The sequence below is a fragment of the Rattus norvegicus genome, chromosome 4 (genome assembly GCF_036323735.1).
Source record: "Rattus norvegicus strain BN/NHsdMcwi chromosome 4, GRCr8, whole genome shotgun sequence".
Taxonomy (NCBI): domain Eukaryota; kingdom Metazoa; phylum Chordata; class Mammalia; order Rodentia; family Muridae; genus Rattus; species Rattus norvegicus.
The window spans coordinates 164,121,182-164,177,188 of record NC_086022.1 but is presented as its reverse complement, the minus strand read 5'-3'; the positions used below and the strand labels follow the sequence as shown (position 1 = coordinate 164,177,188).

The window sequence follows — 56,007 nt, the reverse complement described above, 5'->3', positions numbered from 1 at the left end:
TAATTAATATACAATTTAGTAAAATATAAATGTTTTGTAATAAAAACATTGTCATTACCAAAGTTAATTTAACATCAAAATATAAACAATAAAAATAAGACGAAAGATATAAAATACAAAGGTAAATGTTTACTTTTCTTTGTAACATATGACATTCTAAGAAAGACATTCATTTGGTTGAATGTTCTAGGTAACAGCTTTCAGATGCAGAGCTTTGCAAATCTTAAAATTATGGTATTCCCAACCAGACATCCTGGGAAGGGAGAGATGACTTCAAGGCAGAGTTAAGAGTGCTGCTAGTGAGGGAAACTGACCATCCACTCTGGCAGCCTTTGATCACATGAGAGGGTCTCTACATAATTATTATCCATTCTATATCCATCTGTAGCTTGAGAGAATGTTTTGCCCAAACACTGACACTTATCCAAGAAAAAGAAGTTTGACTTAAAAGTATACATACATTATGTAAAATATACAATATATTACATATATGGTTATACCTACATTTATGAATGTATATATGTTTGTATATATGTAGGTAAAAGAAACAGAAGCTAGGCATGATGTAATATACCTAAATTAATACAACTTGGGAAGCTGAGGCAGGAGGATTGCCATAAGTTCAAGGCAAGTCTGAGCTACAGAATAGACCCTATCTCAAATCAAACAGGTGTGTACACACACACACACACACACACACACACACACACACACACACACACACACAGAGGAAGAGAGAGAGAGAGAGAGAGAGAGAGAGAGAGAGAGAGAGAGAGAGAGAGAGAGAGAGAGAGACTAGTCAGGAACACTAAGTGGCAGTGTGCTAATGACCTCGCCAGACTCAGGGACAATGGCATCACAGACACAGCGCTGGTTGCACTGGTACTATGAACCACACTGGTTGGAATTGCATTTGACACACAGGTAGAAACATGCCAGGCAGTCCTCCAGGCACTCACCCAGGTCCACATTGTTACAGATCAGTCTGCCTTTTTTGTTGTACTTTCTCATCACCTTGTACTTCACAGGAAAATATTCCTTTCATCTTGGATATCAGTGCTTTCTATTTCTGCTGCCTTATCTCAGGGTTAAAATCTGTGGATATTTTCTAGTTCTATCCATCTGCCTAAGAATTTCATGAAATTGTTTTTAATAGCTGAGTACTACTACATTGTCTAAATGTACCATATTTTCTGTATCCATTTCTCTGTTGAAGGGCATCTGGGTTCTTTCCAGCTTCTGTCTATTATAAATAAGTCTGCTGAGAACATAATGGATCATGTGTCTTTGCTAAAAGTTGGAGCATCTTTTGCATATATGCCCAGGAGGGGTATAGCTAGGTTCTCAGGAAGCATTATGTCCAATTTTTTGAGGAACCACCAGACTGATTTCCAGAGTTTTTGTACCAGCTTGCAATGTGGAGAAGAGGAGTGTTTCTCTTTCTCTACATCCTCACCTGCATCTTCTGTCACCTGAGGTTTTGCTCTTTGCCATTCTGACTGGTGTGAGGTGGAATTTCAGGGTTGTTTTGATTTGCACTTCCCTCATGACTAAGGGTATTGAACATTTCTTTAGGTGTTTTTTGGCCATTTGATATTCCTCAGCTGAGAATTCTTTGTTTAGCTCAGTACCCCATCTTTTTAAAGGGTTATTGGATTCTCTGGAGTCTAGCTTCTTGAGTTCTTGGTATATATTAGCCCTCTATCAGATGTTGGATTGGGAATGATATTTTCCCAATTCCTTGGTTGCCCTTTTGTTCTGTTGATAGTGTCCTTTGCCCTGTAGAATCTTTGCAATTTTATGAAGTCCTATTCCTGAAATTAGGACATAAGCCATTGAAATTCTGTTCAGGAAATTTTCCCCTGTGCCCATGTGTTCAAGGCTCTTCCCCACTTTCTCTTCTATTAGTTTGAGTGTATCTGGTTTTATGTGGAGGTCCTTGATCCACTTGGACTTGAGCTTTGTACAGAGAGATAAGAATCAAAAATCGATTTTCTACATGGTGACCTCCAGTTGTACCAGCAACATTTGTTAAAAATGCTGTCTTTTTTCCACTGGATGGTTTTAGCTCCTTTGTCAAAGATCAAGTGACCATAGGTGTGTGGGTTCATTTCTAGGTCTCTAATTCTATTCCATTGATCTATATGCCTGTCTCTGGACCAATGCTATGCAGTTTTTTATCATTATTGCTCTGTAATACAGCATAAGGTCAGGGATGGTGATTCTCCCTATGAGGTTGGAGCCCAGGGTCAGTCCATGGGTAGTGGCTTAGTCCCTGGAAGTTCTGGTTGGTTGGCATTGTTGTTCATATGGGGTCTCAAGCCCCTACAAATTCTTTCAGTCCTTTTTCTGATTCCTTCAATGGGGGTCCTGTTCTCAGTTCAGTGGTTTAAGGATGGCATTCGCCTATTGTAATTGCTGTATTCTGGCTGTTTCTCTGAAGAGAGATCTACATCCGATTCCTGTCGGCCTGCAATTCTCTGCTCCATCAATCTTATCTAGTTTGGTGGTGGTATTATGTATGGGCCACATGTGGGGCAGGCTCTGAATAGGTGTTCCTTCTGCCTCTGTTCTAAACCTTGCCTCCCTATTGCCTCCCAAGGGTATTCTTGTTCCCCTTTTAAAGAAGGAGTTAAGCATTCACATTTTGGTCATCCTTCTTGAGTTTCATGTGTTCTATGCATCTAGGGTAATTCGAGCATTTGGGCTAATATCCACTTATCAATGAGTGTATACCATGTGTGTTTTTCTGTGATTGGATTACCTCACTCGGGATGATATTTTCCAGTTCCATCCATTTGCATATGAATTTCATAAAGTCATTGTTTTTGATAGCTGAGTAGTATTCCATAGTGTAGATGTACCACATTTTCTGTATCCATTCCTCTGTTGAAGCGCATCTGGGTTCTTTCCAGCTTCTGGCTATTATAAATAAGGCTGCTATGAACATAGTGGTGTATGTGTCTTTGTTATATGTTGGGGCATGTTTTGGGTATATGCCCAAGAGAGGTATAGGTGGGTCCTCGGGTAGTTCAATATCCAATTTTCTGAGGAACCTCCAGACTGATTTCCAGAATGGTTGTACCAGTCTGCAATCCCACCAACAATGGAGGAGTGTTCCTCTTTCTCCACATCCTCGCCAGCATCTGTTGTCACCTGAGTTTTTGATCTTAGCCTTTCTCACTGGTGTGAGGTGAAATCTCAGGGTTGTTTTGATTTGCATTTCCCTTATGACTAAAGATGTTGAACATTTCTTTAGGTGTTTCTCAGCCATTCAGCATTCTTCAGCTGTGAATTCCTTGTTTAGCTCTGAACCCCATTTTTAATAGGGTTATTTGTCTCCCTGCAATCTAACTTCGTAAGTTCTTTATATATTTTAGATATAAGCCCTCTATCAGTTGTAGGATTTGGTAAAGATCTTTTCCCAATCTGTTGGTTGCCGTTTTGTCTTAAGAACAGTGTCCTTTGCCTTACAGAAGATTTGCAGTTTTATGAGATCCCATTTGTTGATTCTTGATCTTAGAGCATAAGCCTAAGTTCTGAAACTTTTCCCAGTGCCCATGTGTTTGAGATTCTTCCCCGCTTTTTCTTCTATTAGTTTGACTGTATCTGATTTGATGTGGTGGTCCTTGATCTACTTGGACTTAAGATTTGTACAGGGTGATAAGCATGGATGGATATGCATTCTTCTACATGCTGACCTCCAGTTGAAACAGCACCATTTGCTGAAAATGCTATCTTTTTTCCATTGGATGATTTTGGCTCCTTTGTCAAAACTCAAATGACCATAGGTGTGTGGGTTCATTTCTGGGTCTTCAATTCTATTCCACTGGTCTTTCTGTCTGTCTCTGTACAAATACCGTGCAGTTATTGTCATGATTGCTCTGTAATACTGCTTGAGTTCAGGGATAGTGATTCCCCCAGAAGTCCTTTTATTGTTGAGGATAGTTTTAGCTATCCTGGGTTTTTTGTTATTACAGATGAATTTGCCAGTTGTTCTGTCTAACTCTCTGAAGAATTGGATTAATATTTTGATGGGGATTGCATTGAATCTGTAGATCACTTTTGGTAAAATAGCCATTTTTACTATATTAATCCTGCCAATCCAAGAGCATTGGAGATCTTTCCATTATCTGAGATCTTCCTCAATTTCTTTCTTCAGAGGCTTGAAGTTCTTATCATACAGATCTTTCACTTGCTTGGTTAAAGTAATACCGAGGTATTTTATATTATTTGGTACTATTATGAAGGGTGTCATCTCCCTAATTTCTTTCTTGACTTATATCTCTTATGTGTAGAGGAAGGTTACTGATTTATTTGACTTAATTTTATACCCAGGCACTTTGCTGAAGGTGATTATCAGGTTTAGTAGTTCTCTAGTGGAACTTTGGGAATAACTTAAATATACTATCATATCATCTGCAAATAGGGATATTTTGACTTCTTCTTTTCCAATTTGTATCACTTTGATCTCCTTTTGTTGTCTGATTGTTGTGTCTAGAACTTCAAGAACTATATTGAATAAGTAGGGAGAGAGTGGGCAGCCTTGTCTAGTCCCTGATTTTAGTGGGATTGCTTCAGGTTTCTCTCCATTTAGTTTAATGTTAACAACTGGTTTGCTGTATATGGCTTTTACTATGTTTAGGTATGGGCCTTGAATTCCTATTCTTTCCAGGACTTTTATCATGAAGGGGTGTTGAATTTTGTCAAATGCTTTCTCAGCATCTAATGAAATGATCATGTGGTTTTGTTCTTTCAGTTTGTTTATATAATGGGTCACGTTGATGGTTTTCCTTATAATAAACCATCCCTGCATGCCTGGGATGAAGCCTACTTGATCATGGTGGATGATTGTTTCTACATGCTTTTGGATATGGTTTGCAAGAATTTTATTGAGTACTTTTGTGTCAATATTCATAAGGGAAGTTGATCTGAAGTTGTCTTTTTTCTTGGGTCTTTTTGTGGTTTAGGAATAACAATAATTGTGGCTTCATAGAAAGAATTCGGTAGCGCTCCATCTGTTTCAATTTTGTGGAATAGTTTGGATAGTATTGGTATGAGGTCTTCTATGAATGTCTGATAAAATTCGGCACTGAGCCCATCTGGACCTGGGCCCCTTTTGGTTGGGAGAACTTTAATGAATGCTTCTATTTATTTAGGAGTTATGGAGTTGTTTAAATGGTTTATCTCTTCCTGATTTAACTTTGGTACCTGGTATCTGCCTAGGAAATTGTCCATTTCCTGCAGATTTTCAAGTTTTGTTGAATATAGGTTTTTGTAGTTGGTTCTGATGATTTTTTGAATTTCCTCTGATTCTGTAGTTATGTCTCCCTTTTCATTTCTGATTTTATTAATTTAGACACACTCTTTGTGTCCTCTCGTTAGTCTGGCTAAGGGTTTATCTATCTTGTTGATTTTCTCAAAGAGCCAACTTTTGGTTCTGTTGATTCTTTCTATGGTCCTTTTTGTTTCTACTTGGTTGGTTTCAGCTCTGAGTTTGATTATTTCCTGCCTTCTACTCCTCTTGGGTGTATTTGCTTCTTTTTGTTCTAGAGCTTTTAGGTGTGCTGTCAAGCTGCTGATATATGCTCTCTCCTGTTGCTTTCTGCAGGCACTCAGAGCTATGAGCACAGCTTTCATTGTGTCCCATAAGTGTGGGTATGTTGTACCTTCATTTTCACTAAATTCTAAGAAGTCTTTAATTTCTTTTTTTATTTCTTCCTTGACCAGGTTATCATTGAGAATAGCATTGTTCAGCTTCCATGTATATGTGGACATTCTTCCCGTATTGTTATTGAAGACCAGCTTTCGGCCATGGTCGTCTGATAGGACCCATGGAATTATTTCTATCTTTCTGTATCTGTTGAGGACTGTTTTATGACCAATTATATGGTCAGTTTTGGAGAAAGTACCATGAGGTGGTGAGAAGAAGGCATATCCTTTTGTTTTAGGATATAATGTTCTGTAAATATCTGTTAAATCCATTTGGTTCATGACTTCTCTTAGTCTGTCTATGTCTCTGTTTAATTTCTGTTTCCATGATTTCCATGACAATGGGGTGTTGAAATCTCCTACTATTATTGTGTAAGGTGTAATGTGTGCTTTGAGCTTTAGTAAGGTTTCTTTTACGTATGTAGGTGCCCTTGTATTTGGACCATAGATATTTAGGATTGAGAGTTCATCTTGGTGGACTTTTCCTTTGATGAATATGAAGTGTCCTTCCTTATCTTTTTTGATGACTTTTGGTTGAAAATCGATTTTATTTGATATTTGTATGGCTACTCCAGCTTGCTTCTTCAGACCATTTGCTTGGAAAGTTGTTTTCCAGTCTTTCACTCTGAGGTAGTGTCTGTCTTTGTCTCTGAGGTGTATTTCCTGTAGGCAGCAGAATGCAGGGTCCTCTTTGCATATCCAGTTTGTTAATCTATGTTTTTTATTGGGGAATTGAGTCCATTGATGTTGAGAGATATTAAGGAATAGTGATTATTGCTTCCTCTTATATTAATATTTGGATGTGAGATTATGTTTGTGGGCTTGTCTTTTCTTTGTTTTGTTGCCAAGATGATTAGTTTCTTGCTTTTTCTAGGGTGTAGCTTGCCTCCTTATGTTGGGCTTTACCATTTATTATCCTTTGTAGGGCTGAATTTGTAGAAAGATATTGTGTATATTTCATTTTGTCATGGAATATCTTGGTTTCTCCATCTATGTTAATTGAGAGTTTTGCTGGGTAGAGTAAACTGGGCTGGCATTTGTGTTCTCTTAGGGTCTGTGTGACATATGTCCAGGATCTTCTGGCTTTCATAGTCTCTGGTGAGAAGTCTGGTATAATTCTGATAGGTCTGCCTTTATATGTTACTTGCTCTTTTTTCCTTACTGCTTTTAATATTCTTTCTTTGTTTTGTGCATTTGGTGTTTTGACTATTATGTGACGAGAGGAGTTTCTTTTCTGGTCCAATCTATTTGGAGTTCTGTAGGCTTCTTGTATGTTTATGGGCATCTCTTTCTTTAGGATAGGGAAGTTTTCTTCTATGATTTTGTTGAAGATATTTACTGGTCCTTTGAGCTGGGAGTCTTCACTCTCTTCTATACCTATTATTCTTAGGTTTGATCTTCTCATTGAGTCCTGGATTTCCTGTATGTTTTGGACTAGTAGCTTTTTCCATTTTCCATTATCTTTGACAGTTTTGTTGATGATTTCTATGGAATCTTCTGCTCCTGAGATTCTCTCTTCTATCTCTTGTATTCTGTTGGTGATGCTTGTATCTACACCTCCCTGTCTCTTCCTTTGGTTTTCTATATCCAGGGTTGTCTTCCTTTGTGCTTTCTTTATTGCTTATATTTCCATTTTCAATTCCTTTACCTGTTTGATTGTGTTTTTCTGGAATTCTTTCAGGGATTTTTGTGATTCCTCTCTGTAGGCTTCTACTTGTTCATTTATGTTTTCCTGAGTTTCTCTAAGGAAGTTCTTTATGTCTTTCTTGAAGTCATCCATCATCATGATCAAATGTGATTTAAAATCAAGATCTTGCTTTTCTGGTGTGTTTGGATATTCAGTGTTCGCTTTAGTGGCAGAATTTGGCTCTGACGATGCCATGTAGTCTTGATTTCTGTTGCTTGAGTTTTTGCTCTTGCCTCTTTCCAATAGGTTTTCTCTGGTGTTACCTTGTTCTGCTATTTCTGACAGTGGCTAGACTGTCCTATAGGCCTGTGTGTCAGGAGTGCTGTAGACCTGTTTTTTCTGTTTTTTTTTTTTCAGCCAGTTATTGGAACAGAGTGTTCTGCTTTCTCACATGTAGTCTTTCCTGTCTACTCGTCTTCAGCTGTTCCTTTGGGCTTGTGTCCTGAGTCCACCAGGCAGGTCACTTGGAGCAAAAAAGTTGGTTTTACCTCTGGTCCAGGGGCTGAAGTTACTCCTGGGGGGCTGCTTTTGAGCTCTCAGTGAGGATGGCAGCCAGAAGGGCCTGCCCCGCCTTTCTTGGGGCCCGGTTCACCAGGGTCCCAGATGGTGTTTTGTATTTTCCTCTGGAGTCAGAAATGTGGGCAGAGAGTAGTCTCTTTTGCTTCCCAGGTATGTCTGCCCCACTTGAAGGTTTAACTCTCCCTCCCACAGGATTCTTGGTAGACATTTAAATACCACTTCTATTTCACTAGGGATTATAAGTCTGTTTAAATGCCTGTTTGATATTGGTTTAACTTTGATGAGTGATAAATGTCAACAAGTTTATTTATGTCTTTTAAGATTTCCAATTAGATGGATGCAGATTTTTAAAGTATGTCCTTATTAGTCCTGGATTTCTTCATTGTTTGATGTTATATATTCATTTTCCTCTAATATTGTTAATTTGCCTCTTCCCTTGCTGTCTTTTAGTTAAGTTGCCTATGGGCTTGTGAACACTGTTGGTTTGTTCAAAGAACCAACTGTTTGTTTCATTGATTCTTTAAATGCTCTTTGTTAATTTGTGTCTATTTTATTGATTTCAGCCCTGATTTTGATTATTTCTTGCTATCTACTTGCCCAAGTATTATGAGCTACTAACCAGAGAATATCCAGACACAGGTTCAAACCAATATAAAGCCTTTATTAACTACTTGGCAACTAAGCTGCTTGTTTAGGACCCCAGTGTAGTCCCAAGTCTATTCCAGTGTGAACTTTTGAGCACAAAATCATATACTAGGTTGATACACCTCATTTAGAAGAACAATTAGTCCAAAGCAGACTACAGGAGCCAAATATCAAGATTAGTACAGTAGAGACTCTCCCTGAACTATGAACTTTGATGGATTAGGTTTTGGTTCTCATTTTGGCAGGTAGTGATGCAACAGGCTGGGTTCCAATGCCTATATGGAACTTCCACCATGATGTCAGTTGTGTTAAGGTCTAGTGTCCTCCTAAGCTCTGGTGGGCCTGTTACATTCCTCACTGATTCTATGAGCACAGTCAATGCATGGATTCACCTTAGTGCAAGAAGTTATACCATCTCCTTAGCATTAGTGCTTTAACAGAAGTTATTCTCTGTCTTACATGGCAGTTGAGCAAGTGGGGTCCCATAGTAATAGATAGGAACAATAGGATTAATTACCTAGCCAGGGCTGTAAGTAAACCAGGACAGACAACAAAGATTGGTACCAGTTGTTAGATTCTTAATATCTCCTTTCTTTTTCATGAAGCTCGTTTTAGATATGGCTAATTTTTATCTAATTATTCCTGACTGAGTGGCATTGAAGCAACAAGTTTTCCCTAGTGTCGTGCAGAGGCCTCCTTGTCTCATAAAGAGGAAGAACAATCTTCTGCAATTCTGAAGAATAATCTCAGCTAAGGAGTCTAACTGGGCTTCCAGATGGGAAGTAGAATTTTTCTAAATGGCTCCAGTCTATGTCTACTTGAATACTGCATTTCTGCATGTTTTCAAACTCCATAAATAGGGTCAAAGTTTCAACTGCTGTGGAACCTGTCATACCTGCTCCAACCAACAGGGGAAATAAGAATGGAGACAGCTCCCACCTCATGGGAGATCCAGGTCCTAGATTTAGTTAGATCTTTCACAATTGTAGATAAGAACCTGTGGTATAACATGCATGAGATAGTAAAAGATGTGGGTTCTCTTCCAATGCAAAAAATTCAAAAGTTAAACTATTAGTAAAAGCAAGCCAGATAGACTCTAACTCTTAAAATACAGTTGCCTTCTATTCATGGGTTACCCTGATGTGCTGCTAGCTACAGTGGCAAGGTCCTGCTAGGTATTCAGGTAGGGGGAAGGGTGGAAAAGGCACTGAGAGTGGCATTGGCCATCAGCACCAAAAGCTGATTGATGAGTTCTCACAATTTAATTCTCTCATCTTTTTTAGCAGACAAAAAGCTGTTAGCTTCAGGCTATTAACACCTGGTGATAGCAGCAGGGGGAAAATCTTAGTTACTTGGGTTCTTTTCTCACTGACTCAGGCTCAGTGGTCAGGTGAGTGGTTGAGTTCTTTAACTCTTCATTATCCAGAGGAAAAAAGGGGGTGGCACACATATATACAATGCATACTAGGTGAAGCATATAGGGCTACACCACTACTTTATTTTTGTTCTTGGTTTTTACAACTTCTCAGAGTAAATGATCTCAGAGATTTTTTAAAGGATTTTCACATTCCATAATTTCATTGTAAGTTTAAGGCAATAGTCCATGTTGTAGATCAATAAGGTTTAAGGAGTTACAGCAGAATTATTTACATATCTTTATTATGACTAGTACCTGACTAAACATTCATTATCTCTTTATAGTTCCATGAGTTCATTATACATTTAAAGCAATAATTTTTATGTCATAAGTTGGAATACTTTTGTCAAGAGACATATCATGTGCTTCTGTTTTTGCTATTTTTAAGTCTTGTATAGATAAACTAGTTCATCACTTATTTTCTGTCCTTGAATCTGCAATAAATTGTCCATTCCCACTCTATGACCTTTAATTACCAGATAGTGGCCTCACTCTTAACCTAGAAAGAATGTTTCCTTGATTGTAAATTTGTTCCAAGCCTGCTTTTTTTCCTAGTGCAATTAGCCTATGACACATGAAGGTTTACAGAGCTGTATTTGTAGCTTTTATTTTATAGGGGGTCTGAGATTGCTTGCATCAATTTAGGAGTTCTACAAATTGCGATCAAGAATTATCAAATTATCAATTAATCTATACAGCATTACTACATGAAAGAACATCTTCATACTGATTCTTCGGGAGATCGTCCCAATAGGGTGAGTAAATACTCAGGAATTGTTTGGCTGTGGAATAGTGGCAAGAAAAGCATGTAATCAGCAAGAAGAAATCCTGGGATGAAGTCTTAGAACAGTAACGGATCTTGGACTATGCTGCATATGACAAGAGGAAGGAGATGATGGTTTCTTTTCTAAGACTATAAAGTAATCAATTGGTAGCCAAGAGAATTCAGTTTCACTACACCATCAAGCACAATGGTGTCCACCTGGCTTCTTTCAGCTCAGGGTTAGGGGTAGAAAGACTGAGCCCAAGAAAGTATAGTACTTAATAAACAGGAGACCTTTCTTTACACCAGTGGACCCACATACCCATGAGTATGCTTCTTCACAGGATTGAGTAAACAATCCCTCAGTAGCTTCTGGATGCAATATTTTACATAAATCAACTGGAAGGTGGGTTGGTTCTTAATGGGTCAATTGGCTATGAGCTCCCTGGTTGCAAACTTTCTTAATTTCCATGACTAAAGTCCTAGCATGGAAAGTTTTAGGTCTTTTCCACTGGGAGACAGAATAGGACAACAAGAATTATAGGGACCATAACATTCTTATCCTTAAAAGAACAGAGAGCTTAGTAATGACCCATCTGTTATATCCTATCCTCTGCCCTGACAGTGCCCTGACTGAGATTAAATATGTGACCCTTGAAAGGCAAAATGTGGCTCAGGACTCCCAAGACCAAGTTCTCAGCCAAACAGTGAATTACTAACTGTTCCAGAGGACTGAAAGTATGGGAAAGTGACAGAGATAGGAGATAGAGGAAAAAGGAAGGGCGGGGGGAAAAGGAGCAAATGAAAGGAGAGAAGGAAGATGGGTGAGGGGTATTTGTGATAGAGTGGGACTAAGCTCTTTCTTGATAGAGAGAAGACAGACATGACACATAGGAAAATGGCAGCTTATGAAGTTACAAAGGAAAAGTGTAGAATGAGGTATCTATTTCAGTCAGAGAAGTTAATTAGGTGAGTTGAAGTGGGCCTTTGATTTCTGGACTTGAATATTTTGATAGCTTGAACTTAGTAGTCAGCCTCAAAAGAAGGCAGTGGGCAAATAAGAAAAAGGACCTTGGGAGCTACATTTATCAATAAAATCTACTGGTTTTTAGCAAGGCAGCGTGAATAGGGAGAAGGGAAAGGCTGTCAAAACCATGTTCCCATACTCAAGCTAGACAGAGTGCTCCTGCATTACAACCTTTTTGTTTTATTATTGGGTCCCTACATGTTGGGTAAATAGGCATAATTCTCTCTGGATGTTTCCTGCTGAAATTGGTGCATTATTGATAAGGAGCACAAAGAAGCTGGGTTGCTAAATCGGGAAGAGCAAACTGTTGCACTTGTTGTACCACAGGAAAATGTAGTCTGTGAAATTGGACCAGGAAATAGATTCCAAAGAATGGCTAGTGCTGGTGCTGTACTTTTTGGAGCAGTCTGCAGTTGATTTGAAAACTGCTGGGACAAATAGACTAGGGACACAGGTAATGTTAAGTAGTTTAGGGAGAAATTATTTTATCTTGGAAATACATTTGAATTGTTTAGATTTATGGTCCTGATAGAGTCCCAAGGCCAGAAAGAAGGCCGTGAAAATGGGGAGATCCCAGGCAAAGAGGGCAATCTCACCCTAAAGCACAGGCAATATCCAAGAGAGCTGAGTCTGTTACTTGGCAGAAGTATATATCTGGAGTCTGTTTGAGAGGCCTTGAGAGGAGGAAGGAAAATTTAGATTGGCTATATAAGTTTAATTGGTGAACAACTGTTAGTTGAAAGCAGGGTCTGATTATGTCAGGGAGAACCCAATTTGAGAGACTTTTGTTGTATCAAAATAATCTTTCCTGGGGTGTTCAGGTGGGTTTTGGAATTTCAATATTTTAGGAACATGGATGATTGGGAAGTTCTTGGAAAATGTTAAGAGATATGGTCAATAACAGGTTTTAAGGGTTGTTGTAGAAAAGATGAGAGACCTTGGAATTAATTTCCAATTAATTTAATTTAGTTTAGAGAACTTTTAATTCTTTAACTTCAAGGGACTCGGATGACCAAGGGGACAAGCAGTCAGTAGTGAGGGAGGAGAATTGGCAACTGCAGTATTGGTAAATACAGACTATGACTACCAGAGGGCTTTAAAGACAGATGCAAAGAAAGCAATAGGAGACATTGAAGGAGGGATCAGTGAAGCTTAGGAAGAGAGTTTGTTGGATGACCTTGACCCAAGAAAGATTTTGTCCGTGACAGAGTATGTATCCGAGAGGAGATGGCTTAGGCTTAGTTATATATTGTTGGGAGTGTAGAGTTTGTTCAGAGTGTTTGATATCTGTACAGTTAGCAAATTTGGAAGAGTCACTTGGCAGTGGATGTCTGGCAATCATTTGGGCATCTGAAAAGTAGGAGAATGAGAAGAGAAATTAAATTTGTGGACAACACGTAAGGAGCAGCAGCCTGAGGGTAAGGACAAATACTGATAATGGAGAGGTCGGTCTGATGTGGCCATTTGACAGGAAGGATCTGTCATCTGTATACAAAATGTAGACACAATTGCTAAAGAACTCTTTTTTGTATGAGAGGGATGAGGTAGGAGGCCTCTCAGAGGTTTTAAATGGGAATTTAAAGGATCAGGAGAACATTGAGGTAAATGAATAAGTGTGGAGGAGTTTGAGGCGGAGCAGGAAAGAAACATGAGTGGTTAGTTTTCGGTAAGAAAAGTTTGTAGGGACAAAATACAAGACAATGGATGAGATATAGGAGATAAGGGAGGTTTTGGTGGAAAGAGATTGTGAGAGAAAGATCAATCAATTTTGAGAGGGATCAATAGAGTGTGAAAGGGAATCCAAGGTTTTGGTTTTTTGTTTATTCATTTGTTTGTTTATGTTTTGGGTTGTTTGGTTGGTGTTTGTTTGATTGTAGGTGTAGAGGTGAGCAGCGGGACAGTGGCAAGAGAACAGAGAAGGGAAGTCAGCTATGGATGATGCTGTAAGAGTTTTGGAGAGGTAGCTGATGGGTCAAAGGTCAGACTTAGGAAGTATTTGTGTGTTTTAGAGGTGTAAGAATGAAAATGTAGGGATAGATCTGGGAGATATGGGTCTGGAGTAAAAACGAGACCATTTTAAGTTTAAGGAATTGTTTGTGGATGGGAGGAAAGAAGAGGTCCAAAAGTGGCTTGTTTTAGAGGTTGTACTGGGGACCCATGAGTAGAGGAAAATGGTCATGAGGGCAGAGATAAAAGGCAGAGATGAACAAGGTAGTTTAAAATGAGGTGTTTCTGAGTTAATATAAGAAAGAATATCAGGTAGGTGACTTGGGAGAGGTGAATTTAAACTTTGGAAGGTGAGAGCCAAAAACTTTAGGAGCTGAGAAAATTGAGGGAGATTGTGTTAGAGATGGAAGGAGTGCAAACAAGGAGGTTGTCTATAAACTGAAGCAGATAGGAGAAAAAATGGGGGAAAGGTAGGAGTGCAGAGACAGAGAGACTGAGAGACCAGACCAACTATATTTTGTTTTCAGGCTCTATCTTAGAGAGCCTGACCTAAAGGTGAACTCAAGTTAACCAACAAGTCTGTACCTAGCACCAGTTTCCAGGTTACTCTCTAATAAGCCTGCCCCTGGCACTTCACTCCCTAACAACTAGCAAGCAGGAGAAAAGCAGAAGTTTACGGTTTGGATCCCAGCACTAGCAAATTATTTTAAAGGACAACAAAATCCCATAATAGCGTCCCCAATCAGACGTGTATCCCCTTGCTTGTTTGCTTGCCTTTGTAAATCCTTGCTTGAAACTGGGCTCAAGGCTTCACCCTCCTGTCTTGCTGCACCAGGGTAGGTGGTGAGCCCAAGCTCAAGCTAGATAGAAAGACCCTAGTGGCATTGCATTGGATTTGGCTCCTTGGTGGTCTTTTGGGACATAAGAATGAACGTAACAATACAGGCCCAGTCCTTATCCAATGTCTAGCCAAAAAGTTGAGGACAATCTTTGAAATCCTGGGAAAAGACATTCCAAGTCAGTTGTAGGGATTCTTGAGTAATAGGATCTAAGGATGTATAGACAAAACTGTTTCACAATGTATGTTCAAGAGTATTACCCACATTACAGCTTGCAATCATCTATAACTCCAGTCCGAGGGGATCCAATTCTGCTTCTTGTTCCAAGGGCACTGCTCCTACATAGTACACAGACACACATGCATGGAGAACATCCATACACGCTAAATAATAATTTTAACCTAGAATTATTTTTAATTGAGATTCTACTTGCACATCCTTCAATTTAATTAAAATTCACATTGAGGGATGAGGGTCTATGAGTATCTATTTTAACAGAAATTTTCTTATGCCTCTATATACAGTTAATTCAGTTTTTTTCTTTTGATTACTATGGAAAATTTGATAAGATGTTTTTGTTGTGTCAGGGTTTTTCTTTTTAGTTTGGTTTGGTTTTTAGAGAAGAGAACTTCCAAAAGATTGATAAGAATAAATACTTAGTTTTGAAAATTTCTCTAACTGAAGAATTAAAAAAAGTCATTTATTTTCTGCTACAATTACCAAATATTTAGCTTCATACTTTCTACAGTTTCTGCATACCCATAAGCTATAGAGAGGTGTGGAAGAAAGAATCAATGAGAAAATAAAATGGGATGGCTGTGGACAGTGGAAAGAGGCAAGCCTCTGTCTTGGTTTTGTTTTATTTTTTGTTTGCTTGTTTGTTTGGTTTGGTTTTTTGTTCTGTTTTGTTTTGTTTTTTCCATAACAGGATACCTCTTGCTGCTAAGGAGACTGAGAAACCCAGTACCAGTGAACTAGCATCTGCCCAGGGTCTACTGTTGTATCACCACAAGCTGGAAGCCATCATATGGACAGAGTTCAGTTTACATACAGTCACACTCATTGTCAAAGCAGTAGTCCATTATTAATTGGCTAATTTGCAGGTGTCAATCAAAATGCCTATCCCAAGTTCCTCAGCTCTGAGCCTCTGCTGTCAGTCAAAAGCAAGATTTTATTCAAAGTTCTGCAGTTCAGATGTTTGAGTGGGGGTGGGGTAGAGATTCAGATTTTACAATTTTCTGCAGCTGTGTGTAGATGACCTCAGGCACAGAGATCAGCAAAAAGCACACAGACTCCAGTGCCCCCTGCTGACCTGAGTTTCCCTCTGTAGAAGTCCTCTCTTAGAAAGCCACATTTGTGTCTGTGTACATTTACATTTACACAATAAAGAAAATGGACATGAGCATCCGTAAGAGTCACCAGGGTTTTGAAGTCCATAATCTGTGCCACTAACTGCACAGGGCAGGCCAACAACAAATGTGCAACACAGAGATCTGGTGTGAATATTGAAGTGATAGAGATGAGATTCACAATCAGGAGTCAGGACACAGGGTTTCAGACACGTTTCTGGATCTGAGAGATGAGATTCACAATCAGGAGTCAGGACACAGGGTTTCAGACACGTTTCAGGGTCTTTTGGCAGATCCAATGGTTGTCTGAAGAACAAGAATCTGAAAACACTTCTGTGTGTGAGATGAGGGCACAGCTGTTTTCTTCGTTCTTGCCGGTGATGCGTAATCTAAAGAGCAAAGCATAGGCTGCTCCTAGTGTCCAAGATTTCCTGACAATTATCACATCAGTCATCATTTCTCTTTAGACAGTTAAGGAAACTCTAGATTACACTGTGTTTAGACATAGTAAACATATGGTGACAAACATTAATTACACATATAAACAATAATGATACAGCTGATGGAAACCCCTATAATTTCCAATTGTACCTTCACTAGAGAGGAATTCTTGCAGCAAGAATCTTTATTATGCTGTACAAAACAGAGATTGTTTAGGAATTGGGGATGGAATGCCTCATTCTACTATTAACATGTCCTATTATCATGTGAAAAGCATCATCATTTTGCTGAGCATCAATATCCTGAAGTATGTAGTATAACCAACCTGCTAATGCTAGATAAGACATTGAGATATACATGAATGTATGACAAGCACACAGTAGGTTCTCAGTAAATGTATTAAACACACTGAGTGAATGCAGTGAGTCTATAGAATGAGATGCAGAGGGAAAAAGGCCCCGAACTCATGTGAAAAAGGATAGGAATCCTTCCTGTCTCATCCTAGAGGCTGTTGGGCCTTTGCTTCATAGCAGCACTGGACTCATCTGGAGTTCCTGCAGATTCCTACAGGTGGAAATGAGACCAGAGGCAAAGCACTAACACAGGCATCTTCTCGGTGATTACAAGGAAGGGTGAGTTCAAGACCAGCCTGTCCCCAGCTGATGAGGTCACACATCAGGCAGTAGCAGGGCTCCCTCAGTGCTGTTTCTTTGCCTCTATTCATTTCTTGATGGAGCCCCTTGTGTGTCAACGGCAAATTTGATGTTATCCTAGTGCCCAGCATGCTAGTCAAACTATGAGCTTCCCTCAATTGGGCATCCATAAATGTCCCTTAATTTTATTTTTCACCCTTTAGCTTCTTTCTTTGATCTTTAAGAACCTTTTCTTAAAGCCAATCTGTTCACATTAATAACTTCTTTTCAAAAAGCCTTTAATGGATTCCTTGGTCTTCCTCAGCCAGACTTCCTGTGAGGACTCTAACATTATCTTATTCAATTCCACCAAATAATCCTGTTTGGAAAATGTTATTTTCCTCTTGGTTTTCTTACCTGAAAACCAGGGATCGGGGAGGTAAAATAGTTAGAGAGGAGATAGGGTGAGGGAAGGAGGGTCAGAACATGTGGGGAAGTCAGAGGTCAGTATTGAGCATAGCCTCCCTTTCTGCCTTGTTTCTGCCACTATGCTGTGGTCTCCAGGCTCACTGGCTCAGGTTCTTTTGGGTGATTCTCTGGTCTCCACCTCCCATCTCTCTGCAGGGATGCTGAGATACAGGTACGCACGTCCACATCTGCCTTTTTATATGGGTTCTTTTTAATATGCCTTTTTATGTGGGTTTTTATATACCTTTTTATGTGGGATGAACTGTGAGACTTACACAGATAGAGCTTGTACCGAGAGCCATTGTCTCAGTCCAGTTTAAACAAAAGCAGGCTTTGACTGACTCCCTTTCTCCTGTAGCAGGACAGTCTCCAGATTTACCTGGTTACTGCTGTCTAATCAGAGTATCATTTATCCAAACAGTAAAATCACATAGCAACTGTGCTCAATCCTCTGCTTTAAATGTATTCTTTTACTTATTATCATAGTTTTTGCTATTAACATTAATTAAAATTAATTTTAAAATTTAAAATTTTTAACTAATTTTAAAATTAGTTAAAATTAAAGAAAGTTTTAAATCATAGCACAATTGACAAACATATGCAAACACACACACACACACACACACACACACACACACACACACACAGATTCAACTACCAGCTCCCACAAGGCAGCTCACAACCATCTGCAACTCCAGTTCCAGGGAACCTGATACCCTCTTTGAACCTCTGGAAACTCCTGCATGCACATGGTATACATGGAGACACCCAGGCAAACACACATAAAATAAAACAAATATATTTTAAATATATATATAAATTTATATGAAAATCTATGTTCTCTATAGACTTTAGAATTTTTTATCTCTAACTTTAAATTAGTCTATTTCTTGTCCTTTAAAATTCCATTATAAATACACACACACACACACACACACACACACACACACGCACACTACTATAAGGAGTTAATGTCAAAAGAATTGAAAGTACATAAACAATTCAACTAATTTTGGAATTGACTCTTCAGACTATTTCAACCCTCTAAAAATTCATAAAGTCAATTAAAATTACAAATTTCAATTTTAAGGAAAAATGAGAATTGAATACTCAAATTAGCTCATTAAATACTTACAGATTAGTATTTAAAATAGAACCATTCATCCACTTCCAAACCTTGTCCTCTTGTACATATTTTAGTCCAATAAAAAATTGTTGTCCTTTTCCCTTTGAGAAGTCCTGCAATAATTTCTATAATCAAAAGAGAGGGGGAGACTTAACCTTACATCTTAAGACTTATATCTGTGTACACATGACTTCCTTTTTTCTACTAGCCTTCAAAAGCGTTATTACTTTGGTTTGAAGTCCCCACCAGCACAATTCTCTCCTCTCTATGAAAGTGATCTCTCTATATTTGTACTTTTAATTAATTCATCCCATTGTTTTCAATTATTAGTTCGACATCCAATTAGTCTTTCAGATAAGAGCAGTTTAAAATCCATCACAGACATTCTGAGATGTTGACATCGCTTAAAGAAAGTGTTCTTTTCTTTATTTTCCATTGCTTTGATTTTACTTAAGAGGTCTGTTTTATTTCTTTTAATTTAATTTATTTTATTTGGGCTAACAGTTTACCAATTCTTTTCCATCTCCAATGAGCAGCAAAGTGGCTCCTCTCAAAGAACAGTCAGCGAGACCTTCAGCCCAAGGTCTGGAAGTTTGAGAAATAAATAAGCATTTATTCCAGTGCAAATGCCAATCTCTTGGGCACTCTAGAATGGTTGATCTCACTAGAGAAGAAAAAAAAAAGACATGATCTATTTCTGCCCTGTTCTTGATGTACCATAATAAACTACACACAGTAGGTTCTTCATTAGTGCATATTGCAACATAATCAATGTGGTTATAGGTCAGATCACCATAATTAATGTAAAGGATTGCTTTTTGTTTTGCTTTTATTAATTAACTTCAGACAAAGTACACTGTGCAACACATTCATGAAAACAATCAACTACAGTACTTTTTAACTTGAACTCTGCCCTTTAGGGATTATGTGCATCAGCAGCCTGAGACAGCATAGTCTAAGGCTCATAGATGTCAAAGTCACACAGCTTCAGCTGAGTCTTGAACATCAACAGTTACAATCTGTGCGACTCTCCAAGAATTCTTAATGTTGTGGCTGTCTTCTTAAACAAAACCATGGTGATATAGTATGTTCATGGAGAGCTGCTATGAACTTTGATTGAAGTAATTCACATTTTCTGTTATCTATTATTCTCAGGAAACTCAAGCCACACAATTACCTGTTGGTTCAGTCTTGTTCTCTTGAACAGCCACACTGCATTTTTCTATTGGTGGTTTTTGCACCAAGAATCCCACTAGCAAGCAAGAAATCAAACCAAAAGCATTAAATTCTGGAATGAATGGTGGAATGAACCATTCTTTAGTTTTTTAAGACAGAGTTTCTCTGTGTTATAGTCCTGGCTCTCCTGGAAGTCACTTTTAGATCATGTTGGCCTGGAACTCATAGATATATACCTGCCTCTGATAACCAAATGCTGGAGGTGAAGATGTGCAGCAGCACACTCGGTTTAATTTCTAATTTCAACAAATCAAGTTATTTTATCTGAACATTGAATGAACTGGATTAAGGGACAAGTTTGGTGACAGGATATATATGAACAAGAAAGGCACAGAACACATGAATTCACACAGCTCTGAGATGTTGAGATCTGCCCCAACAACATAGCTATAGCCATTTTGTTCCATGACTGTCAGATATTTCATATTGTTGCTGTAATATTCATGCCAGTCATTGACTCAGAAAAATAGCTTATCTGAAAGCAGGATAATGACTGTATCCCCTGTAAAGTTCTATATGTTCTTAGGTTTGTTAATCTTAAGAAATACAACAGAGCTTTACATAGGACCCATCAAATTAAAGGTCAATATGTTATGTCTAAAATGTCTTGAGTCAGAAACAACCACCGACCTGAACTTCCTGTGCATATGAGCCCACTGTGGGTTTTGTGGGGTTTTTTCTTTTTAAGCCTGCCCTGAGAAATGATTGTTGTAGTAGCTCAAATAGTTCTGAACTATGACCCTGATTTGATTGGTATTAGGGTGTTCATTCAGTCAACCATCCTTGTCTGACTGAGGTGGCATTCATATGGTTTGTGGAGCAGCTCTCAGTCCCCAACAGAAATTGCATATCATCTGATTGACAAATCAACCTATGGGTGTTGCTGAATCGCTCATACTGTTCATGGTCACATCTGAGCTTGCTCATCTTCTGTGGCACCCACACAAGAGAAGGTTTATCAGACATGTAAAAAGCTAAAGCTTTTAGTTTTCATTGTTCTTGTCATCCTTTGTTACAGTTGTGACTTTTATTTTTCTAGAGTTCTAGGTGCATATATGACCCTGTAATACTACTCACAGAATTCAAGAAGCATGAAAGAAATGTGAAGTTTTTGAAGAGGGCACAGGATATTGCCCTGTAACATTACATGACATTGACCTTACCCTAGGCTTAAGGAACCCAAATGCTATGAAAAGAACCAATGTTTATGTGAGAAAATTATGAAGCAAAAGCTCTTGCCTCACTTACCTAAGACACTGAGTCCCATTAGAAGAAGGATCAGCCCAACACAGCCAAGTTTCAGAGCCACCCGGTGCCAGCCTGATCCCCAACAGGCATCTAAGAAGGGCAAATAATACACTTGATAAATCCAATTGAAGTATATCTGAGATAGAGGTCAGAAATGGTTCATAACTACATAAGACTATGAGGAATATTTGAACATGATAGTAGACTGACTGACATTAGAGATGGTGTTACAATTTGTGTGCATTGTTTTACACACACACACACACACACACACACACACACACACGGGGGGGGGGAGTTCCATTTTAACTAAGCCCATACTACACTTAGTGGCTATAAATTTCATAATTTGATGTGTGACTGCAAAAGAAAGTTTTCATTAAGTGGAATAATTTGTGATAATAGCTTTTGTTTCAATGGATGCCCTATGGCTTCTCTTGGCTATGAGTGAGCTGTTGGTATCCCTACTTTTGCAACTTGGGTCCATCACTGAGTGAGTATTACTGGGACACAAGCACTGGTGACTAGTTGTGGTGGTTTGAACACACTTGGCCCATGAAGTGGCACTATTAGGATGTGTAGCATTGCTGGAGTAGGTGTGACCTAGCTGCAGAAAGTGTGTTACTGTGGGGGTGGGCAATGAGACCTGCCTCCTAGCTGCCAGGTTTGGGAACCCAGTCTTCTCCTGTTTGCCTTCAAAACAAGAGATAGAATTCTCAGTTCCTCCAGCGCCATGATGTGCTTCCTGCCATGATAATAATGGACTGAACTACTGAACCTGTAAGCTAGCCCCAATTAAATGTCCTGTATAAGAGTTGGTCATAGTCTTCACAGCAATTGAAATCCTAACTAAGACACTAGTGATTGACACCTTAACCTAGATGCCATGAAATATCACTGCTGCTCAAGGCAGTATCCAGCTTAAAACAGTGAGTTTCTTATTCCTAGAATTTCCTAGTTAGTAGTTTAAGAGCACTGCTAAATGCAAGTAACAGAAGCTATAGACACTGAAATAGCAAATAAATGGGTACTGTGTTATAACATGACTATTGTGTATAATTTAAAAAAAAATCATACTTCTGCTTTCCGGGGAGCACTGACTGCACTCACAGCTAGGCTCTGAGAACATCTGCCTCTGGTCTCACTCAGCTCCACCAGTGGTCAGCTGGCTGTTTTCCCCCAGAGCTGTGATCCCTCTCCCAGACCCCCACAGCCTCTGTCAAAAACCACCCAAACTGCCCTCTTTCTCCTGCTGCCCACCTTAGCCCTGTGGATCAAAAACACGAGACAGTTTTATTATTTAAAACTAGCCAGATAATCCAATGTCTGGGCAAAGAATTTATCGACTAGCTCCCTCCATCCTCCTTTCTCTCCTTCCCCTCAGCCTATAGCAGAGGCTACAAACAAGGTGCTCCAAGACCTGTATGACTGCAGCTTCCAGCTTCCTCCTCATTCTGAAGCCTGGTCCAAATCTCTCTTCCCTCCCTGCATCCCTTCTTTTTCCTGCTAGGATCTGAAAGTCCCATCTTTTTCCTTTCGCCCAACAATTGGCTTCTGCCTTTTTTATTGAGACAATCAAGAACCAATTAGGGAAACAATACCTCCCTCTACACATGAAATATACTATTTATATCTGGCAGATGCCATGCAGGAAGAGCTGCAGTGGGCAAGTGATCTTCCTGGAGATGCCCCACCATTTTGCATAGCTACAGTGGGTGTAACATTGAGGACTATGAGCCCAGCGGCTTTGGCCAGGATTGCTTCTTCCTACTAATGTGTCTTCTCATGCTTATCATTGGTATATTCTCCATATACCTAACATAGTATGATTGGGCACGGGAAGACCCTTACTGCCTATAGGCTGCTATGATAGTGTGATGATCATGAATGATATAATTCACTCTGTTAGGCAAGTTTCCTGAAGATCAATATGGAGATGAAAGTTCTTGAGCTAATGCTGGTTAGATGAATTAATGGTTGTGTGGAATTCCTGTTTTGATTCAAGTAGTTTTAGGAAATTAGTTTGGTTTGAATAATTTTGGGAAGTTAGGGTAGTTGTTAGAAAGTCTAGAGTTAGAATCAAGAATAGAATGTGCCCCTTCCTCATAGAGTAGCAAGAGCTACACAGGTGAGAAAGACAGTACAGTGAACTTTCAGGGGTTACAAATACAAATTGTAGTAGCAAGAAAATTAGGCTCAGGACATGTTAATATTCAAAGAAAACATTCATTCTAGGTTGGTCCTGACTTTATTGATCTTGTCATCTAGGGATAAAGACACAGGTTTTTGTGTGCACCATAATAAGGAAGGTCACAAACAAAGAATAGATAATTTCATTATGAAGGTAAGAACAGAGAACTGATGATTAGCCAGTTTAGCATATCGAGATTCAAAAATAAGACATAAGACTGATGGCCTGTTCCTTAGTAAATAAATATCGTTGCTAGCTAAGCATAGGAAAAAACTTGCTACTATAGGCTTGGCTTGCTTAAACTTTGTTAATCTATGGCAAAAGAAGCATTGCCTTGGGATTACAATAAACATGCCCAACCCTGGCGGAAAACAGTGGAATTTGGGACAATTGTTGTGGTTCCCAGTCTCTTGTGTACCTAGGCGCTGCCTGCATACAGTAGCTGGGAGTTGCGAACTGATTTCCCAGCCCCTGTTTCCCCTCACAACATCTACCTACCAGGCAGGAAGAAGAAGGCAATGTCCAGGCTGGGGGCAGAGCCTGGTTTTGTTCAAGTGACTAGAGTACAGAGGTGCTGGGAGAGAGACAGCCATCTCTGGGTGATTTAGACGCAGCTCTTTACAACATAGGCCTCCCCACCATGGCAATCCTTGATCCTTGGTTCAAACTGCTGTATTTGATGGCAAATGTAAATGCATAAACCTTACTCAGGGTAATCCAAAGATTAAATACCTTCTTCCAGGAAGGCATGCCAAGAAGGAAAGCTCACTGGCTAAACACTCAGGTCCTATCTAGATACCTCATTAGCATGAAGACCTCTAGGATTTTATGCTATGTGACGGATTGCCATGGTTTTTTCAGTGGGGTGTCATGGTTATGTATTCCAGAGGAGGTAGAATTTGGCAGGAATCTGGCCCAAGGCCTACCATATTCAATTCTGAGTTTCATGGGGGTATTCAACCTTACCAGTTCTTCTGTCTGGTGGCATGGTCTACTTGCCCCACATATAGGTAGATATAAGTTTGAAAAAGAGAAAGTGTAATCAATAAACCTGTTCTTACTCCCCTTTGGTATAATGATTTTAATCTGTTTTTTTAAGAATATATTTATGTAATTATTGTTTTTAGAAGCAATGTAACTTGTGGCTACAAGGTAATTTTCTTCTCACATCAAAAACTTTGTCTTAGGGGGTATAAAAAGGTTAATGAAATAAATAAAGTTGTTGTAGCCTACTCATTGGAGCTTGCTTGCTTGAGCCACTCGGAGTGTGGTTGTGTGTGTGTGTGTGTGTGTGTGTGTGTGTGTGTGTGTGTGTGTACAGTCCACCTTCCCTTTCATTTCTCTACTCACTGGCTGCCATCAACAACTCCTGTTGACTGACTGCCCCCCATCAGCTCCACCAGTGCTCACCTCCATCAGGTGCCATTAGCACCAACACCAGTCACTGACACTACAGTCAGCCCTCTTGAGTTAACGCTGTGGTGTTGAAGCTGGGGATACTGTGGTAGATAAGGGGATACTGTGGTATAACTTTGTCGGGTCTCTGTGACCACCTCAGCTGGCTATGCAATGGTATTCAGAAGGCAAGAAGACACTTCAACTTAATACGACTAATTAGCCTGTGCTGGTTAAACTTTGGGAGTCTGACCCCAAATAGTTTCTCATAGGCATATTTAAACACAGCAAAATTTAGAGAAACTTTCCCACTGATTGGCGGAGGATGTTTTCATGCACTTTGTATTTAAATTCTGATTTTTATACCCAGAGATCTGGTTGTGGTCAGGACCTTGGTATTGTCAGTATTATGAAGCATCTCTTAACTCAGTATTTTGTAGAACACTGTTCTCCATCACCTTCATATTTGTTCAATATAAAGCTGAACAGCCAATATCTGGGCAGGATGGGGAAATATCAGGACTTCCACATTCAAGAAGGTGGAGGAGGAATCTCAGGTGTGGATGGGGAGGCACTGTCAAGACTCAGATGAAAAAAGGGGTAACAGGGCAAGACTAAGATGTTACATAATGTGCCACATGCCTGAGATGTAAGCCAGGTCAGCATGTCAGGTTAGAAATGCTGAGTATCTGTCAAGCTGTAGTGCCTGAAGCTTTTAACAAATATAAAAGACCCCATGTCATAATTCAGAGCAAAGGAAGGCATAGAAAAGCCCTTACTTCTACAGGTGATAACTAACTCAATCCTGTGTGGCCCACAAAACTTAAGACTACATTGCAATTTTTGTAAAGAACATGTTATATCACCCTAAAGATGGATTCTATAAATTGACTACATGCGACTCCTTCCATAAAGATTGAGTTCTTTAGATTGACAGGCTAATCGTAAGTGTCTGGGAGATGATTCAGTTTTGGCCCAGCCACACAGATAGTGCAGTAGTTACACAGTATAAGAGTCCAAATTCAGCTTTCTGGATTGATAACAAGTTATACACTCCTTCCTTTGAAGGAAGACCTAGTGACTTTAACATTCCTAGTTCCCCTAGTGCTTACCTGTCAGCATGAGGACTTCTGTTACTACTGTATAACATGGCGTACACTATGTCTACCATACTGACTGCCTAAACATCATGTTTGATATCTTGGTTTTCCTTGATAACCATACCAACAATGGGTATTTTATGCTTATTAAGTATTTAAATGGATTGATTTTTGAGATATAGTCATCGTATAACTCAAATTTGTAGATTTAACATTTTGCTAGACAATTTTAAAAATGCAGGTTTCACATAAAAATAATGAGTTTTATTTATAAAGGTAATAATGAGAAACACTAGCCAGGACTTAATCTCTATTCAATCATAATTCCCTATTGTTTTCATTTACTTTTACAGTTCCATGTATAATATTTTATGAATGGCTGTTTACAGTCAATAATTAGAGCCAAGTACTATACCATTCTGAGCAATGTTTTCTTATTGCTTTTTGTTTTACTGTGTCTAGTTTCTGAGGTTATGTTTCTGGTGGCTTAGGCTAGTGGCAAACTCTCTCTGTGGTAAAGGATGACCTTGAACTCCTGATGAGGTGTCAAGTACTAAATTTACCTCTGTTCCCTAATCTGGATGACTGGGGAACTCCAAATTTCTACTGCTACACATTTATTCCAGTTTTTATTATTTTTCTGTTGTTTCTAAATACTCCTGGATATAAATGATGTCATGCAGTGAGTTACATGTTAAAATTTGAAACAAAAATCCTCTGGGGAAGAAAGCTGAACACCCAAGAGCACAAACATCCTGAGACTGCAGGATAGACTGCAACCTCTGCACACATCCCTGGTCCAAGAGGCAACTGCACAGTGCCTCTGGACACAGGGATATAGGAACAGAGAGCCAGTGGTAACCTCAGTTCTGCTCTGTGCCTGGGACTGAACTGAACCAGCCAAACAGCTTCCTGCACCTAAATCCCATGGGGGAGAGAAATGGACCCTCAGAAGTGTGGACACTTCTGAGAAGTCAGAGGAGACTACCCTCTGCCCACAGTCCAGACCCAAGAGGGAATTGCCTAGTGCCAACTGTGCCCCTTGGGTCCTAGGACCTAGGAGCAATTTGGGGCAAAACTCTTTGATTCCTACCCACCTGTAGAGCTGGAAGACAGTCTCCAGGAGCACAGACACAACAGAAACCAAGACTACATGGCATCATCTGAGCCCAATTCTCCCACCAAAGCAAACACTGAATACCCAAACACACCAGAAAAGCAAGATCTAGATTTAAAATCATATTTGATCATGATGCTGGAGGACTTCAAGAAAGACATGAAGAACTCCCTTAAAGAAATCAGAAAAAAATAAATAAACAAGTAGAAGCCCATAGAGAGGAATCACAAAAATCCCTGAAAGAATTCCAGGAAAACACAAATAAACAGTTGAAGGAATTAAAAATGGAAATAGAAGCAATGAAGAAAGAACACAGGGAAACAACCCTGGATATAGAAAACCAAAGGAAGAGACAAGGAGCCATAGATACAAGCATCACCAACAGAATACAAGAGATGGAAGAGAGAATCTCAGGACCAGAAGATTCCATAGAAATCATCAACACAACTGTCAAAGATAATGGAAAATGGAAAAAGCTACTGGTCCAAAACATACAGGAAATCCAGGACTCAATGAGAAGATCAAACCTAAGGATAATAGGTATAGAAGAGAGTGAAGACTCCCAGCTCAAAGGACCAGTAAATATCTTCAACAAAATCATAGAAGAAAACTTCCCTAACCTAAAGAAAAAGATGCCCATAAACATACAAGAAGCCTACAGAACTCCAAATAGATTGGACCAGAAAAGAAACACCTCCCGTCACATAATAGTCAAAACACCAAATGCACAAAATAAAAAAAGAATATTAAAAGCAGTAAGGGAAAAAAGGCAAGTAACATATTAAGGCAGACCTATCAGAATCACACCAGACATCTCACCAGAGATTATGAAAGCCAGAAGATCCTGGACAGATGTCATATAGACCCTAAGAGAACACAAATGCCAGACCAAGTTACTATATCCAGTAAAATTTTCCATTAACATCGATGGAGAAAACAAGATATTCCATGACAAAACCAAATTTGCACAATATTTTTCTACTAATCCAGCCCTACAAAGGATAATAGATGGAAAACTTCAACACAAGGAGAAAAACTACACCATACAGAAAACAAGAATATAATTTCCTCACAATGAAATCAAAAGAGAGACAAACAAACATAATTCCACCTCTAACAATGAAAATAACAGAAGGGGACAATAACTATTCCTTTATATTCTGAACATCAACGGACTCAATCCCCCAATTAAAAAAAAACATAGAGTAACAGACTGGATATGTAAAGAGGACCCAACATTTTGTTGCATGCAGGAAACACACTGCAGAGACAAAGACAGACACTACCTCTGAGTAAATGGCTGGAAAACAACTTTCCAAGCAAATGGCCCAAAGAAACAAGCTGGAGCTGCCATTCTAATATCAAATAAAATTGACATTCAACCAAAAGTCATCAAAAAGATAAGGAAACACACTTCATATTCATCGAAGGAAAAACCCACCAAGATGAACTCTCAATCCTCTCTATGCTCCAAATGCAAGGGCATCTACATTCATAAAAGAAACCTTATTAAAGCTCAAAGCACACATTGCACCTCACATGATAATAGTAGATTTCAACACCCCACTCTCATCAATGGACAGGTCATGGAAACAGAAATTCTAGAGAAACTAAGAGAAGTTATGAACCAAATGGATGTAACAAATATTTATACAACATTCCATCATAAAGCAAAAGGATATACCTTCTTATCAGAACCTCATGGAACCTTCTCCAAAATTGACCATATAATCAGTCACAAAACAGGCCTCAACAGATATAAGAAGATAGAAATAATCCCATGCATCCTATCAGATCACCAAGCACTAAGACTGGTCTTCATTAACAACAATAATGACAGAAAGCACATATATACATGGAAGTTGAACAATGCTCTACTCAGTGACAACTTGGTCAAGGAAGGAATAAAGAAAGAAATTAAAGACTTCTTAGAATTTAAAGAAAATTAAGATATAACAAGCCCAAACATATGGGACACAATGAAAGTGGTACTAAGAGGAAAACTCATAACTCTGAATGCCTAAAAAAAGAAATAGGAGAGAGCATATGCCAGCAGCTTGACAGCACACCTAAAAGCCATAAAACAAAAAGAAATAATAAACCCAAGAGGATTAGAAGGCAAGAAAGGATCAAACTCAGGGCAAAATCAGGAGCTGGTTCCTTGAGAAGATCAACAAGATAGATAAACCCTTAGCCAGACTAACCAGAGGTCACAGAGAGTGTATCCAAATTAAAAAATTCAGAAATGAAAAGGAAGACATAACAACAGAATCTGAAGAAATTTAAAAAATCAACAGATCTTACTACAAAAGCCTATATTCAACAAAACTGGAAAATCTGGAGGAAATGGACAATTTTCTAGACAGATACCAGGTACCAAAGTTAAATCAGGAACAGACAAACCATCTAAACAATCCCATAACTCCTAAAAAAAATAGAAGCAGTTATTAAAAGTATCCCAACCAAAAAGAGCCCAGGCCAAATGGGTTCAGTGCAGAATTCTATCAGACATTCATAGAAGACCCCATACCAATACTGTCCAAACTATTCCATAAAATAGAAATAGCATTTTCAACAAATGGTGCTGGCTCAACTTGTGGTCACCATGTAGAAGAATGTTAATTAATCCATTCTTATAACTATGTACAAAGCTTAAGTCCAAGTGGATCAAGGACCTCCACATCAAACCAGATACACTCAAACTAATAGAAGAAAAAGTGGGGAAGAGTTTCGAACACATGAGCACTGGGGAAAATTTCCTGAACAAAACACCAATGGCTTATGCTCTAAGATCAAGTATTGACAAATGGGATCTCATAAAACTGCAAAGCTTCTGTAAGGCAAAGGACACTGTGGTTAGGACAAAACGGCAACCAACAGATTGGGAAAAGATCTTTACCAATCCTACAACAGATAGAGGCCTTATATCCAAAATATACAAAGAACTCAAGAAGTTAGACCGCAGGGAAACAAATAACCCTATTAAAAAATGGGGTTCAGAGCTAAACAAAGAATTCACAGCTGAGGAATGCCGAATGGCTGAGAAACACCTAAAGAAATGTTCAACATCTTTAGTCATAAGGGAAATGCAAATCAAAACAACCCTGAGATTTCACCTCACACCAGTGAGAATGGCTAAGATCAAAAACTCAGGTGACAGCAGATGCTGGCGAGGATGTGGAGAAAGAGGAACACTCCTCCATTGTTGGTGGGGTTGCAGACTGGTACAACCATTCTGGAAATCAGTCTGGAGGTTCCTCAGAAAATTAGACTTTCCACTACCTGAGGACTCAGCTATACCTCTCTTGGGCATGTACCCAAAAGATGCTCCATCATACAACAAAGGCACATGCTCCACTATGTTCATCGCAGCCTTATTTATAATAGCCAGAAGCTAGAAAGAACCCAGATGCCCTTCAGCATAGGAATAGATTAAAAAAAAATGTGGTACATCTACACAATGGAATACTACTCAGCTATCAAAAACAACGACTTCATGAAATTCATAAGCAAATGGAATGAACTAGAAAATATCATCTTGAGTGAGGTAACTCAATCACAGAAAAACACACTTGGTATGCACTCATTGATAAGTGGATATTAGCCAAAAAGCTGGAATTACCCAAGATGCGATCTACCGACTACAGGAAGTTCAAGAAGAAGGATGACCAAAATGCGAATGCTCCCACTCCTTCTTAAGAGAGGAAAAAAATAACTCTAGGAGGGGATATTGAAACAAAGTTTGGAGCAGCGACTCAAGGAATGGCCATTCAGGCCCTGCCCCACATGTGGCCCATATATGTACAGCCACCAAAACTAGATAAGATTGATGAACCTAAAAAATGCATGCTGAAAGGGACCGGATACAGATCTCTCCTGAGAGACACATCCAGAGCATGTCCAATACAGAGGTCAATCCTAGCAGCAAACCACTGAACTGAGAACAGGACCCCGTTGGGGGGAATTAGAGGAAGTATTGAAAGAGTTGAAGGAGCTTGCAACCCCATAAGAACAAAAATGCCAACCAACCAGAGCTTCCAGGGACTAAACCACTACGGAAAGTCTATACATGGACTGACCCAGGGCTCCAACTGCATATGTAGCAGAGAATAGCCTTGTTGGGGCACTAGTGGAAGGGGAAGCCCTTGGTCCTGCCAAGGTTGGACCCCCAATGCAGGGGAATATGGGGAGGGGCAGTAAGGGGATGTATGGGGAAATACCCGTATGGAGGAGGGGGAAGAAAAGGGATAGAGGCTTATGGACAGAAAACTGGGAAAGGGAATAACATTTGAAATGTAAGTAAAGAAATATATCTAATAAAAAATTTTTTAAAAATTAAAACAAAGTGTGCTAACATGGTCTTTTATTTTTGTTACGTGGTCCGCAATTAAATGTTACCATTTCTATTTTTTTTAGTTTTGTTTCATTTTGTTTTTTTGGGGGGGGGTTGGTTTTGTTCTGTTTATTTTTGGTGGCTGAATTCTATGATTCAGAATGTAGACAAATGGTAGTGGTTTCAGAACTGGAGATCAAATTTAGGAGAAATTTAGAAAAATTTACAGAAATTCACCCTCATATTCTCTAGACAAATACTTACAACAGCCATTTGGATGGCGCTGAGGTAATCTTAGACACTGTGATTAATCTGGAGATTATCTAAAGCACAATGAGTACGCACATAGGTTCTGTGCAAATTTTAAAAAAGAGACTTGAGCTTATATGTGGCAGTTCTATAAACAATCTTCTCTGGACAGTGAGTAATGCTACGTATTCAGAGGTGATAAAGGACTGTCATGGAATGATACAGACAGTATATTGGACTTGAGAAATAGCAGCATGAATTGTAATTCCTGTTATGTGAGACATGCTGTGTTAATGGACAAGGAGGCAAAAGCAGACACCAGAGAAAACTCTAAGGCCCCAGAGATACCCTGAATATGAGAAAAACCATATATGTATGTCAGCCTACAACTTCTCCTGAGCATTAGGGTGACACAGCATGACTAAGCATGGTAAATAAATCTAATGAATTACATTTATCATGTTATGCCTGTCTTACTTTGGGTTTCTACTGCTGAAATGAAACACTATGCCAAAAAAAAAAAAAGCAAGTTGGGGAAGAAAGGGTATTGGAGGAAGTCAGGACAGAAACTCAAGCAGAACTGGAACTGGGAGCAGGAGCTGATGCAGAGGCCATCCATGGAGATATACTGCCTACTGCCTAGTTCTCAGGGCTTTCTCATCCCAGGGATTGCACCGCCCACCACATACTGAGCTGTCTCCACTTAATCATTAATTGAGAAAATGCCTTACAGCTGGAGCTCATGGAGGCCTTTCCTCAACTGAGGCTCCTTTCTCTCTGATGATTCTAGCTTGTGCCAAGTTGACACGCAAAACCAGCCAGTATAATGTATAAGCATTATTTCACATTTCTGTCTTTTCTCTCCCCTTTTACTCTCTCCCCTTATTTAACTTTTTGTAAAATAATCTTATTTTCATATAGGTACTATTTTGATGCTTTTTACAAAAATCAGAACCATCATATTTCAGTGTTATCATAGTACGATGCAGAACAATATCTTACTGGGGGAATATGTTTGACCTTCGTAAACCATAGAATTCCACCTCTGTAAAATGACTGGACAATATCTACTTCATAAACTTTTAGAATTTGATGAAACAATTCTTATAATTTCCAAAGCACAATGTCTGCTCCAAAGCACTATTCAATACACAGTAACTATTTCCTGTCCTTCTTAAAGTGTTTTTTTTTTTTTAATGAAAGTAAAAAACTGTTTGGGTGATTTTAGAAATCACTACTCCCTCACACTAAAGTGTAAGGAACTGCATACACATCCTGACCTGTTTGAGCTACTCTACATGAGTTTAGACTGAGAGGAAGAGTCACTGAACAGTGAAGAGGCTGTGTGAGGCTTGATTATGTGGCAGTGCCTGCTTTGGTTATTCCAGACACTGCTAAGTATTCTCCACTGTTCAACACATTTTAATGGATTCCCTCAACATTAGCACCTGTAAAATGACCTCCAAATCTTTTTCGACCTGTCATCATTCCTCCTGACTTGATCTCTGCCACACACTGACGATGCATGTTCCCGTGCAACATCATAGGCAAGTTCTTCCTTTGCATTTTTGGGTTCACCTTCCTAGGTGACATCTTTCACATACTCAAACTTGGTCCCCAGTGTCCTTCAGGAATGGACTCCAGGAAGGAAGGCTTGCCTTGATTATACTATATGACATGGTGCACTAACAGCAAAATTCTTAATTTTCATTTAAGTGGTTTTCTTGCTAGCATTCTACATCACACAGTCTCTGATACAGGTGTTTAATGATCGAATACCTACACATTCATAAAATCCTATAAGAAAAAATATTCACATTAATTTACAACTGGATCTTATTTAAAGAAATTACGACACATAGTAGGTGGTTATGAATGGATGATTGAATGAATGAATGAATGGTCTCTGTACATATTTTATTCATCCTACTATTAAAGCAAACTTTTGTCATTTGGTCACAAAGCAGATAACTGCCCCTGTTCCTCTTTCTGCTCTTTTTTGTTTGCTTGCTTGCATTTTGTTTGCTGAGAAATCTAATCCCTGTGCTGTGAATTTCCCAGTTTGAACCATCTAGTTAGTGGGTTGGTTCAGTTGGTTCAGGTTGGTTCAGTTATTTCACTTTGGATCACAGACCTCAATGACTTATTCTACTTATTTTGTCCTTCAGGTTCACATTCAAGCTGATGTGTGTAGAAAAATAATCACAATGAGAGTAGACAAATTTTCTAACCTCTTGATTTTGGATCATGGATAGTAGTATTATTGATGGAATCTCCTTGCCTTTCTCAACCTTCATTTTCTTATTTCCATTTAAATGAGCCCCTCCTCTACTTTTGCTAGGCAGAAACACAAGGAGAAGGCAGCGTGTTTCATTCTAGCACACTGGCTTTCTCAAATCCTTCTAGCGCTATCAAAGCCTCCACTTTCTCCTAACCCTGACATGAAGATAATGATGAAGCTGATTTAATAACTCTAAGATGTTTTTCTGATTTTAACTTTTATAATACAATAGTTCCTAACCAAACATCCTTTAATATTGATAATCATATACTTCTCACAATATAGGAATAATGCCAAATTGAAAATGGGGCAGTTATTGATCTTAGTAAACCCAGTTAGGCCACAGAATGCAGTACTATCTCATGACAATTTGACACATTTATTACCTCAGTTTCTGGTCCCTCTTTATAATCCTCATGCCATGCTATTATTTTGAGTATTGCCTCAGTCTTGCACACTATTTCATGAAGATTATTAAATGTTCTGGCAAAGAAGACAACTGATTTTCCCCAATACTACATACAAGGCATGAAATTGCAGTAGAGCTGAAACAGAGTCTGTGTTCTGTGCCAGGATCTGGGATGGGCAGGATGTAAGTCTGCACTATCATTAAAACCATTTTTATGATCATAAATATGAAATATGATTTCTTCAGGGTCTTTCTGAAACTGACAAGAGAAAGGCCTTTTATCTTTCAAGAGCTCCTAGAATTAAATAACATTTAAGTTTTTCTCTTTGATTGTGGTTATCTGTTGTGTTTGTGCATGATTGAGTGTGTGTGAGTGTGTGTGTGTGTGTGTGTGTGTGTGTGTGTGTGTGTCTACAGATGTGTGCATGCTACACTAAATGTAGAGATCAGAGAACACTTTTCACGAAGTGATTATCTCCCCACCAAAGGTATTGGGAATTGAACTCTGGGTGTCAGATTTGTGCAGCAAGTACTATTACTTGAGGAATCATCTCACTATCCCAAAGCAATCACTTAACACTGTAATATGACAGGAAATGCTTACCTCTCAATGATATTCAAATGCCAAATTAAGAAATAAAGTCACTTACCTTGTCGGGGAGATGGAGGTGATGTACACCTGAGCCCTTGGGTGTTGGCTAAATGTAATTCAGCATAGAGCACTGGTGCATCCATTAGAAATGAGAGTTGTAATACTGACCTCTAGGTGAGGACAAACTCAATGATCTGTGATGTGAAATGAATAAAGGGGTATCCGCTGTCAACTATGCTGTCTGTGGCCACACCTACCCACGCTTGTGAAAAAGGTTTTAAAACTGGGTCTATTATGCTCACATTTTACTTATTTTTATCTTTAAAGCTGAAGGTTTTTCCATACACATGGTATGATTTGAAAAAATTCTGAAAAAGCATTTTTGTTCTCAGCTCTTTAACCATCTGTTCTCAGCTATTAAATCAAGGCAAAGGTTAGTGTAAACGGAATGAACCACTCAATCTCCAATTCGGATTTAAAACATAACCTCCCCTCCGAAGTCTGTGGAATTATAATGCAATATGTTTTGTTAGGGTTTTTTAAAAATTAAAGTCAATGCATCCAAGTATATAGTTATATTGGACACTAGTCGAAGCTCAAAAATCCTGAAATATTTATGTCATGAAGGAAGGTGTGGAATGTGGGAATAAGGACAAGAATATGGCTGACACAATAGAAGCAATGAGGAAGGAACCATGGGTACCTCTCTCTCATCCTTGTTCTGAAGGTTTGCTTGGATATAACATCATTCACCTGAGTGAAAGGACTTCATCTTTCAGAGCTCAGAGAGTAGAGGACTAGGGTCAATGGGATGTGTTAACTTCCCCAACAGTTTTCAGACTGAGAGCCTTAGAGGAAGGACTATGAATGCCAAATCTGACATACTCATATCACACGTGAAGGAGAAAAGCAAAGATTTTGTTAAAGTCACTTCTATGGTCAGAGAAGAATTGAATCAGTCACTCACAATGACATGGCAGTGCAACACTAAGTCGGCTGTAAGTTCCAGGAGACAGGAGTTGTGTACATACAACATGGGGCTCACACTTATTCTCTACCACCAAGATGACTGTGGCAGGGGGAGCTAGTGTGAGGGTCTCACAGCTCACTTATGACTTAGTGAAATATCCTCAGCTGTCACTGTTAGTAAACAGTCATTTCACTCAATGCCAGGCATAGGGCTCTGTCTCATGTTTCATCTAAACTTAAGATTTCAAACACTGAGGAGGAGTTTCCTGACTTGTCTATCTTAAGTGATTCTGCATACATTTCCTGAAAAATGAACAAACCATATTTGAAGAGTGACAGACCAATCACACAGTAGCCCTGGGGCTGATAACCCCAGGCTTTTATGGGAAAAAAGTCAAGCTCACAGGAACTGAACCATTAAATCTTTTAAGGGTGTATCTCCAGGCCTAAACAGGCCCTGTCAAGTTCACCTTTGGGCAAAGACACAGAATTAGGTCTTGATCTTTCAATAGGGCTTCTCAGAATGCCTTGGATTGGTACAGATCTCATCACTGTGGGAGAGTTCTGCCCAAATCTTTTGCAGGTTGAAGTATGAGAGCTGCCTCAGTTGCCTATTCCCTTCTCTGTAATATATCTCCTTAGTTTAAAACGGGATTGTGTATGTGGAAGTTTGAGTGTATATTTTATAAAGGTTTCAGTTCTGTTATATATAAGATTCACCTGGAAAGGTGTTAACAGTGCTTGGTCCTGCCCCATAAACCCTTGCCTTTGTCAAGATACTGTAGACTTACATGCAGAAATGTGTAAATAATGATGCCAAGTAATAAATGTATTGACGGAGCATGCTTAAATAAGTAACCCATCAGTTAATGAAATCTGTGGGGGTGAATTAGAAATATAAAGAGAGAGAATCTGGTGTTCTAAAAAGAAGATTCACAGGATGCTTTGATCTGGGTAGAAGACCTGGAATTCTAACTGTAAGCTCTGAGGCCGTTGGAGGTGACTAGAAATTTGTAGTCGTTCTTCTGAAATTAACATATTGAGGTAAGATGGTTCCTGGTAAAGAAGCTTACAAAGGCCTCTACGTTGCAAAGTGTGATCTAACTGGAAAAAAACAAATTTGTCCACATAAGCCTCAAGCAAATTGACCACTTGCCGTTTACAAACTATCAACAGCAGCAACTACTGCACAGTTATGTAGTCATCTTCCTACAGATACAAAAATACAGTCTTCTGAGAATGCACTCCTGGAGAATCTAGCAGTGCTAATGATACTTTTAGCACAAAATATATCAGAATTCAGAAGTAGCTTGATTTTGTCACAATAAAATATATGGAGAGAGAAGACAAACAATGTGAGGGAAAGATTACAATGTGGTGTTCTATTCAAATAATGTGACATTAAATCTAAATAAGACAAATAAACAATTACAAGTAATTCTGGGTTTTAGAAGGTGAAAATAGAGAAAGTAATGTTGAGTGTCTCAATGGACAAATAAAGACAGGTTTTTAATTAGAAGCCTATTTTGATATCAAACCTTTCCAGATTAAAACTCAAGGGTTGGAATATATAGAAAAAATGTCAAAACACACATAGTGGCAATCACGAATGATGAAAAAAGTGATAAAGCAATAACTTTATGAAAGAAGATGAAAATATGAGCCAGAAAGTGATAATTATGTTGCAAAATTATATGTTTTAGGTTCAAAATGCAAAGCAATGGATGTCAGGAACAGAACAGCTCTCCAGGAAGCTACAAGGACTCCTTGCTCCACAAAGGCATTGTTTTAGGTATATTGGAACACACACCACAACAGCTCTGTGGGAAGTTTTGACACTCGCTAGGAGGTTGCACCGAAGCCCATTTTAAACTAAGGAGATATATTACAGAGAAGGGAATAGGCAACTGAGGCAGCTCTCATACTTCAACCTGCAAAAGATTTGGGCAGAACTCTCCCACAGTGATGAGATCTGTACCAATCCAAGGCATTCTGAGAAGCCCTATTGAAAGATCAAGACCTAATTCTGTGTCTTTGCCCAACGGTGAACTTGACAGGGCCTGTTTAGGCCTGGAGATACACCCTTAAAAGATTTAATGGTTCAGTTCCTGAGAGCTTGACTTTTTTCCCATAAAAGCCTGGGGTTACCAGCCCCAGGGCTACTATGTGATTGGTCTGTCACTCTTCAAATTCTCCATATTTCCTCTGTACATCACTTCTTGATTAACTTCCTTCTTGCTTCATCTGATTATATGATAGCTTTCTTCTGACTCTGTCCCATTTCTCTCGTGGAAATAGTGTATAAGATGCTGTTTTTAGATTTCTGAGGCTGCAGCTCCACCTTCATCCCTGGAGGCTTGCTACCATCCAGGACAAACAGGTGAAATCCTCAAGCACAAAGCCCCTGCTCACTGGGTCCCCAGAAAGGCCAGTAACCTTGAGGTCTGCACTGTCACCTCCATGTTCAATCTTCTGAACCACACCTCCTTTAATCTCTGAGGTCTGCAACCATCAGGAATCACCAGCTCTACCTGTATTCCTGGAGACCTGCTATTAACCAGGACAACCAGAAACCTGAAACCATCAAGATTACAAGCTCTGCTGGCATCCCTGGAAGTCTACTGCTACCAGGGACAACCAATTCTACCTGCAATCCTACAGGCCTTCTGACATCATGGACTACCAGCTAGCTCTACTGGCAGCCCAGATACCTGCTCCCATTAAAGTTTACCAGGCCTGCCAATACTAAGGATGGTCAAAAGGGTAAAGGCCAGTATAAGAATATAATCAACAAAAGCCAGGGCAATATGGTACCACCACAAACAGCCATCATACACCAGTAAGCTCAGAAATTCTAACACACTTGAATTGCAAGAAAATGATCTTAAATCTAGTCTTATGAAGATAATAGAGGCCTTTAAAGAGGAAACAAAAATATCCCTCAAGGAAATACAGGAAAATACAGTCAAACAGGTGAAGGAAATTAATAAAGATCTGAAATTGAAATACAAACAATAAAGAAACAAAACTGAAGCACCCTGGAGATAGAAAACCTAGGCAAGAGAACAAGAACTGCATACATGAGCATCACCACAGAATACAAGAGATGGAAGAGAGAATCTCAGCATAGAAGATACCATAGAAGAAATGATACACCCGTCAAAGAAAAGGAAATGTAAAAGGTTCCTAACTCAAAAATCCAGGAAATTTGAGACACCATGAAAAGATCAAACTTAAGAATAATAGTAATAGAAAAAGACTCCTAACTCAAAGACCTAGGAATTATCTTCAACAAGATCATGGAAAAAATTTCCCTAACATAAATAAAGACATGCCTATAAATGTATAAGAAGCTTACAAAACATCAAATAGAGTAGACTAAAAAAGAAAATCCTCCCAACACATGTTAAATAAAACACTAAATGAACAGAACTAAGACAGAATATTAAAAGCCACAAGGGATAAAGGCCAAGCAACATATAGGCATGGAACTATTAGAATTACACCAGACTTCTCAACAGAGACTTTAAAAGCCAGAATGGCCTTGGCAGATGTCTTACAGTCTCTAAGAGATCACAGAAACCACCCCATACCTACTATACCCAGCAAAACTTTCAATCACCATAAACAAAAAGCAACTAAGGTATTTCATAACAAAAGTGCCTTCAAACATCTTTCCATTAATTCAGCCCTACAGAGGATACTAGAAGGAAAACTCCAACACAAGGAGGGTAATTACACCCAAGAAAACACAAGGAAATAAATAACTTCGCATAAGCAAACCAAAGGAACACAGAGAAAAGGTGGGACGACCACCACCAACAACAAAATAACAAGAATTAACAATCATTTGTCATTAATACTTCTCAACATGAATGGACTCAATTTCCCAATAGTAAGACACAGGCGAACAGAGTGGATGCATAAATAGGATCCGTCATACAAGAAATACACCTCAACAACAAAGAGAGAAATTAATGTGGAGTAAAGGGCTGGTAAAAGGTTTTCCAAAAGAAAAAATGGGCCCAACAAACAAGGTGGAGTAACTAATCTAATATCTAATAAAATACTTTCACCTAAAAGCAATCAAAAAGACGGGGAAGTACACTTTATGTTCATCAAAGAAAATCTACTAAGTGACATCTCAGTTCTGATCATCTATGCCCAAATGCAAGGACACCAGATTTGTAAAAAAAAAAATTACTAAAGCTTAAATCACACATCAAAACACACATATTAATAGTGGTAGATTTCAACACTCCACTCTCATTAGTAGATAGTTCTTTGAGACAGAAACTAAACAAAAATTATTATGCTATCAAAGAAGCATCAACAGAACATTTAACAAAAACAAAGATAGTATAGCTTCTTTTCAGCACCCTATCGAAGTTTCTGAAAATTTGATTATATAGCTGGACACAAAGCAACCCTTAACAGATATGAGAAATTGAGATAACTCCTGTATCCTCTCAAACCACCATGGATTAAAGCTGGACTTTAAAAAACAGAAACAACACAAAGCATACAAACTCAAGGAAACTAAAGAACTCTCTATGCTACTATCATGGGGTCAGGGAGAAAAATAAAGAAATTAAAGTTTCTCTGGAACTCAGTGAAAATATAGGCACAACATACCTAAACTTTGTCTCAAACAAAACAAAGCAAACATTGTCAGTAAAAGCAAAAATATCAAAAGCGGACAGATAAGGTTAAGAATTATTACAACCAAGGTAACAGTAGACCCGATAAAAGGAATATGAGTCTGACTGTTTGAATGAGGATGACTTCCATAGGATCACATATTTTAATGCTCAATCCCTAGTTGGTGGAACTTTTAAAGGATTGTTCCATGTAGATTTTTTCCTTGCTTTAAGCTCTGGAGGACCATGCTACCAGTCCCCACCCAGATTCCTGCAGATAAAAACCAACACACACACACACACACTCCACTTATTCTAGAAGTGCCTATGCTAAATCAATGACTGGGCACTCCTAAACCCCTGCCACCTCAGGCATAATCAGTGAAAACTCACATGGCTGGTTGACTTTATCTCCGGCCACTACTGCCTCCTTCTACTTAACCCAATCTCCTCATTCTCCCCATTCTCCCCATTCTTCCCATTCTCCCCCATTCTCCCCATTCTCCCCATACTCCCTGCATCCTTCCTCGCAACTCTAAGGGTTTTTCCCCATCATCAGTATATTTATTGATTGAGTAAGAACCAATTGAGGAACAGGAACTTAGCATCAGAACCACCCTCCATACCTCACCTCTTCTGTCCAATTAAAAAAAAACTCAAAACACAAACAAAGACAAACCTCTTCTCCCAAACTTAATTTGAACAAAATAATAACAATCACATAAATTACAAAGTATGATACATAATTAACATCCAGTCCATCATATTTGTCAGTTAAAGTACTCTACCATCATTCTACCATCATAGAATTATGAATCTATCATTTGATTATGTTTACATTTTAGCCTGTAAAGTCATCTAAAAACCATGTCTTCCACTCCATAACTTCTCTCCCATGTTAAACAACTCAAACCTGATTATGAGACCAACCCCGTCAATAATCTATGAATGGCTTAAACATTAACTGGGTAAATAGGAAACACCAAACACAGATTCTTAAACTTATACAAATGTAGATACAATTGACTGCACAAACAGCCCCATGATTTATTATTATGGTGGAGCATCTGTCTTCAACCTTTTGGCCCAGGACCATCTCTGACAGACCTTTGCAAACCAGGATTATGAAGGACTGTTCACCTTGTCTTGGCAGAGCTATGAGTTGACTATTCCTCATATGTGTCCTTTTCCTGGACAATATTTTGTCTATAGATGAAATAGGCAATTTCTGCCTGTGGCTATTTTGCCACAATAAGCCACCTTCCCAGAGGTAAAGATGTTCATTTTTTTTTCTTTGGAGGAGAATGGGGAAACTGTCCAGAGCATACATGCCTCATAGTAAAGTGACTTTTGGTAATGAAATAACATTAAATGTCACATTCTATGGATTTCTGATGTTTTGAAGACTAAGTAAAGCATCTTGAAGTGTTAAACCTTAGCTACTCTTAGCCATTTCTATTTGAGTAAATTGAAGGTACTTTATTAAATTAAATCAGAATCTAACATAAACTTGAGTTTGCTCTCTGACCTTTAATGTGTGTTGCTTAATCATCTTAAACATTTTGTAAAGTAGTTATTAGAAGGACTAGGTCTAAGCTTTATATTCTTATTTTTTATTTGTTTTTAATTTTTTATTGGATATTTTTATTTATTTACATTTCAACTGTTATCCCTTTTCCACATTTCCTGTCCATAAACCCCCTCCCCCTTCTTCTGTGAGGGTGTTCCCCCACCCATCTACCCACCCTGACCTGCCCCTGCCCTGACATTCCTCTACACTGGGGGGTCCAGCCTTGGCAGGAATAAGGGCTTCTCTGTCCTCTGCTTCATATATATAGCTGGAGCCATGGGTCTGTTCATGTATACATTTTGGATGGTGGTTTAGTCCCTGGGAGCTCTGATTGGTTTGTATTGTTTTTATGGTGTTGCAAATCCCTTTAGCTCCTTCAATCCCTTCTCTAACTCCTCCAATGGGGACTCCATTCTCAGTTCAATGGTTGGCTGTGAGTGTCCACCTCTGTATTTGTCATGCTCTGGCAGAGCCTCTCAGGAGCCAGCTTTATGAGGCTCAACTTCTTAGCATCAACAATATTGTCTGTGTTTGGTAAACCTCATATTCTTAAGTAACTTGCATGGTTATCAAAGTGTAACAATATTAATCTCAAATTTTGTATCTATATAAGAAATTCACACCAATGAAAACATTAAATCTGTATGAATATAAATTTTCTACCAATTTAAGAAATTATAACTTCAATTTGTATCAATTATAAAGATTTCTGTCAATTAACATTTTGACTACACAACGTTTAATTCAAGGATAAAATTTAGTAAGCTATCTTACCTGTTCCTCCCTGTTCAAAATTGTGAGCATTTCCAAATCATCCTTTAAAATGTCAAACTATCTATAATTTGTAAAATAACCATTACCAGACACCCAAACCAAGGGGATTAGGTGGTTTATCCTTGTTGGAGGAGGTATGTTACTGTGCATGGGTTTTGAGATATCAAAAACCCATGCTAATCCCAGTTGGTTCATTCTCTGTCTCCTATTTGCAGATCAGAATGCAAGTTCTGAGATACTGTTCCATCACCATGTCTGTCTGCCAGCTGTCATGCTTCCACCATTATGATCACGGACTAACCCTCTGGAACCATGAGCCCCCCAAAATTATAAATTTCTTTGGCTACATTGTCTCCTCACAGCAGTAGAAAACTATCTAAGCCACAATTTGTTGCCAGCAATTGGGGTGTGGCTATGAAAGACTTGACCATGCTGTTTTGGAACAATGCAGAAGAGCTTGGGACTTTGGACTATGAAAGTGTTTGAAAGCTATAAACAAGTTGCTAGTTAGTGGAACTGTTTAACAACTGTTGGGAGATATGTCCTTGTGGGAAGTTGTCTCCTTGACATTTAAAATTCTGTTCTGTCCCTAATTAGTACTCTGCCTACTTCCTACTTATAGAACAAGATATATTATCCACACATGTACTCCATCCCATGCTCCACCACACACCTACCTTCAGGCTGCTATGTTCCCACCACTCAGATTCTAACTTTGGAAGCATAGCCCCCAAAAACATTTTCTCATATACATTCACTTCCTCATGATGTTTTTTCGCAACAGAAAACTGAGGAAATAAGGAAATGTTATTCTCACATATTTTATGGAATTAATATCTAGCATACATGAGTAACTACAAACTAACAAAGACCCGACAATCTAGATTTTTAATCTATAAATTATTTTAAGATACATTTCTTTAAAAAGCAATTGTATTAGTTGCTTTTGAATTCCAGTGACAAAAACCATGAAGAGAACTTACATGATGAAACTATTTATTTTGGCTCACAGTTTCACAATTTAGTCCATTGCACTGTCTATTCCTTGTTGTCAACTTGACTATATCTGGGATGAAATATAATCTAGAATTGGAAGGCTCACCTTTGGTCCTGAACATGAGGCTGGAAGATACAAGTTTCTGACCTGGACCTTGGTATGGAGATCTTGAGGCAAAGTGGCTATGAATCCCAGGAGCTTCAGGCCAAGAGATCTCTGAGTTCAAGGTCACCTGGAACAAAGCAAGTCCCAGACCCAGGCGTGGTGGTACACACCTTTAATCTGGGACACATCTTCTGCTGGAGACTTACATAAGGACATTGGAAGAAGGACAAGTTTCTCTTCTTTGCCTGCCTGCCTGCCTCATGGGACAAAGCCATTGCCAGATCCTTTGACTTCCATTCACAGCTGCTGCTGATCGTTGTTGGGGAGTTGGACTACAGACTGTAAGTCATCAACCAATTCTCTTACTATATAGAGACTACCCATAAGTTCTGTGACTCTAGAGAACCCTGACTAAGACATCCATCATGGGTTTGTAGAAAAGAGGATGGGGAAATTCATGTTAGGTTGAGCCAGGAATCAGAGAAGAGAACACAGAGAGGGGCTGGGTTGAAAGATTACCCGTGGGACATACTTCCAGTGAACTACTGCTTCTGTCTAGGCTGACATCTCCTACCTCTCATCGGATCTCAAAATACCACCATATTATAAATCTACCAGAGGATTAAACACTACATTATGTTAAAACTCTCATCACCTAATATTCTCTGGAAATATCTTCACAGAGACATACTACACAAATGATTTAGATGTTTCTTAATCTAAGCAAGTCAAAGTCAAGGTTAAGTATCACAACAGCATAAAGATAGCCAAGAAGCCTGTGAAAAGTTGAACTGCATCACTAAACATCATGAGGATTGAAATGAAGACAGTGAAAAAAGACTCCTGGTTTCTAGTTCTGCATGAAGGAGCCTGGGAGTTTCCAATTCATCCTCCCAACAAACATCAATGTGAAACAGCTGGAAACCAAAGGGCTTTTCTAAGTTGTGCAATAGGGGTGAGGACACAAGACAAAGATGCACACCACCACAGCTAGATAGTCAGATGAATGGAGGACAGGAAAGTTTGGTTCATGAGAGCCCAATTTTGCACTGCTCTCTGACCATGGGAGCCACAGCAGAAATGGAAAACGTCATCTATGATTTTTTTAAGTGCTGAAAGCATGTTGTGGTTATTTTGACAGCTATAAATACTTGCAAGAGGCAGTTGGAGGGCAACCACAGCCTTAGAGACTGACCACATCCTCAAAGCAAATGTCACAAGATGCACCCCTTAAGATCACAGTAGGAGAGAAAAAAGCAATTTTTATAATATATTGCCGACCACTCTGCTTTTAACAGAAGTTTTCTCTAATAAATAACATCAACAAAACCCTAGAAACCCAGAAACTCAGAACCTAAAACTAGTATGTTTATTACAGTCTAACTGCCTAGGGACAGGATATACACAGTCTAGTTATTCACCTCTCCTCACAGAGAAGAAAAATCAATTTGAGGCTACTCTGGCCTGCTACAGGGAGGGGGAAAATTCTTATTGTCAGTTGCTGTAGATGTTGTTCCCTTCCACAAAGATGGGAGAGAATAAGTGAAGAAACACTGGGGAATTTATCTTTAAATACACAAGGTCACTAACACTCAGACCTTATGACATCGCCCTGTCCCTTAACCTCACCAGCACAATAATTCTGCACTTGCTTTACCTAGAGAATTGGGTTTATATAGTAAATCCAAGACACAGCAAAATGTAAACATGTGGCTGGATGATCCAGAAACAATCCTCACAGCCATATATCCTAGGGATTGGGGAAATCAAACTAGTGAGACACCTGCTCCTACCTATTGGATGACTACACTAATCAGCTGCCCCACTGAGAAAATGAAGTACTGTTAAATGTCAATGAGAATATGGGAAAACTGAAGCTAATATTCACTGATGCATGGAAAAGAAAAATTTTGCCACCACGGTGGAAAACTGTGGTGAGTCATCAATTTAAAAAAAAAGGAAATAAAGAAAAGAGATTAGTATGGTACCTACAACCCTACTTCTAGATACATGACCATAAGTATTGAAAGGAGAGTCTGTGTTATGTACCCTCAAAATTAATCTTGAAATTGGATCCCATTGAGTAGTGAGAGGTAGAGAACCTTCTCTGAAGGAATCTACTAGTGATATTTTGACAAATGGATATGTAGATGAAGTTCCTTTGAACTATTTATCTTTGTGGAAGATTCACCTCTCAATCTTTGTCAGACAAGTCTCTTTCAGAAATGGGTGTTTGTCAAAACCGGTGACCACTTAGACAGATGGTCAAAGAACTGAGAATATGTAAAGAGTGAGAGCTTAGCCTCAAACCCAACATCTATGTAGTCAACACCGACACCCCATTACACTTCCTGTCTTGGCTGGTGTTATAGCTCTCAGCCCCAGGCCTGAGGCCCCTGTCCATGAAGACTGATAGCTCTCCAGAACAAAGACCTGCCATTTTGCTTCTGTCTCTTCTTACAGTCTTTTATGCTTCTTTGGCCTCAGCTCTGCTCCCTTTGTACTCCTTCTCCTTCTCCCTCCTGCCCTGACTGTTCACAAACCAATCAACTAAGGTATCTTCAGCTGCCCAGCAGAAACTGCCTCACTGTGTTCACAGCATGACCTCCTACACTCAGTGGTCCCTGTCTCTGCTCTTCTGTGCCCTGTGCTGTGCCTCTGCTCTCTGCTCTCTGCTCTCTGCTCTCTGCTCTCTGCTCTCTGCTCTCTGCTCTCTGCTCTCTGCTCTCTGCTCTCTGCTCTCTGCTCTCTGCTCTCTGCTCTCTGCTCTCTGCTCTCTGCTCTCTGCTCTCTGCTCTCTGCTCTCCCTACTGCTACTTCCCTAGTGTAGCCAGCTCAGCCTGATCAGCTTAGAGAAGGCATTGAAAACTCCAGGGAAGTTTTCTGAGTAATGATTTTGTGAAACCATAGGGGAGATACAGCAGGGCATCTGGCAGAGCAACCTTCCTCAGAAGCTTGAGAAAAGATATTTGGACCAGGCATGGCCATCAGTTTCTGACCAGTCACAGCAATTGGTTTGGATCATTCACAGCCGTCACTCTTGCACCAATCAGGGACTTTAAGGTTTATGTTTTGGAATCACAGGCTGGATTGCTAGCATCAGTCAAAGAAGTGTTGCAGCTAGACCACAAGAAAGGTCTTCCCCCTCTGCCCTAAGTGAAAATGGTTGCAGGGTTATATACAGCTCAGTGAATCTGCTGATAGGTTCTTGATCAAATCCTTCTCCCTCTCCCTATCCTTCTCTCTCTCTCTCTCTCTCTCTCTCTCTCTCTCTCTCTCTCTCTCTCTCCCTCTCCCTCTCCCTCTCCCTCTCCCTCTCCCTCTCTCTCCCCCTCTCCCTCTCCCTCTCCCTCTCCTTCTCTCCCTCCCTCTCTCCTTCCCTATCTTTCTCCTTTAAACTTCTTTGAGCACAGTAGATATATGGGGATGACAGATGCAATGTAATACAGCAGGTCTCTAGTGTTTACTAAGTTTGGCTGACTTTCTATACATAATTACTTACTCTCCACCCCTCCTGATCCATGGTGACGCTCTCGCCATTCTTTGTTCACATGTGACTACTGCAGATCCTTCCCATGTATGGAATCAGGCAGCATTTGTTTTATGTGAGTTGATTATTGATTTAGCACAAGGACCTCCAAGTTCACCAATTTCCTGAACCACATATCTCTGTCTTTCTAACAGCTGACTACCATTCCACTGAATGAATATACCATGCTTAGCTGTCAGCAGGGATTTGAGGTGGTTGCACATCATATACGATTATAGAAGTATTCATGTGGTCTCTCTTTTTTTATTGAATATGTTACCTATTGACATTTCAAATGTTATCTACTTTCCTGATTTCCCCTCTGGAAACCCGAATTCCCTCCTATTTTCCCCTGCTTCTGTGAGGATGTTCTACCACCCACCCACTCCCGTCTCCCCACCCTGGCATTCCCCTACACTGAGGCATTGAGACTTCACAGAACCAAGAGTCTCTCCTCCAATTGATGTCTGAAAAGTCAATCACCTGCTACATATGGTGTAGCCATTACTTTCCCCATGTGTACTCTTTAGTAGGTGGTTTAGTCCCTGGGAACTCTGGGGTGTCTGGTTGTTTGATATTGTTGTTCTTCCTATGGGTTGCAAACCCTTCAGCTCCTTCAGTCCTTTCTCTAACCCTCCACTGGGGACCCCCATGCTCGGTCAAATGGTGGACTGCAAGCATTCAACTCTGTATTAGGCTCTGGCAGAGACTCTCTGGAACAGCTATATCAGGTTACTGTCAAGCACTTCTTGGCATCCACAATAGTATCTGGGTTTGGTGTCTGTATATGGGATGGATCCCCAGATAGGGCAGTCTCTAGATGGTATTTCCTTCAGTCTCTGCTCTACATTTTGTGTCCATATTTCCTCCATTGAGTATTTTGTTCCCCTTTGTAAGAAGGACTGAAGCATCCACACTTTGATCTCCCTCCTTCTTGAGCTTCATGTGGTCTGTGAATTGTATGTTCAAGCTTTGTGACTAATATCCACTTATCAGTGAGTGCATGCCATCTGTGTTCTTTTGTGATTGGGTTACCTCACTCAGGATGACATTTTCTATTTCCGTCCATTTGCCTAAGAATTTCTTGAAGCCATTGTTTTTAATAGTTGAGTAGTACTCCATTGTGTAAATGGACCATATTTTCTGTATCCATTCCTCCTTTGAAAGATATCTGGGTTCTTTTCAGCTTCTGGCTACTATAAATAAGGCTGCTATGAACATAGGGGAGCCTGTGTCCTTGTTATATGTTGGAGCATCATTTGGGAGTTGTATAGAAAGGTACTCAGGTATGTCCAATTTTCTGAGGAACTGCCACATAAATTTCCAGAGTGGTTGAACCAGTTTGCGAACCCACCAACAATGGAGGAGTGTCCCTATTTCTCCACATCCTTATCAGAATCTGCTGTCACCTGAGATTTTTATCTTACCAATTCTGACTGGTATGAGGTAGAATTTCAGGGTTGTTTTGATTTGAATTTCCCTGATGACTAAGGATGTTGAACACTTCTTTAATTGCTTCTCAGCCATTTCGTATTGCTCAGTTGAGAATTGTTTGTTCAGCTCTGTATCCCATTTTTAAATAGGGTTACTTGGCTCTCTGGAGTCTAACTTCTTCGGTTCTTTGTATATTTTGGATATTAGCCCTTTATCAAATGTAGGGCTGGTAAAGATCTTTTCCCAATCTGTTGGCTGCTGTTTTGTCCTTTTGACAGTGTCCTTTTCCCTTCAAAACATTGCAATTTTATGAGGTCACGTTTGCTGATTCTTGATCTTAGATTATAAGCCATTGGTGTTCTGTTCAAGAAAATTTCCCCTCAACCCATGTGTTCGAGGCTCTTTCCCACTTTCTCTTTTATTTGTTTCAGTGTATCTGGTTTTATGTGGAAGTCCTTGATCTACTTAGACTTGAGCTTTGTACAAGGAGGAAAGAATGGATCAACTTGCATTTTCCACACGCTGACCACAAGTTGAACCAGCATAGTTTGTTGAAAATGCTGTCTTTTTTCTTCTCTGTATTGGTTTTAGCTCCATTGTCAAAGATCAAGTGACCATGGTGTGTGGGTTCATTCCCCAGTCTTCAATTCAATGTTCTATCTGTTAAATATCTATTAAATGCATTTGGTTCATAACTTCTATTAGTTTTACAGTGTCTCTGTTTAGCTTCTGTCCATGATCTGTCCATTGCTGAGAGTGGGGTGTTGAAGTCTCCCACTAATATTATGTGAGGTACAATGTGTGCTTTGACCTGTATTAAAGTTTCTTTCATGAATGTGGTGCCCTTCGTTTTGTAGGATAGATGTTCAGAATTGAGAGTTCATCTTGAAGATTTTTCCTTTGATTAGTATGAAGTGTATTTTCTTTCTTTTTTGATAACTTTTAGTTGAAAGTCGATTTTAGTCAATAATAGAATAGCTACTCCAGCTTGTTTTGTCAGACCATTTCCTTGGAAAATTGTTTTCCAGCCTTTTACACTGATGTAGTGTTTGTTTTTTTCTCTGAGGTTTGTTTCCTGTATGAAGCAAAATGCTGGACCCTGTTTATATATCCAGTCTGCTAGTCTATGTCTTTTTATTGGGGAATTGTGTCATTGATGTTAATAGATATTAAGGAAAAGTCATTGTTGCCTCCCGTTATTTTTGTTGTTACAGGTGGAAGTATGTTTGTGTGGTTATCTTCTTTTGGGTTTGTTACAAGATTACTTTCTTGCTTTTTCTAGGGTGTAGTTTTCATCCATGTGATGGAATTTTCCATATATTAGCCTTCGTAGGGCTGGATTTGTGTAAAGATATTGTGAAAATTTTCATTTTATCTTGGAATATCTTGGTTTCTCCATCTATGTTAATTGAGAATTTTACTGGGTATAGTAGCCTGGACTGGCATTTGGGTTCTCTTACAGTCTGTATGACATTTGCCTAGAATCTTCGTGGGCATCTTTTTCTCTGGTTGGGGAAATTTTCTTCTATATTTTTGTTGAAGATATTTTCTGGCTCTTTATGTTGGGAATCTTCCCTCTCTTTCATGCCTATAATCCTTAGGTTTGATTTTCTCATTGTGACCTAGATTTTTTGCATGTTTTAGATTAGGCGCTTTTTGCATTTTGCATTTTCTTTGACTATTGTGTCAATGGTTTCTATGGTATCTTCTGTCCTGAGATTCTCTTTTCTATTTCTTGTATTCTGTTAGTGATGCTTGAATCTATGACTCCTGATCTCTTCCCTGGGTTTTCTGTCTCCAGAGTTGTCTCCCTTTGTGATTTCTTTATTGTTTCTTTTTCGATTTTTACATCCTGAATGGTTTATTCAATTCCTTCACCCATTTGGTTTCTTTTCCCTGTAATTCTTTAAAGGTTTTGTGTGTGTGTGTGTGTGTGTGTGTGTGTGTGTGTGTGTGTGTGTGTGTGTTTCTTCTTTAAGGGCTTCTACCTGTCTACCTCTATTCTCCAGTGTTTCTTTAAGGGAGTTATTTATGTCTTTCTTAAATTCCTCTATCATCATCATCATGAGATATGATTTAAAATATGATTCCTGAGGTTCAGGTGTTTTGAGGTATCCAGGACTCACTGTGGGAGGAGAACTGGGTTCTGATGATGCCTAGTAGCTTTGGCTTCTGTTACTTAGGTTCTTGTGCTGGCCTCTCTGGTATTAGTTGGTCTTGCTGTCTCTGACTCCTGTCTTTCCTGTGAGTCTGTGAGCCTGTGATCTTCGGTGTATCAGTACTCCTGAGAGACAAGCTCTCTCCTGCAGGATTTGGGTCAGGAGAGCTGTGCCACAGGGTTAGCATATGGAGACCAGAAGGAACCTGTCCCCACTTTCTTTGTGGTTCCTGCGTCCTGTGGTCTTCTGGGAGATCTCTTTAGCCAGTTTTTGGAAAATTTTTTTCTTTTATCTTTGGACTTGGGAGTAGCAGCTCTCCTGGGAGACCAGACACGATTTGGTTCCAGAGGGCAGTGGAGTCCAGGAGGAGCCTGTCCCCAGTTTCTCTGCAATTCCTAAGCCTTCTCATGTGATCTCTTAAAGGCCTGGATTTTGATACTTCAGATGAGCATCTTGAAGACAGAGTACTGGATCAAACCCCTGTCCCATTTAATTTTTTGAGGAATTTCTATCACCAGATGTTGTCCTATTTAGCATTTCCACAGACAATTTTCAGGGGCTCCAGCTTCTCCCACTTCTCTGTGATACTTGATGGATAGGAGGAAGTGATTTCCCAGGAGGATTTGATATAGACTAACTTTGTGTTTTGTGTTCTGTTCCCTCTTTAAAACACTTTTGACCATCTGGGTATCTTTCAGTTATGTAGTGACTATTAAACTCCCTCATTCATTTTTTATTTGGTTATTAAATTTGTAAAAAGTGTAGAATCTCCTTGAATATTTTGGACATATATATATAGTAGGCCAGGAGTCTCACCAGCTGTCAAAGAAATTTCTAAATCATTAATAGGGTGCTGTCTGGTGCCCAGTTGCCCTCCAGAGCACACAGCCAAATCCAGGCCACACATAATTCACGATACACAGATAGAAATCCTGAACCTAATACTATCAAGGAAATGTAACAGTTGGAATGAGATACACACTCAGCTACAGGTTTTCAAAGAGGTGTCTACAACTAAATGAATCTGATGAGAGGACCAGTGGGCAAGAACCAGCGGCATCCAAACAATGCTCATTATCCTTGTTGAGTTCTCAGCCTACATGACCCAGCCTCTCCTACACTCTGGCAGGTAGAAGTCCTTGTTAAGAGCTTAAGTGCTGGTGGCCCCAACAAGTTTGCCCTAGATCTGTCAGTCACCACTGAGGAAGACCACCAACTTGTGCAGCTTTACCTCACACTGATCTTCCACTGTAAATGTGGAGGGTGACAGGGCAGAAGAATAGAGTCCAGACAAATCTACATGTGTACTGTACAGCAAAGGGACCAGACTCATGAAGCTCTGGAAAGTATTTCCCTAGGTGAGCAAATTGGGCCCAAATTGGGCAGGAAGAAAGAGTCTTTGGGCTTCTAGGGGTGCAGTTGTTGGAATAAGAGCAGCCAACTTCACCAGAGCATGACAAAACAGAGGTGGATGCTCCCAGCTAACCATTGAATTGAGAATGGGGTCCCCAATGGAGGAGTTAGAGAAAGGGTTGAAGGAGCTGAAGGGGTTTGCAACCCCATAAGAACAACAATACCAACCAACCAGAGTTACCAGGGACTAAACTACCCAAAGAGTACATAAGAACAGACCCATGGCTCCAGCTGCATATGTAGCAGAAGATGCCCTTGTTGAGCATCAATGGTAGGAGAAGTCCTTGGTCTGCCAAGGTTTGATGCCCCAGTATCGGGGAATGTCAGTGCGGCGACGCAGAAAGAGATAGGGGGATACCCTCATAGAATCAGGAGATGGGATAGGGTGGTTACGAAAAGGAAAAGCCGGGAAACAGGATAATATTTGAAATATAAATTCTAAAAGGTATCCAATTTTTAAAAAAAGAGTGGTCAGCTTGAGTTCAGGAGTATTCGAGGGTAGCAAAGAGCTTGGTTTTGGGCCAGGGAAGATCAGCATTTGCTTTTCTTAAAGTTCCCCATTCCTCCATTCCTGGTCAGTCCCTTAACAGGCTATGCAAACTTCATTTAAAAAGAAAGAAATAAAAATAAAGATTATTTTCATTTAATCTCTGAAATTCAATTGCTAAGTCTACCATGGTTCTACTTAATTTCCTTTAGAAAATTAAATTCATTTCAAATAATTAACTCTAAGTTCAGCTCGAAATCAAGAACATCCCTGGGGCTGACATATTTTGAAAAACGCAAGTGTCTCATGTGTCTGACTGGTCTGCAGACATGAAACTGACTGGTCCTCATCCCGTGGCATACCCAGGTACTTTGTATTCTCTGCATCAGCTTATAATATCAGAGCAGGGAAGGGCTGCAAAAAATGTTCAGCCTAACAGATGTGCATTTCCCATGGGCCACTGTCTCCACATCCTATAGGGCATATACCACCTGCCCCACATCCTACAAAGGGCATATACCACCTGCCCCACATCCTACAAAGGGCATATACCACCTGCCCCACATCCTACAAAGGGCATATACCACCTGCCCCACATCCTACAAAGGGCATATACCACCTGCCCCACATCCTACATAGGGGCCATACATTTGCCATCTCTTGTTGCTTGCACTACACATAGCATAAAAATCTACTTTCATCCTTATTTCATAGTACATTTCTCCTCTAGGCCGCCTCCTCCTTGTTTAGTTCCCCTCTCCTCTCTTCCTCATGAGCCTCTCTCAAGCCACCAGGACACAGACAGGCCCAACACCTTTCATCTTTTCCAAGGCTTTTCACCTGAACTGCCCACTACTATTCAACAGTCCCAGGGTCCACACGCAGGGTGTGAGGGATGGGTATGGGGAGCCTTCCTGTCAGGACATCCATTGAGTTTGTCTACTCAAAGGCCGTGTCCTCATGTGTCAGGTTTGATCTTTGGGCAGAAACTTTTTCTGAAAGAGTCAAGCCTCCTGCCTGCATTCCTAAGGTCAAAGATGATGCTGTGGTGATGCATGGCACCAGCAGGACCTACCTCAACATCTCTGTTCTGCTCTTGGAGAAAAAGGATAGAAAAGACAGTGGTTCAAGCAACCCTGGAGTTTGAAGTCTTTCTCAGGGTGGATAGCACGTGGTCAACCAAACCTAACTGGTTATTCTTTCTTAAGACTGAAGAAAATGATCTGTAGACACAACACTCACTGTCTAACTGGGCCTGGGGGAAGCAAGTTTGTTGGTTGCTATTTTGGCTGTTGTGAATTCTGTTGCAAAAATAACAGACTTGTATAGAATCCTTTAGATATGCACTCCATGGCAGATTGCTGGATCACTTGGTGTTCTTTATGACTCATTCAGTCAGTCTGTCCTTGACAAATTGCATATTTAATAAGCATTTGTTTCTTTACTGCTTTAGTAATGAGCCCTACTGTGTTCTACAACAGCTCAACCATTCTGTGTTCCCACTAGCTGTAAACCATCTTCAAGTTCACCAACAACAAGCTTGGCAAGCTTCTCTTCTTTCTCCCTTTCCATCCTATCAAATCCTTCTGACCCACCTTTGCATATATCAGACCAAGTGGAGTCAAAAGTATTAGGCCTTTTAATTGCTAATTCTGAGAACTTAGTGGAGGTTTTTAAATACTTTCAATGCATCTATTAGTTGATCCTAGAGGGAGATAACATTGCTTTATGGACAGTGTAGTGGTATCTTCAGTAAGATGAATAGGCATCTGGCCCAGAGCTGGCTACTCTCTGAGACACTCAGTTTTAAAGGTAACATTGTTAACTTCAGGCATTTTCAGCAAAACACAAAATGGACTATACACACAAAATGCATACTTCAGTCATTCTAAATATGTCATTTCCTTTAAGTTATTTATGAAAGAAACCACTTACAAAATCAGTATACTTTGTTGATTTTTAACCTGGAATGGGCTCTTATTTTGAGTTTTACACAGGAAACACTTTTGAGGGGGGATAGAGCCTGCTCTGGGTCATAAGTGACATGATTATTGATGGTATGATATGGATACAGGGGTTAGGAACTTGCATGAGGGACGAAGAGTTTGATAAAAGATCAGAAATGGCACAGAGATGACATCACCAAAGTCCATCCCAACATGAGTAGCAATTCACAAAAGCTAGAATCTTAGGACGTACTGAGTAACCCTGTTGAGTTACTCTGTTGAGTGCCTATCTTAGTTACTTTTCTTTCACTGTGAAGAGACATCATGAGCAAGGCAACTGATAGAAGAGAGTTTATTGCAAGCTTGCTTAAAAATTAAGATGGTGAGTCCATCAATGACCAATATGATGAGAAGGGAGCTTGGCAGCGGGCAGGGAAGTTTGATGTTGGAGCAATAGCTGAGAGCTTAAATGTTAAGACAACATGAGGCAAAAAGAGAACTGACTAGGGATTGGGTGGGCTTTTGGAAACACAACCCCAGTCACACTACTCCTCCAACAAGGCCACACCTCTTAATTCTTCACAAACAATTATACCTAAAGTGGACTAAGCATTCAAATATGGAAGCCTATGGAAGCCAGTCTCACTCAAACACTGTGTTCTTTCTTGGGTGCTCAGTTGGTCTGTGATCCTCTAGGCAATTCTGCTGGTCTTTGCTTCTTCCAGGCATTTGAGCTTGTCTGAGAGTGATTCTCAGCAGTCCACGTTCTATGTATACTCAGGGAAAGGAAGGGGTCTAGTGAATGTGCTCAGTATCATGACTTCCTAAAGTTATTTTGAGTTAAATCCTCTTTAATTATTAATTTATTAATTTATTTATTTACATCACAAACACTGCTTTCCTCCCCAGTATCCTCTCTCTCCATCTCCCTATCCCTGTCCCTACCATGACTATTTTGTTCCCCCTTCTAAGTGGAGTTCAAGCATCCTCACTTGGACCTTCCTTCTTGTTTAACTTCTTTGTGTGTGTGGAGTGCATCATGGGTAGTCCGTACTTTGTGGCTAATGTCTACTTATCAGTGAATACATACATACCATGCATGCCATTTTAGATCTGAGTTACCACACTCAGGATGATATTTTCTAATTCCATCCATTTCCTTGCAACATTCATAGTGCCCTTGTTCTAACAGCTGAATATTTTTCCAGTGTGCAAATCAACCACATTTTTGTACCATTCTTTGGTTGAGGATCATCTAGTT

At 39.5% G+C, this 56,007-nt stretch overlaps 1 protein-coding gene and 1 pseudogene across 1 annotated transcript; both read right to left on the bottom strand.

The window, feature by feature from the left end:
• Window positions 1-795: 795 nt before the first annotated feature.
• LOC134486892 (ARL14 effector protein-like) lies at window positions 796-9,456 on the bottom strand (annotated as a pseudogene).
• Window positions 9,457-16,170: 6,714 nt separating this feature from the next.
• On the bottom strand, window positions 16,171-34,866 carry Klrb1 (killer cell lectin like receptor B1). Its single transcript, NM_001085405.1, has 6 exons — window positions 34,782-34,866; window positions 21,057-21,146; window positions 19,750-19,824; window positions 19,082-19,236; window positions 18,582-18,697; window positions 16,171-16,294 (listed from the first exon to the last, which is right to left on the bottom strand). The coding sequence occupies exons 1-6, from the start codon at window positions 34,864-34,866 to the stop codon at window positions 16,171-16,173; spliced, it is 645 nt and encodes a 214-aa protein (NP_001078874.1).
• Window positions 34,867-56,007: the final 21,141 nt, after the last annotated feature.

Excerpts from the sequence above, each read along its gene's own strand:
- Klrb1 (NM_001085405.1), bottom strand. The coding sequence starts at position 34,866 with ATGGATGCACCAGTGCTCTATGCTGAATTACATTTAGCCAACACCCAA. Across the intron at positions 19,825-21,056 it reads AATGGGACTCAGTGTCTTAG|TGGGATTCTTGGTGCAAAAA; the intron begins GTAAGTGAGGCA and ends CTTGCTTGCTAG. Across the intron at positions 16,295-18,581 it reads TCTATTTTAAATACTAATCT|ATTACGCATCACCGGCAAGA; the intron begins GTAAGTATTTAA and ends TTTGCTCTTTAG.